At 45.6% G+C, this 72,089-nt stretch overlaps 1 long non-coding RNA gene across 1 annotated transcript; it reads left to right on the top strand.

Moving 5' to 3' along the window:
* Nucleotides 1-22,286: 22,286 nt before the first annotated feature.
* Nucleotides 22,287-71,676, top strand: LOC101927506 (uncharacterized). The gene is made up of 8 exons (NR_168395.1): nucleotides 22,287-22,611; nucleotides 42,191-42,292; nucleotides 48,809-48,988; nucleotides 55,963-56,090; nucleotides 63,462-63,596; nucleotides 64,058-64,963; nucleotides 71,072-71,120; nucleotides 71,214-71,676. It is a non-coding gene; the product is annotated as an uncharacterized LOC101927506 (long non-coding RNA).
* The last annotated feature ends 413 nt before the right edge of the window (nucleotides 71,677-72,089 follow it).

The following is a 72,089-nucleotide window of genomic DNA, read 5'->3' as shown; positions in this document are numbered from 1 at the left end:
CCCAAGAACAATTAGTGCCGTTAGTTAACTACCTTTACTATGACAGCATTTTGTGTAACTCTTTGCACAGGGGAGTTTTATGCAACAGACAGAAACTTTCTGAGTTGTTCTGATTGCCTGAAGATGCCCTGTTTTAGAGGAGCAAAATTTTCCCTGTTTACTGTGTTTCAGTGTTAAAAATATGAATGCATTGTCAGGATTAGCTCTGGCAATGGTAGTTAAATGCAGATATCCAGACAAAGGAGGTTATAGATTGGAGACTTTGTGCTACTTGATAATGAAGCCTTGGTTTTGATTTTATTTATTTTTAAGTTGAAAAACAAAACACACACACACAATACAAAACATGGCACAAAACAAACTTATAGTTTGATTTTTGTAAACATCCCTGTAATCATCACATAAGTCAAGATATAGGACTTTGCCAGCCCTGAAGCATGTGACTCTCCTCAACTGCAGCCACCTTTCTCCTGAAAAGTGACGATAAACATGACTGTTCCAGTAGAGGCGTCCTTGCATTTTCACGGCTGTGTCCTTCATGCATGCATTCCAAGACACTATGATTTAGTCTTGCCCATTTGTTTTCATTTGTCGTGTTTTTAAAATCCCTTCTAACATACAGGTTTCTTTTCAAAGTTTTCTTTCCCATACAATATATTTGTTGAAAAATTTGGGATTTTTGTCACTTGGTGTCCACACTGTGAATTTTGCTGGTGAGACTCTCAGTGAAGATCGACATTTTCACTATCCTTTGCGTTTTATCCAAATGACAGTTGAATCCAGAGGTTTGACTAGGACACGTGCTTGATTCTATTTTTGGTAAGATTGTAGGTGATGGTGTGTTCATTCACCAGGAGGTTTAATTATGGCTTTTATCTTAGCACCTACTACTACTTTCTACTAACACCTGTTAATACAAAGAAAGTTAATATTTTCTACTAGCACCTGTTAATCCTCAATATGTACATGTAGGATATGTATAGACACACGTGTGTCTATGCATATAATATATAATAAGTACATATTATATATTTTTTAAGAGAAGGAAAGAGCATGTGAGAGAGCACATTGCTTATTTATGTTGATAATACTGATTCTAATGTAACTCAGTGGGCTGCTTCTTTCCTTGTCTTATTCCATATCTGTATCTCTGTCCTTTCACAGTGAGAATCTGGGGTTCTAGCAATACAAATATATTAATATTTACTCATTGGCTTAATCTTACAATGCACATACATTTGTTTCAGAATTGTTATATTTATACTAATATAAAAAGAAAAAATCCTATCATGAAGATTTAATAATTTTTTGCAGATATTTTATTTTTTCAAGCAATAGTATGTAGTCAAAGTATGTTCAAAAGTCAATTTGAAATAAGAGAACAGTCAAAAATTAATCAGATTAATTATTATTTTCCCCTTAAGTTTGATTATGTCATTCATTCATTTGAAATATATTTGGATTCACTTGTTTCTCATTGCATTCGGTTTTAGAGTCTTGTAATAACTTATCTTTGCTTGCTTAATATCACACTTTGAGAGTGTAAAAGATTAACTTAATTAAAAATGTACAATTATGCACAAAAGCATTCACAGAGCAATATCCCATTCTCCCATATTTCTTTCACCAAATTCGCCTCTAATTCTTTATAGATAATACATGTTTTCAGATTCTGGTACATTTTGGCTACATTTGTTTGTTTCATGCTTGTATTTTTGGTGTATTATCTAAGAATGCATTGCCAATCCACAGCAATGTTTTATTTCCATGTTTTCTTCTAAGCATGTATGGTTTTCACTCGTATATTTACATTATTGATCCAATCTAGATTTTGTATATAATGTGAGGTAGGGGTCCAGCTTCATTTTTTTTGCATATGAATATTCAGTATTCCCAGCACTTTTTGTTGAAAAAGCTATTATTCCCCACTGAATAATGTTGGCTCCCTTGTAAAAAAAAAGTCAGCTGAATAGAGATGTTTTGCTTAGTCTATGTAAAAGTATATTAATTTTATTGATATTTTAAAAGAACCAACTTTTAGTTTTGTTGATCTCTGTATAATTTTTTAATTCTCAATTTCATTTATCTCTGCTCTAATCTTTATTTCCTTCCTTCTGCTAGCTCTGGATTTTGTTTGCTCTTCCTTTTATGATTTATTGAGTAAAGTTTGGTTATTGATTTGACATGTTTCTTTTTTAAAATGTAGGTGTTACAACTCTGAGCACTGCTTTTGATATATCACACCCATCTTGTTATATCTTTGTTTTCAATCGTCTCTAAACATTTTCTAATTTCCCTCATGATTTGTTCTTTGATTCATTGGTTGGTAAATACTGTGTTGTTTAATTTCCAAATATTTGTAAATTTTCTAGTTTTTCTTTTGTTATTGATATCTTATTTCATTCCATTGTGGTCAGTGAAGATACTTTGCATGATTTCAATCTTTTTAAGTTTATTGAGCTTATCTTATGGCCTAACATATCATCTGTGCTGGAGAATGTTCCATGTTCACTTGAGAAGAATGTGTATTCTGCAGTTTTTGAGAGAAGTGTTATCTATAGTTATTGCTTATAGTTTTATTCAAATCCTCTAATTCCTCCCTTGATATTTGCTCTGGATGTTTTGTCCTTTATTAAAGTTGGGTTTTAAAATGCCCAACAATTTTCGTGGAATTGTCTGTCTCTCCCTTTAATTCTCTCAATGGTTACATTATATATTTTGGAGCCCTGTTAGTTGGTGTACATATATTTATGATTGTTATATCTTCTTGTTTAATTTTGAAATCAATATATACTGTTCTTTGTATTTTGTAACAGTTTTTGACTTAAAGTCTATTTTGTCTGATATAAGTATATTTGCCTCAGATCTCCTTTGGTTATTACTTACATGGAATATTTTCTCCCATCCTTTCATTTCAACTCATTGTGTATTTTGATCTAAAGTGAGTATCTTGTGGACAATATAGTTGGATCATTTTTTAAAAATCCATTCTGTCAATCTCTTTCTTTGGATTGGAGAGTTTAATTCATTTGTATTTAATGTAATTACTGATAAAGAGGGGCTTACTCCTACCATTTTGCTTTTGTTTTCTGTATGTCTTATACCTCCTTTGTTCCTAATTTCCTCAATTATCGCCTTCTTTTGTGTTTAGTTGCTATTTTGTAGCATATCACTGTGTTTACCCTCTGCTTTCCTTTTCTGTATTTTCAAAAGATATTAACTTAGTGGTTACCATGGGGATTTACAATTAACATTCTTAATTTGGAACAATTTAGAATAAATTGAAACAACTTCAATAGTATACAAAATCTCTATTATTATTTAGTTTCCTATGAATTTCTTTATGTTGGTAATTTCACAAACCACATCTTTATACATCATGCTTCATTAACATAGATTTATAGTCATTATTTTACACATTTGTTTTAAAACATATAGAATATTTAAAAAGACTTACAAAAAATATGATAATTGCTTTTATATTTACCTATGTAGTTATCCTTACTGGAGTTATTTCTTTATGTGGTTTTGAGTTACTTTCTAGTGTTTTTTAGTTTGTATCTGAAGGAGTCTTTTTTTTTAAAAGTGTATCTTGAAGTACAGCCTACCAAACATGAACTTTTAAAGCTTGCTTGCTTTTCTTTCTTTCTTTTCTTTCTTTTTCTTTCTTTCTTTCTTTCTTTCTTTCTTTCTTTCTTTCTTTCTTTCTTTTTCTTTCTTTCTTTCTTTCTTTTTCTTTCTCTCCCTTTCTTTCTCTCTCTTCTTTCTTTCTTTCTCTTTCTCTCTCTCTTTTTTTTTTTAATCTGGGAATGTGTAATTTATCCTTAATACTTGAAGGGGCATCTTCCAAGTTACAGAATTTTTGGTTGACAGTGTTTTTTTCTTTCAGAACTTTAAAATGTCATTCTAAGCTCTTCTGGCACCCATGGTTTATAATGAGCTCTCTGCTGTCAAACTTACTGAGGATCCTTTGTAAATGATGCATTGCCTTTTTCCTAAGCTCTTCTGGCATCCATGGATTATAATGCACTATCTGCTGTCAAACTTATTGAGGATCCTTTGTAAATGACGCGTTGCCTTTCTCTTGCTGCTTTCAAACATTCGCTTTGCCTTTTGACAATTTGAAACATAGTGTGTCTTGGTGTGAATATCTTTGTATATTTCCTTGATGAAGTGCACTGAGCTTTTTGAATGTATATATTTGTTTTTAGTGAAATTTGGGAAGCTTTCAAACACATTTCTTCAAATAGTCTTCCTGCCCCTCACTCCCCACCAGGATTCTGTATGTAGGCATTCTTGATGTTGTTACACAGGTCTTTAGGCTCTATTCTTTTTTGTTGTCATTCTTTCATTTTCCTGCTCTTCAGACTGAATCATTTCACTTGATCTATCAAGTTCACTGATTCTTTTTTCCAGCTGCTCAAATCTTCTATTGGAACCCTAAGTAAAAAGTAACTTTTTAATTAGTTATTGTACTTTTCAGCCTCAGAATTTTTTTGTACCTTTTAAAAAATTCATATTTCTTATTTATTTATATGTCATTCTCTTGGGTTTCTTTAGCTCTTTAAGTTTATTTAAGACAGTTATATAAAGTTTTTGTCTAATATTTCCAATATCTGCTTACTCAGGGAGAGTCTCATTTATTTCTTCTGTAAATGGGCCATAGTTTTGTGTTTATTTGCATGCTTCTTAATTTTTGTTGAAAACTGGACATTTTGGATATTATAATGTGTTTATTCTGGAAACCAAATTTTTCCCTTCTTCAAGGTTATTTTTGTTACCCACTGTGGGATGTAGTTTTTATTTGTTTAGTAACTTTTGTAAACTGGTTTTGTAATATCTGCATTCTTTTTTATGTTTGATGTTTGAAGGCGGCTCGGTTCCTTTAGCTTGTGTTCATTTAGCATTTAGTGATTTAAAAATGATTTCCTTGACTGCAAGGAGCCAAAAAAGAAAAAAATATGAAAAACATCTCCCAGACTTTGCTTACTGACTCTGTATTGGGGCTCCCTCAACACTTAGTGGAGCCATATATAATTCTGCCTTAGCCTTCATTTTTTCTTGCTGTGAGCCTAGGAATTACTAAAGGTGAGTTATTAGTGTCTTCTCAGGCCTTTTCTGAGCATGTGTCCCACCTTGGCCATGCTTATGGATTTCCAAATTTTTCATTGTATGTAAGCACTTTTGAGTATTCGAATTTCCCAAAGGAACTTTCTCTCCTGCTTTTTCCTCAAGTTTTCAGTACAGTATATCTTGCCTCAATTGTAATATTTTGCCTCAAATGGCTGAGGGTTGTTAATTTGCCTTTGGATGATCTGATTTCTAAAGGTTTGGTGGAATTCTCTGTGAAAACATCTAAACCTAGTGTTTGTGTGTGTGTTATAATTCCATGACAACTGTATTTCTCTATGGAAATTGCTCACATAAGTGCTGTACTTCTTTTTTTTTTTTTTTGAAGTCAATTGTGGTGAATTGTATTTTTCTGGAAAATTACCCATTCCCTCTAGCTTTCAATGTTTTTCATAGATGTGAACAACATTGTTTTTAATGATTTTTTATTTGCTGATTATCAATAGTTATTTCTCTCACCATTCCTTATTCATTTTTGTGCTTTCTCTTTTTTTATTCATGATTAAAAGATCTAATTTTTTGTCAACTTTGTTGATTTGTTTAAAGAACAAGATTTTTGGTTTACTGATTTGATCTGTTTTTTGGCTTCTTATTTTATTAATTTTCACTTTTTTCTACTATGGGTTCTTTCTTGTACTTTCTGCTTACTCTTTTAGATACTTTTTACATTTTTCAGCTGATAATTTAATTCCTACACTTTTATTAATAAATGTGTTAAGGCTATAGATTTTCCTCTGATCACTGCTTTAACTATATCCCATATACAGATGCTCCTTGATGTATGATGAAGTTATGTCCCAACAAACCCCCGTAAACTGAAAATATCATAAGTTAAAAATGCATTTAGCACACCAAAAATTATAGGTTAGCCTAGCTTACTTTGAACATGCTCAGAACATTTAGATTAGACTTCATTGGTCAAAATAATCTAACAAAATGTCTAAATAAAGTATTGAATAACTGATATTTATTAAATATGGTACTGAAAATAAGAAACAGAATGGTTGTATGGGTACTCATCATTAATGTACATAGCTGAAATTACACAGGGCCTGAAGAATTTTTGAAGCATTGAGCTAAAGTTAATTGCTGAATGATGGGACTAATACTTTGACACAGTCAGTGTCTGTCTCTTCCGATGATGAGGGTTGAGAATAGCTGGTAGAAAGTATTGATGCTTGTTGATGGTAGGCAGGAATTATGTTCTTCAGGAAGATATCAATAATATTGATATCAGGAAGATATCAATAATGTCACAGATTATGCTTCATACTTGTCTTCCTGAGTCTTCTTTATCCCGAACACCCTGAGTTTTCGAATGGTTGACATGCCAGCTGGCTTTCTGCAGATGTACTTCTCGTGTGTAAATTTCCTTCTCTGTGAGGTATTCATATTGAACATGACCTCCAAGTGTGTTTGGGTCTGTGCAGAAGACAATAGGACTGCGATTTCTGATGATTAAAACCTGGATTGTATGTTACTGTGATCAGACCCTGAGACTGCGTTAGCAAGTTTTATAGCATCTGAGTCGCTCTGTTGGAGGAAAGTGCATGTGATGGGCATTTGCTTGCTTCCCCACCAGATTCTCTACCTTCACCCTTCCTGCAATATTCCCTAGGAAGCTGACCTCTGCTGAATGCAACACTCAGGTTCTCTGCTTCCTAGATTCTAGTTGAGTTTGGTCCATGGGAGGCCTTGGCAGAAATTTTGAGAGTAAGAGCAAATAATTACTTAACCATTAGAAAAAAATAACATGAATGTGTCCTTCTATCCATGGCCTCAGTTCCTGTTGGGGAGCCTCGGTGCCAATCCCTCGGTGCATCACCATTTCTAATTAGTTCCTGTTTTAGTCTGCTTTTGCGTGTGTGTGTGTGTGTGTGTGTGTGTGTGTGTGTTGTTATAAAGGAATACCAGAGGCTGAATAATTTTAAAGAAGAGAGGTTTATTTGGTTCACAGTTCTGAAGGTGTGCAAGAAGCATGGTGCCACCATTTGCTTCTGGTGAGGGCTTTAGTCTGTTTCCACTCATGGCAGAAGGGGAAGGGAAGCTGGCATGTGCAGAGATCACGTGGCAAGAGAGAGGGGTTTGTACCAGGCTCTTGTTAACAACCAGCTCTTGTGGGAATTAAGAGAGCTAGAACTAGGTAGGCACGGTGGCTTACGCCTGTAATCCCAGCACTTTGGGAGGCCGAGGCAGGTGGATCACCTGAGGTCAGGAGTTTGAGACCAGCCTGGCCAACATGGTGAAACCCCGTCTCTACTAAAAATACCAAAAATTAGCTGGGCATAGTGGTGGGTACCTGTAATCCTAGCTACTCTGGAGGCTGACACAGGAGAATGGGTTGAACCCGTGAGGTGGATGTTGCAGTGAGCCAAGATCGCACCACTACATTCCAACCTGGGCAGCAAGAGTGAAACTACATCTCAAAAAGAAAAAAAGAGCGAGCAAGAACTCACTTGGATGGCACCAAGACATTCGTGAGAGGTCCACACTCAGGACCAAAACACCTCCCATTAGGCCCCACCTCCAACAATGGGGATCACATTTCAACATGAGTTTGGAGTGGTCAAATATCCAAACCCTAGCAGTTCCCTTAACCCTGGAAAGAGACCCTTCATTAAACTCTTTCTGCTTAATCCTTTGAGAGTGCAACAATTTCCTGCTAGGACCCTGACGGATAGAGGGACCATACAGATCACTAAAATGCTGAGGAATTTTTCAAATGAACTGCACCCAACAGATCTCCCTGATTCTGAATATATCAAACTTTTATTTTTTATTTTATTTTATTTTATTTTTTGAGACGGAATCTCGCCCTGTCACCCAGGCTGGAGTGCAGTGGTGCGATCTCGGCTCCCTGCAACCTCCACCTCCTGGGTTCAAGCGATTCTCCTGCCTTAGCCTCCCGAGTAGCTGGGACTACAGGCATCCACCAGCAGGCCCGGCTAATTTTTTATTTTTAGTAGAGATGGGGTTTCACCATGTTGACCGGGCTGGTCTTCAACTCCTGACTTCATGATCCACCCACCTTGGCTTCCCTAAGTGCTTGGATTACAGGCGTGAGCCGCTGCACCCAGCCAAACTTAAAAAAAAAAACCCAAATAGTACTTTGAACTTCACCCGCAGGGAGTTATTCAAATTGGTTGTCAGCCAGTTATTTCAGGTTGTTGAGATCATCTGGCTCTTGATTTTATTAATCATCTTAGCCTTCCCTTTCAACAATTTGCCGACTTTGTGCAAATTTTATTAATATGTGATCTCTGTCTTTATCCATGGAGAGGCAGTATAGTATCATGAGGAAAAATAGACTTTGGAGTAGGCAGAAATTAGGTTTGAATTACTAGCCACGAGGCTTTGGGAACATTACTTAAACTCTATAAGCTTCAATTTCTTTATCTATAAGGTATAGATACCTTACCTTTATCTATACCTTATAGATACCTTTATCTATAAGGTATAGATCTTTATCTATAAAACCTGAAAGTTTTGGCATGAGTTTAGTAAAACTGTCTGTGAAGCCCTTGTGGACTGCTTGGTCCATGTAGGCATTTGATAAATGGTGGCTTTATATAGAGTAGGGAAATGCAAGCTATCTCAAAAAGAAATCAGGGAAATAAGAATGCCATCTGAAATCTGTCATATGAGAATGAAAGGAGCATAGACAGGTTTTGAGTGTGGGGTGAGGAGTAGGGGAGGGGAGGAGATAAGTGAACTGCCCCTCAGACTTCCAGGGAGGAGAAAAATGATGTCACTGGGAACTGCAGTCATTAGAAAAGATAGCAATCAAGCATTTCTTTCAGAGCCCTGTTCATCTTTCAGTGGCTTTGCTTCTCCAGATGCTTTTGCTCCTTCAATTATCTCTGCCTTCTCCCACCTCCTCTCCAACCATCTCTTCCCTTCCTTAATTCACAATTTTTCTCCCTCTTTTCAAGGCATAGTGCTTTGATTTATAAATTAGTTCTATGTTTCTGTTTTCTAATTTATTAGTTTCTGCTTTCTTATTTATTTATTTTGAGATGGAGTGTCACTCTGTTGCCCCAGTTGGAGTGCAGTGGCATGATCTTGGCTCACTGCAACCTCTGCCTCTCAGGTTCAAGAGATTCTCCTGCCTCAGCCTCCCAAGTAGCTGGAATTACAGGAGTGCGCAACCAAGCCTGGCTAGTTTTTGTATTTGTAGGAGAGACAAGATTTCACCATGTTGGCCAGGCTGGTCTGGAACTCCTGACCTCAGGTGATCTGCCTGCCTCAGCCTCCCAAAGTGCTGGGATTACAGATGTGAGTCACCGTGCCTAGCCTGCTTTCATATTTATTAACACATTATTTCCACTTTCCTAAGGATAGTTGTTGTTCAACCTTTACTAGCTTTTTTGTTGTTCATACTTAATACATTTATTTTTATTGTGCTATAGCTATTTCCCACATGTGATTTTTTTTTTTTTTTTTGAGATAGGATCTTGCTCTGTTGCTGAGGCTGGAGTGCAGTGATATGATCATGGCTTGCTGAAGCCCTGAACTCCTGAGGTTGGGTGATTCTCCCACCTTAGCCTCTCAAGTAGATGGGATTACAAGAAGTACCACTATACCTGGCTATTTAAAATTTTTTTTTGGCGTGTGTGGAGATGGAGTCTCCCTATGTTGTCCAGGCTGGTTGCGAACTCCTGGTCTCAAGTGATCCTGCCACCTTGGCATCTCAAAATGCTGGGATTACACATGTGTAATATTTTTATTGTCACTATTTTCCACATATTCTGGAAATTTTATTTGGATTTCTTTTTTTTTTTTTTTTGACAGAGTCTTGCTGTGTCACCTAGGCTGGAGTGCAGTGGTGCAATCTCAGCTCACTGCAACCTCCACCTTCTGGGTTCAAGGAATTCTCCTGCCTCAGCCTCCTAAGTAGCTGGGATTACAGGCATGCGCCACCAGGCCCAGCTAATTTTTGTATTTTTAGTAGAGACAGGGTGTCGCCATGTTGACGAGGCTGGTCTTGAACTCCTGACCTCAAGTGACCTGCCCACCTTGGCCTCCCAAAGTACTGGAATTACAGGCATGAGCCACTGTACCCGGCCTGGATTTCTTTTTGACATAGAATTATTTAAGAGAAAGCTTTTAAATTTCCATGCTGTAATTTCTAGTTTTGTTGTGTCATAATCAGAGAATATAATCTGTAGCATTTCTACATTCTCTACTTTGCTTAGATGTTTTTAGGGTGGGGTGTGTAATATGTACTGAATTTTGTAAACATTTTATGGACATACAAATTTCAATGTTTACTTTTTCAGGCTATAGGCTTTGCTACATAATCTTTGTGTATTTTTTGGTCCTCATATAGATTTTTTAATTACCTTTTTGCTGTGATAGAGATTAGAAGGGTAAATTAATGTCTCATTTACCATCATTTTTCTTTCTGTATCTCTTTTCATTTCCTGATGCTTTGGCTTTATGAAATCTTTATGTATAAAAATTGTGCACACATATCTTTATGCACAGTGTTTTGGATTTTACCCTTCATAATGAGCTTTTTTCTCTCCTTTGAATTTGACCTGGCCTGGTGTTAACAGCCCAGGTGTAAAATTCCAGTGAGAAAGAAGTCTGATGAGGAGTCAGTAGGATCTTTGTGTTGCTAAGAACTGCTCAGTAACACGGACAGCTCCCTGCACTCCAGGAAACATCCTGATTCAGTGTCTTGAGTATTGTGAAACACAGTTAGAGCAGAAACATGGAGAATCACCTTAAAATGGCAAATTGGCTTCTGGTCTTGCATAAGACTTCATTGAGGCCTAATGGGCTATGCAGGTCTACTGTCCAAAGTACAGAGGTTATTCCTAGTGTCTTTAATATTACTGTCCCTTTAGGCAAGAGTATCCTTATGATAAGGGAGACTGAATTAAGCTATTTTGGCTGAGGTATATTTTTATAAATTCATCCAATTAGCTTCCCTTGTTGTAGTTTTGGCTCACCAAACATTGTTCTGATTATAATTTAGCATCCCATATAATTTCATCTGCAGGGAGAGTCTGTACTAGGCATGGCGATGCTTACATGTCAGCCCGTGTGACTGCAAGAGTCTCAGTATAATTTGATAACATGGCACTCAGATTCTAGACATTATTCTCTGTGTGCTTAGTGAGTGTGATGACATAACCTTCAGAAAGATTCATCCTTTCTCACATATTGATAAATCAACTTTTACATCTACAAAGTTGAGAGCCAGAAATTAAAACCTGATTAATTCACTAAGGCATCCCTATGACGGCAGTCTTCCAACTAGCTCCATTCTGGGGCACTCTGACATCATTATACACTTTCCAATGAAAGCAGGGAGTGTATGTGATTAAAGGGAGAGCCCTGTGGCACTCCTGAAAAATCTCCCCTCCCAGTTCACAGTGACTTATTAACCAACACTCATGATCATGTGAAACTCTGGATCTGGGTGCCTGGCAGGATGACATGGTGTGAGGCTCAAGCAGCACTGTGGGAATTCAAGCATCTGTTTATTTCTGAGAGAAAAAGTGTAAAGCAAAATAATATCTTTTAACAAATGTTTGTATTTGACTAAAAAGGAAGCAAGCACTTAATTTATGAATTTGCTAATTGCTCTTCTGAGCTGAGAATATCTGTGTTGAATATTAGTCATTATCCATATTTGGCACAGAATAATCCCGAGGGCTAAATGACATTGTTCCTACAGTGGGCACCTGAAGACTGGCTATAAAAGCAATCCTGGCCAGGGGCGGTGGCTCACGCCTGTAATCCCAGCACTTTGGGAGGCCAACGTGGGTGGATCATGAGGTCAGGAGTTTGAGACCAGCGTGGCCAACATAGTGAAACCTCATCTCTACTAAAAATATAAAAAAATTATCTAGGCACGGTGGCAGACACCTGTAATCCCAGCTACTTGGGCGGCTGAGACAGGAGAATCACTTGAACCTGGGAGGCAGAAGTTGCAGTGAGTCAAGATTGCGCCAATGCACTCCAGCCCAGGCGACAGTGTGAGACTCTGTCCAAAAAAAAAAAAGAAGAAAAAAAGAGAAAGGAAAAAAAAAGGAAAAATAAATAAATAAGTAAATAAATAAATACATAAAAGCAACCCTAACACTACTGAGGCTATTGACAGTGGCACTTTGCTCTTCTGTTAGAACCTTGGGAAAATGTTTTCCCCCTGAATACAGTATAATAAACTTGGTTCTTATTTCTCTTTCTCTCCCCCTCCTTTTTTCTTCCCTCCCCACTACCACATGCACACACACAAATAGACAGATTTGTTTATATTTGACTTTCTAAAAACCTGTTACTAGAAAGGCACATTAATACATTTCTCCTGTGCTGATAGTAATCAGGCAACTCTGGTTTCTATCGGAGGCAATTTCTTACGTATTAAATGCCAGAAAAAGGGCATCCCTCCGTTTTTGTAGAGAGCCTTTCTTTATGAAGATTAATGACCACATTAGTTAGTCAGTCAGTCAATAATACTTACCAAATGTCAGTAGAGCCGAAGTGAACACCAACAGAAAATCACATTTTACAAATGCAATTTACTTGGTATCCTAACATGCCATGTCATAATAATTATTGAGGCTTTTCTTCTCTGCTGCATTGGTCTAATGAAAGTGGCTAGAAAAATATGGGTGCCCATGTAGCCTCCTGGAAGCACCTGTATGACTTTTCTAGAAGCGAGGTTCCTGGATAAAGATGAATTTTTAAAAGCTGGAATGAATGAGCAGCAATAGCAGAAGGAGAAAAGTGAGTGAGGGCTCTCCAAGAAGCCATCTGGCAGGCTAAGGGTTCTGAGGGAAGCTCTGGTTTCAGAAGCAACTCAGGAATTACTTCTGTCATATTAGGATGGGATGGTAGGAGATTGGGAACTCTAGGGACTAGAAGTCATTTAATTTCCTGTCTACAATCCTTAGAAGAGGTTTTGAGACTTGCAACCTAGGACCTTAACTAATCATCTTCCCTCAGCATTGATAGAATTCTTTATTATACATGTTAATATCAGATTAGTCAGGATGGGCTGGATTATGCTGTGTTAACAGCCATTCTCTAAATCTCTGTGGCTCAACAGGGAGCTCTGCCTGTCATGGTCACTTGGGACCCAGGCTTTGGGTATAAGGCTACAGCACATGGAAAACGTATGAATGTCTCTCAGATTCTTAAAGCTTCTGCTGGAAGTGACATGTCATTCTGCTCACAGTTCATTGGCTAAATGAGTCACGTGGCTCTCTCTAACTTCAAGGATGGTATGAAATTGCAATCCTACCATGTCTCTAGAAGGAGAACCAGCCCTAATCACAATGCTACATGTTTATAGCTTGCCTCATAGAGTTTACTGTATTCTCCTGGTATAATTTTCTTACATGCTCAACTGGAGAGGAAGCTCTTAAATAGAAAAAAATCACAGTAAATTTCCTTTAAAAGATCTATTTTACAACTCTGGCATGATGGAGCACAATGGAGTCCTTAGTAATGGACTCCATCTCTTCCATCAGATAAAATGTTGAGAACTGAAGTTAAAATTTGAATAATGAAACCAAAGGAAAAAAAATTAAATGAATTTTAAGACAATTGAGATAAGAACAACTGTGGCATCAGCATAATTCAATTTAATAATGTATTAAATATTTTGCAGAAAAGTGAAAACAAATTGATAGCCAAATCAATGCAGCATTAAGCCACCATGTGGTCTAATTTCTTGCTGAATTGACAAAACAAAACACTAGTTTAGTTATATAAACATGGCTGATGTTTATACAAACAACAGAATTTGCCGGTAGCATTATCACTGGAAAATAAGATGTGTACTTAATTCTTGTATGTTCTGAGCCCATCTAGGAAGAACATAAAAGACGAAGAACAAAGCAATCACAGGATGTTATCATGAAAATATCACCTTTGGCTGGAGTAAAGTTTTGGCTAAATGTGGCACTAGTATTTATTACAGCTCACCTTTTTATAATGAAGGGCTATGGACTGAACATTCTTATTATTTCCCATTTTCTTATCACTCTATCCCAACACACATGCACATGCATGCACACACGCACACACACTGGCACCCACACCCATGCATGTGGGACACACAGAGCAGCCCAGGCAATTTCAGTTGTTGGCAGCTTTGCTTTTATTAGGTATTAGTCTACCAACTTGCTTTCTCTTTAGAGAGACTAAGTGAAACCAAACTCATTTCCACCCAGTTATCCTGCTGGAACCTGTAACAGTTACTGTAATGTTAAAAGCAGTAAAACAAAATAAAAACCAGTCAGTTCACTTACTCCCGAAGTCCGCAGTTTGGTGTTCAGCTTTAAAACGTGCTCTGGGCGTCCTGTGGTGGCTACCAGAGGCTTTGGTGAGTCATTGTCAACCCAGTAGCTAGAGAAGTGCTGGAATGCCCCTGTTAAATACAGAGCCAGTTTGTCCTTCAGAATGGCTGCTTGAACGAATTTACTGCTCAACTCGAAAGGCCATTTTTTATAACCCACTGCAGTTGTGCTTCATGTGTTTCTCCACCTATCCTGTAAAGTGTATTGTGAAATTAATTTTGTAGATTTCCTCACACTGCAGTGACTAGGGAAATCACCCATTCATTATTATCTAATGAGGAGAAAGTGGAAACATCTAGAAGCACTGCTCCCATCCTCCTCCCCAGCCCACACAGACACCTACCTCAGGCCCTCCCTGTCCCAGGTGAGCAGAGGGCCCCACCTTCGGAGGTTGCCTCCCTTCCACCTTCACCAATCCTATGACCAGATTATCCCCAAGGAAATGTCAATCTCCAGGCAGCAAGGGAATCATATAAAGATAAGATCATTGAGAGATTTTTTTCCTCCGTGATTGGCAGTTTATATTTTCTTGGGTCTACAAATCTGACAGCATTTATTAAATTTTCTAGTTTGATACTGACCTCTGTCTGATGCTGGGCTGTCACCATGCCCAAGACTGAGGGGACCCACAGTCTAGCTAGAAGGCATGGATCAATTCCAACTGCCCTACCCCTAGCCTGTGTGCAGGAGAAAGCTCTCAGGCTCTGGCAGAGGAGTCCCAGGGGAAGGATGCATGATCTTCCACTGTGCCTCCCAGCCATGCTGAGCAGCAAAGCAGACCATGAGCAGGTCTCCCTTAAATTCATTTGCTTGATTTGTCCTTGAGTGTCCTTGGATGGGTTTGTTCCCTCCTTGTCCAGTATGTCTTGGTCATCCTGATTCCTGGGCTTGGCTCCCAGGTTGATTCTTTCCCTGACACAAAACAGACACTATGGGCAAAGACACCTGCAGCCTTGGAGAGACCAGTGATGCTGGATGTTTCCTGTTAGCACTCAGGAAAGCTCAGAGCTTTTGATGAGCATCTTTTGATCCATTAGTTAAAACCACGCTGGGTTCTTTATAGTGGTTAGTTAGCTCTGGGCTATGGGATTGTGGAAGACATTTATTTCTTCTTTGGATTCACCTGGATTTTCTGCAACGGACATGTATCGATAAAATACATGGTGCTTTTCAGAAATTGCCCCATCATCATGTTGCTGTTGTTGTTATTGATATTGTTGTTTCTGATGGATAGAGATCTAGGCCTGACACTCCAAGCAGTGTGAACAGCATTTACCTTGATAAGCATTCTTACATCTTAACCCTCAGGAATTTTAAATAGAAGTGTTCCGTGTGATTAAATTAACAGGTTTAGAGATGGGTGTCCTGGTTATTTCCTTTGTTCTCCTCCTGGTAGCTGCCTGCACTCACAGCGTGTTGGGAATGGTGATTATAAATGTAACCATGCTCTCTTCTTGTAAGTGGAGAGCCCAGGTACCTCTTATCCAGCATGTGACCCTCTTTCTACCTCAGGATAGTCATACTCTTAGGCTTCCTAGATTTATTCAGGGCCAAAGGAGTGGTCAAGGTCCTTTTTGTTTTGCCCTATTCCCTTTGGAAAACATTTAGTTTATGCCCATGTTACAGATTGCAAAATACAGGCACATATTCTCACTAATGTGGTCTGCATGTCCCTTTGCAAGGACATGCAATGTGACTTCACTACTCCTTTCATCAAGAAAAGGAGCCTCTTGGTCGGGCACGGTGGCTCACGCCTGTAATCCCAGCACTTTGGGAGGCCAAGGCAGGCAGATCACGAGGTCAGGAGATGGAGACCATCCTGCCTAACACAGTGAAACACAGTCTCTACCAAAAAATACAAAAAAAAAAAAAAAATTAGCCAGGCGTGGTGGTAGGTGCCTGTAGTCTCAGCTACTTGGGAGCCTGAGGCAGGGGAATGGCGTGAACCCAGGAGGCAGAGCTTGCAGTGAGCCTAGATCGCGCCACTGCACTCCAGCCTGGGCAACAGAGCAAGATTCTGACTCAAAAAAAAAAAAAAAAAAAAAAAGAAAAGAAAAGGAGCCTCTTTGCCTCTTTACCCTAATCTGGGCAAGCCTTGCAACCTGATTTGCCAAAAAAAATATGAAGGAAGCAATGTGATGTGATTTTCCAGGCTAGAATGTAAGAAGCCTTGGAGCTTCTGCATTTACTGTCTTCAGATGCTGCCTGAAACCACTGTAAGAAGCTCTAACCTACTGGAGGATAAGGGGTGAGCCCAAGAGCATCAAGGCTCCCATCAACAGCCAGTCCTGTGAGTGAGGCCATCTTGGACCTGCCAGCTCAGTAAACCCTTTTGCTGAACACAGCCCAAGGAAGGAACCCTTGCAAAATGAAATCATGTGGTCAGTTTGCAGGGTGGTTATTACACAGCAGTAGATGATTGAAAAGGCCCAGTGTCTTCCTGGGGACTGAAACACCCACCTCCTGTTCATGTTGATACGCGGTGAGCAGAATATGGATGTGGGAGTGGTGTTGGTTGCAGGTGAGGTAGAGAAGCACTGAACAGAGCACAAAGACCTGATGTTCCAGGGTCGGGAGTTTAGACTTGATCCTAACAGCGGCCATAGGCGGATTTAGGCAAGAGAGTAACGTGGTCAGATTTTCATTTTAGAAAGTTACTCTGACATCCATGTGGAGAATGAACTTGAAGGTCACAAGGCTGATGGAGCCAGGAAGACCATTTGGGAGGTGATCGTAGTAATCTACTTAAGAGTTCATTACGAGCTGGGGAATGGGGAGGTGTTAGAGAAGAGAAAATGGATTTGAAGAGCTGAGGGATGTTAAAAAGGCAAAACTGGGCCAGGGATGGTGGCTCACGCCTGTAATCCCAGCACTTTGGGAGGCCAAGGTGGGCAGATCATGAGGTCAAGAGATTGAGATCATCTGGGCCAATATGGTGAAATCCCCTCTCTACTAAAAATACAAAAATTATCTGGATGTAGTGGCACACACCTATAATCCCAGCTACTTGGGAAGCTGAGGCAGGAGAATCACTTGAACCCAGGCAGTGGAGGTTGCAGTGAGCTGAGATTGCACCACCGCACACCAGCCTGGTGACAGAGCAAGACTCCGTCTAAAAAAAAAAAAACAACGGAAAATTGTTGGGACTTGTAATTAATTGGGTGAGGAAACTGAGTGGCAAATGGTCTCAGCTCTACACATGGAGAGCCCTGGGGACATAGGGAGAGCACATTTGGAAGGAAAGATGATGATTTTAGTTCTTAAAATTTTGTTTGTGGAGGAGGCATTCAGACAGAGAATTCTGTTGGGCAGTTTTATGTAGAGAACTACATCTAAAGAGGTCAGAAGTGAACTTCAATAAAATTGAGGTGACCAATGATCATCAGTTTTAAAGAGGACATATTTTCTTTTTCTGTTAAAGGGAACACACCTATGAGTCAGAAAGCCAGACATTTATTTTTTCTCGCCAAAGGTTATTGTACAACCTACGGAAGAGAGTGTAAACACTGGTCTTTAAGATGAATTGTAAAGCTCTAAAGAGAATAAGAAAAATTGTGTTTCATGATTTATGATGGATAACATTTTAGAGTTGATTTCATAAGAGAATTCATTAAGCCAATAGACAACCATGGCATTTTAACTGTAGTGTTTAAGTATCTTTAGCTCTGATTTTTTAATTAGCAGAAGCAAATAAAGAGAGCTTCATTTTAACCATGAGAAATCTCTCTTCTGTATTTCATGTGACTAAATTTGTCCAGATGCTGAAGTTCAAATAATCACAGTGATTGCCAACATAATGGTTAATTTTCTGAGAAGTAAGTTCATGCTTTGCCACAGTTTGCTCCCCTGTAAGATCAGACAGAAAAATAAGAATAAAACCGACTAATAGCTATTGATTGCTTCTGGAACAGCTATCAATATAAAGAGCCAGACAAAACACATAATAAAGAATTGTGTTAGTGCCAGAGAGACTTTAGAGATCATTTGCCCATCTCTTTACCTTCTCCCACTTCTTTCTGTCCCTCCACCCCACCAGCTCTGATACAGACACACAGGATATTAGTAAAGGATAGTATTTGTTGAGAGCCTTTTGCATGTCAGGCACTGCTTCTAAACGTTATATAATACCAGCTCATTCAATCTTCAAATCAATGCTATACAGTAGGTACTCTTCTTCTTTTTTTTTTTTTTAAATTTTACAGCTGAGGGACTGAGGTATGGAGAGGTTAGGTAACTTGTTCAAGGACACCAAGCCAGTCAGGCTGCCACTGGACCTAAGACAAGGTAACCTGGCTCTGAGACCAACCCCACAGAGAAGTATGTGGATGCTGACAACACTGTAGGAAGTTACAAGGAGCAAAAGAATAGCAGCCTCAGCCCTGAATTCCACTGTAAGCTTCCCTCTAATCTTCCCTGCCTCACTCTCAATCGAATAAAGAGCTGATCAGGAAGCAACTATGCACGGTCTTCCCCTCCACACCTCCAGCCCCAGCTCCCTTCCCCAGACTCAGTGCCAGCCTGTGCCAGCCCCCAAGATGGCAGTGTGGAGCCATGCACTAGGTCTGCCGTGCACCCAGCAGTCGGCTGTGGGTTCTTTGTATCTGTCAGAGTCCTGGCAGGAAATGGTTTCATTCTCAAAGGGTTAACTAGGAAGAATTTAGTGAAGGGTCAGTTTAGAAGGTTCAGGAACTAACGGAAAATGGTGAAGCACCCAGGGACTGGCACTGGAGCTTCCCCACAGGAGCTGAGGCCAGAGAAGTATACATCCATTGTTGTCTTAAAGAGTGGTTAACTATCTATTTGCTCTTACTTTCAACATTTCTGCTGGGGCCTTGCATTGAGCAAACTCAACTGTAATCTAGAGAGCAGGGACTCCTGAGTGGCACATTCAGTGGGAGTCAGCTTCCTAGGGAATCATTTATTTATTTATTATTTATTTATCAGAGTCTCACTCTGTAGCCCAGGCTGGAGTGCAGTGGTGCGATCTTGGCTCACTGCAACCTCTGCCTCCCGGGTCTCTGTTCAAGCAATTCTCCTGCCTCAGCCTCCTGAGTAGCTGGGATTACAGGCACGTGCCCCCATGCCCAGCTAATTTTTGTATTTTTAGTAGAGACTGGGTTTCACCATGTTGGCCAAGCTGGTCTTGAACTCCTGACCTTGTGATCTGACTGCCTCAGACTCCCAAATTGCTGGGCTTACAGGCATGAGCCACTGAGCCCTGCCTTCCTAGGGAATCTTGTAGGAAAGACAAAGGTAGAGAATCTGTCTGATGGCGGAAGCAAATGAATGCCCATCACATGCACTTTCCTCCAACAGAGCAACTCGGATGCTATGAAACAATGCTAAGTCAGTCTCAGTGTCTGTTGCAGTAATATTGTACATACTGTAGGTCTTAATCATAGGAAATTACATGCCCATTGCCCTGTGCATGGACCGGAGCGCACTTATGGGGGGCCGGTAGTCCTCCTTTCAGACATCTTTTTTTTCTCTGCCCCAACAAGTGGCCTTTCCATAGAAGACTGCCCAGAGAACCCTATGGCAACCCTACCCTCTTATTCCACTTTATTTTTCTTCAAAGTGTTTATTACTCCCTGTTGTTATGTTAGACTCTATATTTCTGTATTTGCTGTCCTCCAACTTGAAAAGAACCTCTGAGAGGGGAGGGACTTTCCTGGTCACATTCACTTGTCCCAGCACCTGCGATGGTGCCTGACATATCTCAGGGGCTCCTTAAATATTTATTGCTAGACAATGGGTATCATGGCTCAGCCTCCTCTGGGGTTACGAGGCTGGAGGAAAGAAACTTTAGCATGAGTGCAGTGAGAGTAAAAGAATTCAGCAGCTCTAATCAGGGAATGAATCTGGTGTGTAATAGGATCTCAAGGCTTGACTCCTAGTCTAAGACCATTTCTGGAGTTTGCTGACTTGATCCCCATCCTTCATCATTAGCACTTTGCAGGGAAGGAGCTGAGCGTGGATCTTGACTCTGAATTGGCTGGGGCATGCAAAATCGGGGGCACGCTTGGTGTTGCCCAGGCTCAGCTCTGCCTAGACACACGTGAGGGCCAAGATCTGGTTTGTGTTTCATGAGCTCTCCCACGATGAAGACCCAGCCAGGCTGTCTGAAGAAGGGGTGTTCTTGAGTAGGAGGGAAGGACTGCTCCAATACGAAAAATCTAACAATAGCATAGTCCTTAAGAGCTTGAGCTTTGAAGAGGGAGAACAGACCCATTTAAGGCATGAAAAATAAAGGAAACTCTTGAGTCCCTCCAAGGAAAATTCCAGCCACCTGGCTAGCCTCAAGAAGTAGATGAGCACCCTGATAAGTAAGAAGGTAATAATAGCTTAAAACAATAGTCAAGAAAATTAGAGCCACAAACTAATCTTAAATGACGAGTTAATGGGTGCAGCACACCAACATGGTACATGTATACATACGTAACATACCTGCACGTTGTGCACATGTACCCTAAAACTTAAAGTATAATTAAAAAAAAAAGAAAATTAGAGCCACAAAATGTTTGTTTCCCTATAGAAACTAGAGATAACATCTTAACATATGTCCCTGAGTTGTTTTGTAGAAACCCAGACCCCGCTAAATGGAAAATACCACCTGTTGGCTCGTAGATCTCAGATAAGGAGGAACTGAGGACTGAACACTCATAACTGTTCTTTGTTCTAAATTTCTTCCTGAGGGACCTGGAGGAAGTCACACCCACAGGCCAGAGCAGAACATTCCTTTCTGCTGACCCCAAGTTTGTAGCCAAAACTTAACCAATCACAAATCAGAAAATCTTTGGGTTTTTGTTTGTTTGTTTGAGACAGAGTCTCACTCTGCTGCCCAGGCTGGAGTGCAGTGGCACGATCTCAGCTCACTGAACCCTCTGCCTCCCACGTTCAAACGATTCTCATGCTTCAGCCTCCTGAGTAGCTGGGATTACAGGTGCACACCACCATGCCCAGATAATTTTTGTATTTTTAGTAGAGATGGTGTTTTGCCATGTTGGTCTGGCTGGTCTCAAACTCCTGGCCTCAAGTTATCCACCCACCTTGGCCTCCCAAAGCGCTGAGATTACAGGTGTGAACCACTGCACCTGGTCTCAAATCAGAAAATCTTTGAATTCATCTAATGGTCACCTATCCTGTGGGCCCTCACTTTGAGATATTTTGCCTTTTTTGGCGAAACCAATATGTAGCCTCCATGTATTGTATGACCTTGCCTGCAACCTCTGCCTTCCCACCTTTAAAAACCCTTACACATAAGCCATCAGGGAGATTAGGCCTTAAGGATTAGCTCCCTGATACTCCTTGCTTGCTGCCTGCAATAAATTCCTCAACTTGTGTCTCAGCAATGCCGATATCAGTGCTTGACTTTGATAGGCTGGGTGGGTGGACCCAAATTTGGTTTGGTGACCCTTTGAGCTTAGATTCAAAATTCTAGTTTTGTCACTCTGCAGTTTTGTGATCTTGAGCAAGTTACTTAACCTCTCTGAGCCTTGTTTGTCATGTGTAATGAAAAGAGCTATACTTACCTTGTGAGGTAGTCCTCAGGATTCAATGAGATAATAAGTACTCACTAAACAAAACTCGTTATTACAAAAGAATCACTTTGTCTCTGAAGTGGGCAATTCAACCCATTTCTAGGAGATTTTAAACATGATTTTAGATATTTGGTGTGATTTTGTGAATGGGTTTATCGTTAATAGCTTTCATGCTCCAGAATTTTCTTGAATAATAGGTTTTTGCAAAGTGCATTCCATGGAATACTCATTTGGGTGACGTTAATAGACATCACTCAAAAGCTGGGTGAATATTACAATGTTTACTTCATCTGTAACAAGCTGAGTAGCTACAGTACATATCTAAGAGGGGGCTCTAATTCTCAATATTTTCCAAATTTATTAGATCACAGACTTTTCTTTTAGTGAAGTGCTTAATGAAACTTAAGTTCTGTGAAAAGTACTTTGAGAAATATTGCTTTAAAAAGAAAAAGATTGAGCCCTGTATCAGGGGAAATATCTAATATTATATTAAACAAAAAAGTCCCACTGAAGAAAATCATCTTATTGTTCATAGACCTTAGTTTAGGTATTGGGGCCAAAGGATGGATGACCATTTCAAACGATCCAGGCTAAGCCAGGAGGAGAGCTCAAAGTCTGATCTGGTGAGTAAGTTGTGAAGGGAATGTGATGAAAAAATACACTTCTATTGCAAAGAAATCATGAGCTAGGTTTATACGCTATGCTGTGAATGGCCAATAGATTATAAATTCAACAGTCTCCCTGTCACAGCTATGGTAATGACGACTGTTTAGGCCTTAGGGGAGCTTTAGGGAGAGGCAATTTCATACTTAAGTCACACTGACTTAAAAAGTGAAATATTTGAAATCATTGTTGAAATCACGTGGAGGTCGTCAGCAAGCGGATGAGGTTGGAATGCCTATCATTTTCCTCAAGCTCATGTCCTCTCATTTTCTTATTTGAAAATCTATTTGGCTCAGAAAGGACACCTAGGGTTAGTCAAAAATCACCTCCTGATGTTCCTTTTAAAGGAAGCTTCCAAGTTATTTGAATAGCTTCCAAGTTATTCATCGAGAAACAAAGCAAATTCAAAGATTATGTCCGTAGGCACAAACTGGATTTTAAGAAATCCTGGCTGCATAAACAATTGTCTTATAGAAAAGAATTTCTGTTCCTCTTTTCCCTCCCCTTGTCAATCCTATTTGTTTCAGACCTGGGTTCAAACACTAGCTGTAGAGGCTATAAGCTATTGGAAGCACATTTGAGCCTGAAATAAACTGAACCTCTTTTGCCTTGGTTTTCTCACTTGTAAATGGGGATTTTTGTGCCTACCTCAAAGGTACGTTGCAAGGATCGAGGGACAAAGCGTGCAGCAAGTGGCCAATGAATAGAAGTCTGGTTTTCTGAGCATCCTTGCAGCTGCAGGCTTCAGTCTACCAGAGAATGTGAGGTGTTATTCTTCTAGGGCAGTGGTTAGAAAAGAAAATGAAAGTAGCAGTACTCTTTTCCTAATGCAACCATAGATGGATGATCAGAATTTGTAATCCATAAGGTAGAAGCCGCTGTGCCTGAAGAAATAGAAAGTGGGCAGAGGTGGAGGGGCAAGGTAGGGAGTGGAGTGGAAGGTAGGGAGAGTTTGATCCTAGCCTGCACTGCTCCTCAGAGGTACTTTAGCCTCTTTGGAACAGTATTAGAAAATCATGGTTCTATCAACTCATGTCTGAAAATCAATTGCTATTTCAGAGCAGGAGGTGACCAATCTTGGAAATAAGGAAGGGAGAGAGGCAGCCAGGCCAGCAGCTCCTAGGATTAGTCACTGCCTGGAGCCAGCTCTTGGAAGTTCCCCAGGAGCTGTCCAGTCTTATGTCATGTCTAGTCAGCAGAGTCCCAAAGAAGCTTGTCATTCTCTAGGCATTTGTGCTTACATTCTGATGGGCCTAATAGCAGGGAGATGACATGGAGCCCAGGCAGAACAGCTGAGATTTCTACTGGTCATGACCTCCATCTTCTCCTTCACACCTTTCCTACCTTTCTTTTTCCATGCATTCAACAGACATTTATTACCCAATAAGTGCCAGGTAGTAAGCGAGGACCTGGGGAGAGCAGATGAGTAAGACACCGTCTCTGTCTCTCAGGAGCTCTCAGATTCTTAGGGACACATGTACATCCTAATAAACACAGTGCATCTCATGAATGTGTAAGTTTAAGTTATTGATATAGGCACACACAGACAGAGGGACTTCATTCCCTGCAGGTTCTGTAGTATTTCGTGCCCACTCCCCTTTCTTCCCTTGCTGCTCACATCATCTTGCCTTCAAGGAATCTGGGGGGATGGTAGACTGAAAGTGGCCCTTTCTGCATAATTCTTCTTGAAAATAAACATTTGCTCTCTTCTTAGAGGCTGACTATACTGAGAGCTACCACTCCTTGGCTGCTTATTAGCCATTGGGTTATTGCTAAGCCCTTTACATATGTTATATCATTTAATTGTATTGAATCTTCACCATAACACTTCAATGGAAATATTTTTCTAAATAAGGAAAGGTGAGACTCAAAGTAGTTGTATTAGTCTGCATTGCTATGAAGAACTACCTGAAACCGGGTAACTTATAAAGAAAAGAGGTGGGCCGGGCGCGGTGGCTCATGCCTATAATCCTAGCACTTTGGGAGGCCGAGGTGGGCAGACCACGAGGTCGGGAGTTAGAGACCAGCCTGGCCAACATGGTGAAACCCCGTGTCTACTAAACACACACACACACACACACACACACACACACACACACCTGTAATCCTAGCTACTCAGGAGGCTGAGGCAGGAGGATTGCTTGAACCCTGGAGGTGGAGGTTGCATTGAGCCAAGATCACACCACTGCACTCCAGCCTGAGTGACAGAGCGAGACTCCATCTCAAAAAAAAAAAAAAAAAAAAAAAAGAAAGATGTTTAATTGACTCTATGTTCCACAGGCCATACAGGAAGCATGGCTTGGGAGCATGGCTGTACTCCAGCCTAGGCGACAGAGTGAGACTCTGTCTCAAAAAAAAAAAAAATCCCCATATCCCCATTCACTGTCCTTTTCTCTAGAAAATACCCCATTTCATATAACTGTCTAAACAACGGTTTAAGGTCTACACAAGATTGTGAAGTGAACCTGCAGGATTAGGAGGGTAAGGATTCCCACCTAGGTGGGCTCACTTGCTCTGCCATACCTGGGTAGGATCCCAGCCTGCTTCTGTGATTGTCAGGAGGCACCAAAAAGGCTACCCTAGGTTTTCTGTCATTCGGCCCAAACATTTCCTCTGCTGGGCAAATGTGGAAAAGAGGCATTAAGCTGGTGCTCCCACAACTGAAAGGAAAGCAATTCTCTTTCTGTTGTGGTTCCTTCCTCTTTGGACTCTTTTCTTCCATTCCAGCCTATCCCCTTCTTGGAAAAGCTGTTCTACCAATAGCAGGGAAGAAACAGCACCGTGTACCTGATACGCTACCCTGGGCACAGGCGATCAGACCAGGGATAGACACCTGAACTGATCTGGGCAGATGCCCTCTTCTGGCCATTGAGAATTGACAGCATCAGACATCTAGAACATAATAGTATTTTTAAATTCTGCAGGGACATCCACCAGGCTGAGGGGGACCAATTTTGTTTTAAAAATGTATCCTGAACTTGGCCGGGCATGGTGGCTCATGCCTGTAATCACAGCACTTTGAGAGGCCAAGGTGGGCGGATCACTTGAGGTCAGGAGTTTGAGACCAGCCTGGCCAACGTGGTAAAATCCTGTGTCTATTAAAAAATACAAAAATTAGCCAGGCGTGGTGGTGTGTACCTGTAATCCCAGCTGCTGGGAAGGCTGAGGCAGGAGAATTGCTTGGACCAGGGAGGTGGAGGTTGCAGTGAGGTGAGATCATGCCACTGCATTCCAGCCTGGCCAACAAGAGCAAAATTCCATCTCAAAAAAAAAAGTATCCCAAACTTGGAAGTAAAAATAGGATGACTGCACGTCTTTCTAATGCCATACTGGAAGGTTGCCTAACAAACCACCAAAGCTTTTTTTAACTCTCTAAGGGAAGGTACTTTTGTTTGACTTACTATTTACTATTGATTAGGGCCCAGACTCTGCCAAGTTACATGTTAATTTTTGTCTGGTAGAGATACAAATGATTTTTGTCCTGTAAAAAGATTTTATTGCTCCACAGGACATTAATGAGTGAGGTTTCCAAATTAGCAAACTTATGTCAGCATGCTGTTTCTGATGGTCTATCCAAATCTTTCTCCTTCCAATTCTCTTTTCAAACAGCTTTACCATCCTCTGGTTCTTTCTTTTGTGAAGTAAACAGATCTTTATACACACTCCCTATAGACTTATATAAGAATCATGTTTTCACTTTTTGAAAATGATGCTTTGACAATTCCACTGAACAGGCTGGGGAAAATTTTATGAGAATTGTTGGATCCTGCTCAGAAGCAAAAAGATAAAACCAGGCTATCCTCTATCATGGCTGATCTGGGGTTCATTCCCAGAAATGAGGGTCTTGGATCAGGGTCAAATATGTGGGTGGGGTGGGCTCAATTGCTGAGATACCCATCTCATGAGGAAGGATGGGACCCATATTATGGGAAACAAAACAGGAAGAATGAGAGTGAAAAGATTAATCCTTTCACTAAATTGGGAAAACAGGAGAAAGTGTTGTTGGATAAAGAAGGAACTTTAGCACAATGAGCAGAGACAAGACGGTAAATGTTCCTTATCCAGTAATCTCTGATGAAAGGCCAGTGCTCACATCATTAGTAATGTCCAGAAATGATAATATCAGTAGTAGCAATACTCACAATGTAAATAAGTAGCTCTCATGTTTTGATTGCCAATAGTGCTAGCAACCTTACATGTATCACTCTTTACCCCAGCCCTGTTAATTGGTACTATGATGAAGAAAGAGACTCAAAGAAAATAAATGACTCACTCGCGTATTTTTACACAGCTAGAATTGCTACAGAAAGGATTAAAGCCAAGTCTATCCAAATCCACTGTCTATGTCCCTCCCTCCCTCCCTCCCTCCCTCCCTCCCTCCCTTCCTTCCTTCCTTCCTTCCTTGCTCCTTCCTTCCCTCCCTTTCTGCCTCCCTCCCTTTCTGCCTCCCTCCCTCCCTATCTCAAACATCTATTGAGTGTCTACCATGTGCCAGGCACTGTGTCAGGCTCTTGGGATACAGCAATAAGCCAAGTCCTTGCTTTCAGGGAGTTTACATTCCAGTGAGAGGGTCACAGAAACAAATGTATCTCTATGGCAGCAAGTGCTATGAAGAAAATCAGCTTCATTTTTATTGTTTCATGCCCATCATGCAGGTTTCCCACAGTCCATCATCCCCACTCCACCCCCCACCCAATGTAGTGCTTTCCTCTGTCCTGGAGAATCGGAAAGACTTCACAGCAACATCTGCAGTCCCTTTGTTTCAGTGACTTTGGCACAGAGAAGTGGACACGGTGGCAGACAAAGCTGCTGGAAGCTGTCAGGCTACTGGCAGCCAAAAGCTTAATCACACATTCCAAAGGCAGTGTGTGTGTGATGTTGCATCTCTGGCCCTGGAAGGGAGATAGAGGTCACCTTCTTGGGAGTCAGAGTTGGCCCCTCAGCTCCCAGGGGTTCAGCTGAGCAGCTTCAGAGGGCTGACTGCAGAGACCAGGAAGGGGCCATTCACTCTGATGGGAATTGGGAATCATTGATGCTCGAGCAGCAGCTGAGTTAAAATTCATGCTAAGAAATCAGCATTCACATGTGTACATATTTAAGTCAGGATCTCAGTGAAGAGGGCATGACAGCAGTGAAAAGAGGTGCCAGACCTGAAGTAGGCTACCTTATGGTTGCTGCTTCACCTGTTGCTCTACACACACACACACACACACACACACACACGATTCCAGAAGATAGTGGGACAGTAGCAATTTGAAGGCTCTGCCAGAAAAGCATTTGCTTAAAGTGTTGGGAATTTTTTGTTGGATTGTTGTTTCATTCATAGGGCTTCTAAATTTCACTTTTGCATTTTAACCATTTCAAGGAATTCCCCCTGATTTTGAGTGTGAATGGGTACAAAAGACCAGGGGTTGTTAACCAAAAGCCTGGAACATTCAGGTGAACGGCTGTTCTGCAGGGAAGGAGGGAAACAGCAGGGTGAGATGGATGGTCAACCTTCAAAGGCCTTACACAGTCCCGGCCAGGATAATCTTCGCCTCTCCCTTCTGCTGGGGAAAAGTCTGGATTGCTAAGACCAGGGTCTCTATAGTGGCATCTCCAACACTCAGGCCGAGCTTCATGGCTGGGTTCCTGTTTTTTCATTTGCTCATGCCCCTCAGTGGTATCATCTGACTCAGCTCCTTTCCCTCCTGTTGGGCCAGTACTTACAGTGGGTCTCCTGATGAAGCTGAGGTCATGGGTTCATGAGCCCAATTATCACCATGCTGACCGCACCACTAACCTGGCTCCGTGTAGTTGCAAACTTGGCTGCACATTGGAATTCCTAGGGAGAGTTTTAAACATCCCAACGACCAGGCTGCAATGAAATAAGACCGATGAAATCAGGATCTCAGGGGTGGAATGGGACTGGTAATTTACAGAATCTCTCCAGCTGATTCCATATTCAGACAAGTTAGAGCACCAATGCCCTCAGTCCTGAGAGTGAGGGCTGGTCTCATGAATCCATTCACACAGATGGAAGTCCATCCTCACAGCGGTCAGGCCTCACACAACATCGGGCATGTTGGTAGGCATATGCCTAAGTTTCTGTGCAATGAATGCATGCCTTACTGGTGATGCATCAATAGCAAGGCATTCAGGGGAGAGAGTACCCTGCCTCTGTGCCTAGCATGAGACATACATCCAGGACCATGTTTTTATTCCCATCTTATGGATGAGAAAACTGAGGTTCAGAAAGGGTAGGCAAAATCCCCTAGCTCACCTGGCTGGAAGGGGGCAGAACTTCCCTGTACGTGCTGAGAACACCACTGTTCGAGCAGAGGGGAAACCTCTGCAAATTTCACTCTGTGTTCAGTGGGTGACTTGCCAAAATGACTTGCCAAAGCCCTTTAGGGCCAATAAGTTAGAGTGTTTGCATCAAATTTCCATGCACAAGAGCCAACTCAAAACCTTAGATCCAATTCCATTGGTTCCCATAGCTCTGAAGTGGAGAGATGCTAGTAATAAATCCTACAGGCTGATGGCAGGACTTTGATATATAATATTAACTCTGATCTTGGTGGTGGTCTGACTCAAGACAGAGGGAATATTAAAAGCAGTAGTAATCCTTCTAAAAGTTCCATGCGCTTCTGCCCAGATATCCAGGGTTTCTGGCTGAATTAGCCTGCAGAAGCAATTGTGCAGATTAGGTGATGTTGAACCACGAGAAAGTGTCTTCCCACTTAGCAAATCAAGGGTCCATGGGATGGAGAGAAAGGAGGGAATAGAGTTTGTCACTTGGGCTGTACTGACCCCAGTGGTGATGTCTTCCCTTTGATGGGTGGTGTTGGGACAGCAAGGCAGTCATCATTTAGCCCACTAGTGCTAAGGTGGAAGGCATCCGCAGTGCATGGTCTGGCATCCCCAGGCAAAGACAAGAGGATGGGCCCTGCAGAGTGTTTTGGGTTAGAAACAAGCTGAGTGAACTGAGTGTTTCTTCAGGGAGCGCACTAAAGATGAGCCGACAAATCCACGACAGTGGGGAGTGAGGTGAGGCAGGGACACAAATCCACAGCTGACTCACCCAGCACATTCCCACCTCCTCAGCATAGAAAACCACAGGGACAAACTGACCAGAAGGCCATTCATCCATGGGTCTATCCCGTGCCTTGATCAGTCTTCCTAAATCCCACCTTTGCCAAAGTCACTCCAGTCTGTGAATTTTCCATGGCTTCCTGATGCATATGGAAAGACGTTCAGACTCCCAATCTGAGGTCCAATGCTCTCCAGAATTCCATCTTTCCCTACCTTCCTGGAATCATTTCCCATTGACTTGCCATCTACCTGGACAAGCTGGAATGGCTGCTTTGGCTGTCTTCTGAAAATGCCCTGAGGTGTCTCTGCCCCAGGCCTGTCTCCTGTGCCCCCAGAGCTGCCCAGGCCCCTGCTTCCTACAGAGACCAGCTCACAGTCTTCTTGTCAGTGGTCATCTAACAGTGGTCTTGTAAAAGCAGAGCAAGTTCCAATCTTATTTATAGCATTCAGCAGTTTTTTTTTTTTTAGAGCTGGTGTCTTGCTCTGTTGCCCAAGTTTGAGTGCAATGGCTCAATCACAGCTTCACTGCAGCCTTGAACTCCTGGGCCCTAGTGATCCTCCTCTTTCAGCCTCCTGAGTAGCTGGGACCACAGGTATGCACCACCATGCCCACCTAAACACAGTCTACCTTTATGTGTGTGTGTCCATCCATCACCAGATGCTCACGGAAGGTAGGGCAGAAACATTTTGAAAAATAATTTTTACCTTTGAAGAGTAATCTTAATGATAACCTAGCAGGTGCTCAGATACATCGGGTCGATTCACTTCCTATGGCTGTGTAACAAATTACCACAAACTTGGTGATTTAGAGCAATGCCCATTTATTATCTCAGGGTTTCTATAGGTCAGAAGTTTGGGTGTTGCATGGCTGGATTGTCTGTTTAGGATCTCACAGGGTTGAGATCGGGGTAGCCAGGTTTGCTTCTCATCTGGGGCTCCAAGTCCTCTTTGCAAGCTCACTGGTTGTCAGTAGAATTCAGTTCCTGTGGTTGTAGGACTGAGGTCCCCATATTCTTCTTGCTGTTTGTCAGTCTGGGGTGCTCCCAGCAACTCAAGGCCACTCTCAAGTTGTTGACACAGGGTGCCAACATCTATCTTCAAAACCAGTAGGAGGATTTCTCTTGCACTGAATCTCTTTTGCATCTCTGACATTCTCAGTCTCTGACCTCTAGATCCAGATTTAAAGGGTTCACTTGATTCTATCAGACCCACTCAGGACAATTATTTTGTTGTGCGTCCCTTTTTCTGGGAAGTGGGTCCACCACTTCTATCACGTTCTTAAAAGGGTCTGGGAATGTTCACCCATCACAGACATCCACACCAGGCCAGTTAAGTCAGAACTGCTGGAGATTCCACATTCTCCTGGGCAGTCTGGGTGGAGAACCACCTATGTGGAAGGAACACTGGGCTCCAAAGATAAGGGGCCTTGCATTTTATTTCATTACCAGTGTCTATTGGCTCTGAGACCTTACAGAAATCACTCAACTTCTCAGGGCCTCATTTGCAAACACGGATGATAATAGTAAGCTCCATCTCTCACGGTTGTTAGGAGGATTAAAAGTGTATAAAGATGCTCTGCAAGCTCTGAAGTATTAGCCAACCGTCTAGTCAGTGTGAAGAGACACTGAAAAGTGAGGTGGGACACAGCATTTTAAGTGAAAAAGAAGGGAGAAGCTTATCTTTATCAAAGTTAAATATTAGATACTGAGTACTTTGTAAAGTCTGTTGCTGCTGGGGATCAGGCAAATTGTTATAACCTTCCTGGAAGGCAATTTCCCATAATTATCAGCAGTTTACAGAATATCCAAGCCATTTGACCCTAAGATAATGTTTCTAGGGATTTCTCTTAAGGATTTAATCAAGGACACATACACAGATTATAGCAGTTCAAAATTGGAACCCATCTATTTAACAATAAGGGATTGTTTAATTACACATGAAATATTATTTAAACGTGAACATTATATTGCCTTTAAATATTTGACATGGAAAGAAGCTTAAAACTCAGTCCTATTTCCTTATCAATGTTCTATCAACAAGAGGCAGGAGGTGTCACCTCCTTGGGAATCAGAGTTGGCCCCTCAGGTAGGTGTTTGGAGCTTCCTGGTAGGGGCTGGGGACAAAGTGTGGATGGGGCACCTGCTGGACCTGTGGCGAGATCATCAGGGATTGCTATTGGTCTCAGCAAGGGAGTGAGGCTGACCAGTTCTCAGCTGCATTTCAGAGAAGGATGAAATGCCCTAATCAGAAGTCAGCTCCCCTCATGACCCTGGAGGGAATTCTGCCCACTCACAGACTCTTTCTTATTCTGGGCCTCTGCTGTTATCTGGGTATAGCTCCCTGTCACAGTCAGTTTGGGGACTGATCCTCCAGGAAATTCCTGGGAACTCTCGGCAGGCTGAATGCTTCTCCTTTGTGACTCCCCTGCCATGGCGGTTGTGCCCCTTCTTACCTTCTACAGACACGACTTTTCATGGGCCTCTTCCTTTCTCCCCACCGGTAAATCACCACCCTTCAAAGGCAGGAACTGTCTCTATTTCATCTTAGTATCCTACGGGCCTGGCCCAGAGTAGATGCTCCAAAAAACTTGTCCTGAACTGAATGGGCGTGAAGCTGGGGCCTGTTGCACTGTGTTGTTGTGGGGCGGGGTGACTTCCAACCACACTGGGAGCCATCTCCCTCTCTCATTCCGAGGGAAGAGTCCGCAGCACAGATGGGCGCAACCCAATGTCAGGAGCTGACACTGTGATCAAAGAAAATCATTTCCATTGCTCCTGTAGATGGAAAGAGTCAAACTCAGTAAAATATTTGAAGAGATGTATTCTGAGCCAAATATGAGTGACCACGGCCCTTGCCATAGCCCTCAGGAGGTCCTGAGAACATGTGTCCAAGGTGGTCGGGGTACAGCTTGGTTTTATGCATTTTAGAAAGGCATGAGACATCGATCAAGTACATTTAAGAAATACACTGGTTTGGTCCAGAAAGGTGGGACCAAAGCAGGAGGAGAGGGGCGCTTCCAGGCTATAGGTAAATCTCAGTGAGTTTGTCTAAAGACCTGGGATCCATAGAAAGGAAATTTTCAAGTTAAGATAAAAGATGGTGGAGACCAAGGTTCTTTTGAAGTCTTATAGAGGCTGTCCTCAGAGACAATAGATGGCAAATGTTTCCTATTCAGATCTTTAAAAGGTGCTAGACTTGGCCAGGCACGGTGGCTCATGCCTGTAATCCCAGCACTTTGGGAGGCCCAGGTGGGTGTGGATCAGAAGGGCAGGAGTTTGAGACCATCCTGGCCAATGTGGTGAAACCTCATTTCTACTAAAAATATAAAAATTAGCTGTGTGTGGTGGTGGGCGTCTGTAGTCCCAGCTACTCAGGAGGCTGAAGCAGGAGAATCGCTGGAACCCGGGAGGCAGAGGTTGCAGTGAGCCGAGATCATGTCACTGCACTCCAGCCTGGGCGACAGAGTGAGACTCCGTCTCAAACAAAAAAAAACAAAGTGCTAGACTTTCAGTTAATCTCTTTAGGATTGGGAGGGCCTGGAAGAAAAATATCTAGCTATGTTAATAGAGATTCTTTACAGATACAAATTTTCCCCCACAAAGGACAGCTTTGCAGGGCCATTTCAAGATATGGACAAAAAAGCCTATGTTTTGGGGTAAAATATTTTGATTTTCTTCCTTGTCTCATAATGTTATGACAGAGTCAGTTTGGAAAGTAAGTCACAATATATAGGGTTAAATAAAATCCATCTGATGAGAATTTATGGTTTGTAGGACATCACTCCCCAGACCCTTTAGATAGGGAATTTGGGTAAGATAAAAAAAAAAAATCAGAGCTTAGTCTTCACTTGCAAGGGTGCCCCTGTGTTCCTCCACTCTCCATCCCCAAGCTGGGCTGGGATTTCTTGAGCCAGATGAGTTGAAGATGCTGCAAAGTTAAAATGGCCTTGCCTTCCTGTGCAGTCAGATGGAGCACCCCCTTCCCTCATCTGGGCCTGCTGAGTAGGGTCTCACTGATCCCCGCACTGTGTGTCCCTTAGACCTTTCCTGAGACCCAGCCCTTCCCCCGGTGGAAGGGAGAATTATTTGAAAAGTGTGGGTTTTGGTGTCAGACAGACTGGGACCCAGGTCTAGGCTACTGAACCAGTGAGCTGTGTGGCTTTGTGCATGCTATTTAGACACTCTGAGTTTTAATTTCCTAATTTCTAATTGCCAGACAGGTTGGTTGGGAGGAACAGCTTAGATTGACCTATGAAAGCATTTGTAGACTCGGAAGTGTTCTCATGGCACTTTGGATGAAATCGTTCCTGCTGCTTCAAACTACTGTGTGATGAGTTTCCAAAAATCATTGCCTGTGATCTGCAGGCTCGTTGTATGTCACAGATCACCAGATGTGCTTCCATTCCATGCTTGCTTCTGCAGTCCTGTTCTAAGCTCTGGCCTAATATTCTTCCCGCCCACGGAGCTCTTGCCACTGCCTCACCGCAGAGACTGGAACCCTGTCCTTTAACTCCCAGCTCAGAGTGTAGGGAAGTGTTTCTCAAAGTATTCTCTGTGTTATCTGCTTCCAAATTGCCTGGATATTGGTTAAAAACCAAACCTCTGGTTCCCCTTCCAGACTGAAGGATGAGAATTGGCTGTGGGAATGAGTGGGAATCTACGCTGTTGTGAAGTTCCCCACAGGGATCTCCTGCATCTTAAGGCTCAAAGGCCATGGACCTAGCCCCTGGATACTGGGCATAGGCATCTCAGATGCTGTCTGTTTCTTCACTTCCCTGACTGGCCTGGGCTCTGGGGTTGGGCCCTTCTCATTTCTGGATTTGTGATACTTGTCTTGTATCCCCTTTTATCATAGTGTGCTTTTGCTTACAAGTGAACAAAAACCCAATCCAAAGTGATTTAAACAAAAAGAGCACTTATTGTAAAAGTTCAGAATAAACTGCCTTCAGGCGTGGCTTGATCCAGGGGTGCACACTGTGTTACCAGGAGGCAGTTTCTCTCTGCCTCCTCACTTGGCTACATTTTTCTCTCACTTGTGCATCCTGAGCCATTCACAGAGCTCAGGAGGATGAGTGTTCTGATGGAGCAGGGTATGCTGGTGGTTAGTGCCATCAAAAACAGAATGAGATAATGATATGGCTCAGATGACTGGAGGAGCACCAGGGTTCTTGGTCTAGCACACACTTGGATAAAATGACACAGACACACCTGGAGTGGTTTTAAGGAGCGAAAAGTTTAATATACAAGAAAGAAGGAAGGAAGAAGAAAACAGCTCCCCAGTACAGAGACAGAGGGAGAGGGGATTTGAACAGAGAGAAAACCCCGGTGGGGAGAAGGGATGTGGGGGGAGGGCGTGTGTGTGGTGTAATCAGCTAGTTATATGAGGAGGCTGGAGGAGGCGGTGCTGGCTTGCATAGGGCTCAGAGGATTGGTTTGACCAGGCAGGTCATTCACATAGCCTGCGAAAAAGCTGGCCCTCACAGTCTAGCCTTTTAAGATGCAAATGCAGGGCGCCATGATGTTCTACACACGTGGGGATATGTGGGGGCGGCCATGTTGCCAGCCACCTGTTGGGGCAAGGAAGAAACCTGGAATCTCCATGTTTGGGTGGACTCAGTTTCCAGTGGCCTGCGTTTGCATATCAAAGCTTGCCAGTGGCTCTTAGAGCTGGCGCTCTCCTGTTAGACAAGAAAGGTTTCTGGATCTGCTTTAAAATAAACAAAAACTTCCCAAGGACCTCTTTTCCTCTCTATCTGCCTAAAATAATTTCTTAATAACTCCTATAACAATAAGGGGGTGGTCCATTCCCACATGTAAATTGAGGCTTTTCCCAGAAATAGGGTGAATAGATGCTGAGTTACCCCAGTCAGCAAATGTCCATTTATCTCATTTGTGAACTCTGGACTCTGCACAGAGACTGTGGTGACACAGGCTGTCCTGTGACCCTGTGGCTGGGTCAGCTCCTGTGTCTGCGACAGGATGCCCTGAGTCCCCATGGATTCCTCAACCCCACACCCTGTCCTACTCTTAGCCAAGTCAGCCATGCCCCTCTGAGGGCTACGCTGCTTCAATAGGCCTGGCTTCCTAAGTACCTTTCATTATCACCCAGGCTCATACCCAGAAGCAAAGCAGAAATTTCTTTTGAGATCCAGGGTGGGAAATGGTCAGTTGAATTGAGTTGCAACCGAAGGTGAGGAAACGTCTTTTATGAAAACCCATTTCCCTCTGTCGGAGGTGATTTCAGTCACATTTTCCAAGCTCAGGATAATTTACCCCCTACCAGGGTGTACTGCAGAAGGTCTGGCTGGAAGGCCCCGAGCACAGGAGTTGATTGCTAGCTGCTAAGAGGCTGCGCTTTGTTCCCGAAGGAGAAAGCTGCAGGTTAAGAGAACATTCCCCACCTTGCCAGGGGTGACAAAGCAGGGGACTGCTTGAGGGCTGACACTGGAGTTAGAGATAATGAAAGGAGAGGAGGAAGAAGAAGCCAGGGCCTGGCTCAGCATCTCACCGCATTGGTGGGGAGAGGAGCTGCTCACCTTCTCGCACCTGTTGTTGGGCTGAGACAGATTTTCAGAGAGCAATGCCTCCTGGACAGAGGCTCTTCCCCACAGGGCAAATGTAATTAGATGAGAGAAAAACAAAGCTCTGAAACCCTAATTAGGTGCCAAGCCCTCAGGCTTTATACATCTAAACAGCTAAGGAACAGAGGATAAGATTCTCCAGTCGGCACTCCCTTGCCAGTCCTGGCTGAGCTAATGGTGAAGTGAGAGCTGTGCCACAGATCCCATGGTTGGCTTTTTGTTGTTGTTATTTCAGATGGAGTTTCACTCGCCACCCAGGCTGGAGTGCAGTGGTGCAATCTTGGCTCACCACAATCTCCGCCTCCTGGGTTCAAGTGATTCTCCAGCCTCAGCCTCCCGAGTAGCTGGGACTACCAGCGCCCGCCACCATGCCTGGCTAATATTTTGTGTTTTTAATAGAGACGGGGTTTCACCATGTTGACCAGGCTGGTCTTGAACTCCTGACCTCAGGTGACCTGCCCACCTCAGCCTCCCAAAGTGCTGGGATTACAGGCGTGAGCCACTGCACCTGGCCCCGTGGTTGGCTTTTACTCCTTCCATTCTGCCACCCTGAAGCTGATCCTCTGGAATTTGCTTGTTTTTGGTGTGTCCAGAAATGAAGGTCTATCAGTTCTTGAAATTGGGTTGTTTTAAGTAACTGATGTGCTGGGATGACAGTGAAGAAGACAAGATAGGGATTCCTCTTCCTAAACTTTAGGGCCTGAAGGGACTCCTCATTGACAGCAGATGGGATTTTTAATTTAACTCTGGGATGGAGGAAGTGGAGAGGTGATCCAGGCTGGATTGAAATCTCTCAAGCCTGGGAGATTTTGCCCAAAGACTTTTGACATGGGAACAGTAGAAACATTGGGAAAATTGGACTTTCAGGTCAGCATTCTGGGTATTTCCCCAGTCTTCCCAGGGTGGGATCATCTGGCCCCAGTTATGGGAATAAGACCACATAAATAGAAGATGACTTGGGAAGTCATCTTCCCAAGGTGTCAGGGAGGAGGTGGAGGACCACTGTTCTGATCAGCCTCCTTCAACCTCACAGTGGGGTTGGTCTCAGATGGTGCCCAGGAACCTGCCAGCAGCGGCACTTTGATGGCACCAAGATCGTGGGTGCAGGGACCCAGATTTGCTTCCTACTCATGTCTCCCTACCCACTGAAAAATGGAATATCAGTGAGGAATATCTTAGAGGGCTGCCTTTGCTCCTTTTGCCAGAGAACCATATTGGTTATTAACAATTGGGCCACATCTGGTGTGCAGAAAAATGAATATTTTAATAGTGCTTCATAGGGTATCGTAGCATCTTATAAAAAGTGGCCCATCAAATTATTGATTCAATCATTTAAAATGCATTAGCAGAGGATGCCTATCAGACTAAGACATCCATGTTTCTGATCCAGTGAAAAGGGTCCAGGTAAGGAACACATATGAAGCCTCTTGGCATCCTTGTGTGAGCACGGTGCATGACGTGGCCATCAGTATCATTGTTTTCTTTGAGTTTTTGCTTGAGTGTTGAGATGTGTGAGGGATAGAAGATCCTTGTTTGCTTCTAGTCCTGACCTACACTGTCCATTAGGGAAATAATTTGTTTTCTTGAACCCATTATATGAATAATTTTGTTTTTAATCAATAGAAACAAATGGTCTTTATTTAACTAACAGAAAAAATTCCAATGAGGCCAGGCCACATAGGGGTTTCTGTAAATGTCATATCATTTCTCTTCTGTCCCCTCAGCTAAGAGTATAAAAAGTTCAGGCGACCTCCAGGGGCTTTTGCCTACTTAAATAGTATTACTTAGAGATGAGCTAGTACTTGGTTTTAAAAGTAATTTTTTTTTTCTTTTTTGAGACGGAGTTTCGCTCTGGTCGCCCAGTCTGGAGTGCAATGGCACAATCTCGGCTCGCTGCAAGCTCCACCTCCTGGGTTCAAGAGATTCTCCTGCCTCAGCCTCCCAAGTAGCTGGGATTACAGGTGCCTGCCACCATGCCTGGCTAATTTTTGTATTTTTAGTAGAGACGGGGTTTCACCATGTTGGGCAGGCTGGTTTCAAACTCCTGACCTCAGGTGATCCGCCTGACTGAGCCTCCCAAAGTGTTGTGATTACAGGCGTTAGCCACTGCTCCTGGCCCTAAAAGTAACAGTTCTAAGCTTTGTACTTACGACACCAAAAACATACAGACTGACATCTAAGTAATTAAGTCAATCATTAAGATATTTAGTTATGTCATGCAAAATAATAATCTCCAAGGAGTTCTCAAAGAATTCAGTAGTTTGATGTTATTGCCAGCACAGCCTTTACTGAGTCCTCTTATAAATCTTAAAGAAAAATTTAAGATTTTTAATTTTTAAAGATTTAAAAATTTTTAATTAAATTTTTTTTTTAGGGCTGGACTCTTGGTCTGTCGTCCAGGATAGAGGGCAGGGATGCCATCACTACTCACTATAACCTCAAACTCCTGGGCTCAAGCAATCCTCCCACCTCAGCCTCCGGAGTAGCTGGGACTACAGGCATGCCCCACCACATTCGGCTAATTTTTAAAATTTTTTTGTAGAGACAGGGTCTCACTATATTGTCCAGGCTGCTCTCAAAATCCTGGCCTAAAGTGATCCTCCTGCCTCAGCCTCCTGAGTAGCTGGGTTAGATCCTGGCAAATGAAAGGGCCCCAGCTTTGAACTACCTTTGGGGAAGATCTCACTGCACACGGGTTCTCACACAGCACACCCCGTCACACACATGAACTCACACTGAGAACATATGAACACTACACACACGTTCTCACACAGCACACCCTGTCACACATATGAACTCACACTGAGAACACGGGCATCACACATAGGGACTCACGCACAGAGGACATGTGAACACTACACACATGTTCTCACACAGCACACGCCCCGTCACACCCATGAACTCACACCGAGAACACAACATCACACACAGGGACTCACGCACAGAGGACATGTGAACACTACACACACGTTCTCACACAGCACACCCCGTCACACCCATGAACTCACACCGAGAACACATCACACACAGGGACTCACGCACAGAGGACATGTGGACACTACACACACGTTCTCACACAGCACACCCCGTCACACCCATGAACTCACACCGAGAACACAACATCACACACAGGGACTCACGCACAGAGGACATGTGGACACTACACACACGTTCTCACACAGCACACCCCGTCACACCCATGAACTCACACCGAGAACACAACATCACACACAGGGACTCACGCACAGAGGACATGTGGACACTACACACACGTTCTCACACAGCACACGCCCCGTCACACTCATGAACTCACACCGAGAACACAACATCACACACGGGGACTCACGCGCAGAGGACATGTGGACACTACACACACGTTCTCACACAGCACACGCCCCGTCACACCCATGAACTCACACCGAGAACACAACATCACACACAGGGACTCACGCACAGAGGACATGTGGACACTACACACACGTTCTCACACAGCACACCCCATCACACCCATGAACTCACACCGAGAACACATCACACACAGGGACTCACGCACAGAGGACATGTGAACACTACACACACGTTCTCACACAGCACACGCCCCGTCACACCCATGAACTCACACCGAGAACACAACATCACACACAGGGACTCACGCACAGAGGACAGGTGAACACTACACACACGTTCTCACACAGCACACACCCCGTCACACCCACACCCCCACATGCGTAGACACACACATCCTTACTCTGCGTGCATCCCTGGCCTGGTGGACGGAAGATCGAGCGCTCTGGGTGGACTTACGGCCACAGGACGGGGGCAGAGTCGGCAGGGAGGCCCCTCCGAGGCCCAGTGGGCCCCGCGCTGGCCCCGGCCGCAGACGCCCACCTGCTGCTGTGCTGGCTGCGGCGTGTGCCCCGGGCTCTGCGGCTGACCTGGCCTCCACGTCTCACCCATGAAGCAGGCATGAAAGGCTGGCCAGGTTGGCTAAATGGGACCACAGCAGAAGCATGAGCCCCAGAATGTGCACGAAGGAAGAGAGAGCCGGGGGAGGTGGCGGGCTGGGTGTGCAGAGTGGGCCTGAGCTCCGGCCTCCTCCCTGGACGCCCTCCCGTGGCCGCAGCCATCCCTGCACCCACTGGTGTGGCCTGACCCCTCACCCTGAGCCCACCCTTCGCGGCCACTAGGGAACCTCAGGAGAGGCCGCCGCGGTGGGGTGGGCGGATTCCCCCGGAGCAGGCCCAGGCCCCTGCTCCTGAGCTCTCCTGCAGCGCCGCCTGCTGGCCACAGAGAGCCCACGTGCGCCAGCCGCCAGGCCTGGGCATCTCCTCTCCTGCAGCGCCGCCTGCTGGCCACAGAGAACCCGCGTGCGCCGGCCGCCAGGCCTGGGCATCTCCTCTCCTGCAGCGCCGCCTGCTGGCCACAGAGAACCCACGTGTGCCGGCCGCCAGGCCTGGGCATCTCCTCTCCTGCAGCGCCGCCTGCTGGCCACAGAGAACCCACGTGCGCCGGCCGCCTGGCCTGGGCATCTCCTCTCCTGCAGCGCCGCCTGCTGGCCACAGAGAACCCGCGTGCGCCGGCCGCCAGGCCTGGGCATCTCCCCGGGCCCTAGTTCCCCCCCTCACCTAAGGGGAGGGACTCCCGTCTTTCCATCCACCCCCTCCTTGCCTCTGCAGAGCTCCAGGGAAGGCTGGCACCCGCTCACTGCATTTAGACTCCATCAGGTTCAGACAGTGGGTCAGGGTACAAGGCTTCAGCGGCCAGGGATGTGGCCTCTAATTTGTAGAGAGAAAGAAGGGCAGAGGCAAAGGTTTGGGCCCAGGGACTGGGCTCCGTTTCCAGAATCACTCTTGGAGCTGGTGAGCAGAGGGCTGGACACTGCCCTCCATGACCAGCACTGCCCTCCACCCTAGCTCACTCCCCTAGCTGGCCCAGGGGTTCAGGCTTTCCTTTCATAAAGTGGGGTCCAGGAAAGGCAAAACCTCCTCCCCTGGGCCACACGAACCGTGGTGCACAGGCTCCCACTAGGTGGGCCAGTCAGCTCATCCCATGGACACACCAGGGGCATCGAGAAAGGAATAGCGACCTGAACCCCATACCCGAAGGGTGGCCCTCAGGACCCCCAAGGCAGGGAACAGGCTGCAGAGGGTTTGGGGGAGCATCTTGGTGCATAGAAAACAAACACTCTGGGAAGCCGCTGTGAGTGTGTGTGGCTCTCAGGCCTGTTCTGTCCTGGGTGCGCTGCGTTCCCCAGGCGGCACCATCTCTCTGCCTCTGTACCCTTGAATTCCCTCTGCCTGCACCCGGTCCCCACCCACCTCCTGCCCAGCCCCACAAGCCCTTCCAGACCACTGCTGGGGCATTCCTGGGCCCCCTCGGTTCTTGGTGACTACCATGCAGTTCTCTATGGAAACTGACTCTCACTGAAAACAAGTGTAACCGTCTACCTAAGAGACTCACACAGAGTTCTCAGCCAGGTCTCCAGGACAATCAGACGCAACTTGTCATTCTCACTCATCCCATCACCCGACTAGCTTCTCAGCCCAGCCCCGGGGGAGGTTTTCCCCTTACTTGAAATGCCTCTTGGATTTGAAAAATCCCAGCGTTCACCCCTGGTGCCGACACTTGCCTCTGTAACCTTCTGCCTGCTGCTTTGCTCTCATCCAGACCGGTTGGCACTTGGCCCCCTCTGGCCAGCTGGTTCCCCAGAGACAACCATCTTGCCCACCTTGTGGAAGGCCCCATGGCCTGCCTCACCCCTCACTCCCATTTCACAGCTCTCGTGGTGCTCTACAAGAAAAATCTGCTTTATAGATGAGGAAAGGCCCTTGGGGCAGACAAGACAGTCCCTGTTTGACATAATTCCTTTATCTCTTCTCCCCCAGCTCTGCTGCCCCCTGCCCCATACACGTGATGGAGCAGAAAACGTGCTGTGTGAACCTGTGACTTCAGGGCCTGTTGACGTGGTCGTGCTTGCATACTCTCTGGTGAGGGGTGGGGAGAGGGGGTGGGAGACGGGTAGAAATAGATGAAGTAGATGATGGGTGGATTGCTGGCTAGATAGATGATAGATAGGGATAGGTGGTATATGGGTGATAGGTAACAGGTGATGGATAGATGACAGAAATAGATGATGGATAGATACTTGATAGGCAAATTAGATAATAGATAGCAATAGATGAACTAGATGATAGATGGAAAGGTAGGTAGGTAGATATATGATAGATGGTTGATAGATAAAAATAGATGAAATAGATGGCATGGTTAGATAGGTGGGTAGGTAGATAGATGACAGATAGAAAGACAATAGACCACTGGGGGCTGAGCCTGGCCTGAGCCAGAAAGGTGAGAAGGGGACAGCGGTGAGGACCCCACAGGTCCCTGCTCTCACCCCTATTAGCCCCAGTGTTTGGCCTGAGCTCTGACTGACAGCTCCCTCTTTCCGAGATGAGACTCAAGAGGAGGAAGAGGGGACTTCCTAAGGACAGGGATTCTTGGTGTCTCCTTGGGGGTGGTAGACACTGCCTGCCTCGCCTGCTGTGGCCTCTCTGCACACAACCAACGACCCCTAAAGGGCTCCATGGGCGCCCATGCTGCCCCCATCAGCTGACACCCCCTGTGCGAAGATTCTCCTCCTCCTCTTCCTCCTGCCTTTCTGTCCCCTCATCCTCCTCTTTATGGAATTAACTTCCCTTGGTCAACATCTTCCTGCTTCACTCACTTCCCTAAACTCCTCCCTATCCCTTCTCAATCTGCAAGAAAAATGTAGAAGGAATATGGTAAAGGAAAGCTTTGAGCCCATATTTGGGTCCAATGCCGACACCACATGCCCCAAAGCCCCCTTGAGAGCATCCACGTCCGTGTAGTTGAGTATTGCCCGAGCTGGAGTGAGATTTGCCTCTCTACGGAGCTGCCTTCCTGCAGTTCAAGAGCACTGTCTCTTTTCTGGGCCTCCTGCCTGGTGCAAGGGCCCCAGCTGAGCCTCCTCCAGCTCTGACCTCTGGTGGTTCCGGGCTGCCCCAGAGGGTCTTGCCCAGGCTCTGACACTTGGCATGGTCTGGGAGCTCCAGCAGCCACAGCCCAGCCCTGGGGAGGCTTTGTGGTCTCTGAGGGGGAAGGTGCACTCCCCCAACTCCAGTTCATGTTTTTCCCTCCAACTCTAAGCCTTTTTCTTCCTCTGCTATTACCCAGGCACCCTACCCTGTCAACAACACTGGCCTTCAAGACCCTTTGTAGCATAACTCCCACCTATAACTCCCACCTGAAGCCAGCCCTTCCCACCTCTGCGCCTCTGATGCCCAGGACAGCTCTGACCATGGGCAGCTCTGACCCAGGACAGCTCTGACCTTGGGCAGCCCTGATCTGGGGCAGCTCTGACCTCGAGTAGCTGTGACCCTGGGCAGCTCTGACTCTGGGTAGTCGTGACCCTGGGGAACTCTCAGCACGGGGGTTGCATGCTCCTGTTTAGACAGCTGCTGTCCCCCAAGCTGGCTCACTATCCCATGTTGGAGTGCACTGTTCGGGGCTGCCTGCCTGGATTGATGCAGGGAAACTTGGTTCCAGCCCACCTCCTCCTGCGGAGGCTGAGTCAGGGGCTCTTCCCTCGGCCAGGCTGAAAGGCAGCAGTTGGTCCCCCTGTGAGGTCTTCCACATGGCCTGGGAGAGTCTCCCCATCTCTTCAGGCAGAAGGGAGGACAGTCCATAATGTTCCTTCCAGTCCTCTGACTTGTCATTTTTCTACCCCAAATCTTGCACTTTACCCCCATAGAGAGCTCCTGAAGGGGGAATTTTAACTGGCAAAACTCAGAACTCCATCCAAACACAACCGAAACCATCCTGGGTGGCTTAGAGGTGGCTGCCTCCCAGACAAGTCCATAGCCCCACAGAAACGTCTGGTCCTTCACCTGCCAGAGCTCAGGCTTTTTGGTTGAAGCCGGAGACAGGCCCAGCTCAGAGTGTGCCCCGGTTTATCCTGAACACCGACTTGGTGCGGTGTGTGTGACAGACCAGCGAAGCGGGTCTTGCTGCCTGTCCTGTGGTTGGCCCTTGGCTCCCAGCCTCGAGTCCTACCCTTAGGCCAGGTCAGAGCAGGTTCAGCAGCAGGACTGGCTAGGCACCACCCAGGCTCATGAGGTGGCTTTGTGGGGAGGAAATGAGGTTTTTTTTTTTCTCTTGTAAAGTTGCTTGTTGTTAATTTAAAATTTTAATTTCATTTCTGAATTAACATTCAGCAAAACTGCTATTTTTTGGTGTACAGTTCTATGAGTTTAACACATTTATAGATTCATGTAGCAACACTGTGGATACAGAACAGTTACATCACCCCCAGAACTCCGTTCACAGTCACACTCCCCGACCCAGCCCCGGCAGCTCTCCCTGTGGTTTGTCTTTTGCAGAGGAAATCCCGCAGCTGGCGGCACTTGGAGACCGGCTCCTCGCCGAGCCGACCGCGCGTGCGCGGCTCCCTCCTCGTCCGTGCTGAGCGCCGCGTGGGGTTCCGCGTGGAGGCGCCTGTGCCGCTGAAGCGTGTTTGGGTTGCTTCCAGGGTGGGATGGTTGTTGGATAGAGCTGTTTGTGCATTTGCGTTGTAGGTTTTTGTGTGAACATAAGCTTTTGTTTCTCTCGGGTACATACCCAGAAGTGCAATTGCTGAGTCATGTGGGAAGCGTGTGCCCAACTTTACAGGAAAACGTCGCAGGCCGCCCCTTCGCTTTGCGCTCCCGCTAATCGGGAATGAGTGCCTGCTGCTCCGCGTTCTTGCGGGCACCCAGCATTTTCCGTGCTTACATTTCAGCCATCCCGGAATGAATGAAAAGGTTTCCTAGTGGCTGTAATTTGCATCTCCCTGGTGGCTGATGGAAGCTTATTTCCCATCCATATCCCTTGCTTGGTGACGCATCTGTTCAAGTCCTTCCCCGGTTTGTAACTGGATTATTTGGTGTTTTTACTGTTGGATTTTGAGAGTTCTTTATGTATTCTAGATACAATTCCTTTGCCAGATATGAGATTCACAAATATTTTCTCCAACTCTATGTCTTGTGTTTTCATTCTCTCAACAGTGACTTTTGCAGCATTCATAGGGATTTTAAGTTTTCTTCTCAAAGTTTTATAAACCACTATATTTAAAATTTTAATTTAAAAACTATAAACCTATTATAGTTTTTAAATTAAACTGTAAACCTCTTATATAGATTTTCTGTTTAAACTTATGATTCCTTTTAAGTTAATTATTATGTAAGTTGTGAGGGTTGGGTCAAGGCATTCCTTTGCTTAAAATCCCCAGCTTTTCATTTCTCTCAGACAGAAGTCTTGACCTGCAGGGTCAGGCTCCCCTGCTCTCTGAGCTCGCCCTCCCCACGCAGCGCTAGCCCCTGGACTATTCTCACCACTCAGGCCTTGGCCTCCATACCCGCTTGGCACCCACCAAAGGGTCGGGGGACCCCTCCACAAGGCAGCGTTCTGTCTGTGAGGTGAAGCGGGAGCAGAGGGCCAGGCAGAGCCAGGCTGGGACCCAATCTCTGCTTCAGGCTGGTCTTTTTTTTTTTTTTTTTTTGAGACGGAGTCTCGCTGTCGCCCAGGCTGGAGTGCAGTGGCGCGATCTCGGCTCACTGCAAGCACCGCCTCCCGGGTTCACGCCATTCTCCTGCCTCAGCCTCGCGCGTAGCTGGGACTACAGGTGCCTGCCACCATGCCTGGCTAATTTTTTGTATTTTTAGTAGAGACGGGGTTTCACCGTGTTAGCCAGGATGGTCTTGATGTCCTGACCTTGTGATCTGCCCGCCTCGGCCTCCCAAAGTGCTGGGATTACAGGCGTGAGCCACCGCACCTGGCCAGGCTGGTCTTTTTTGCCAGAGTTAGTGTTGTATTGAGGGACATGGAGGGAGAAAAGGGGGTCAGTTAGGGGCAAGTTTACTTGTGCAGGTAACCAGGGTGAGGGCTCGAGGGGAGAGGAGAGATAAGGAGGGCAGAGCTCAGCCAAGTTGGCCTGATGACATGACCAGAATGTGATCACTAGATCCCCTGCCTGGAGGCCCAAGTGTGGCCCCAGGTCTGGATAGTTGCAGCCACTGTGGGGAAGCTTCAGTTTGGGAGCCACAGAAACCAAGAATATTGTCTGGGAAGCTGATGTGCAGAGAGGAGAATGGAGCGGATGGAGGTGCGGTGGGGGAGAGAGACAAAGAGACAGAGAGGAGAGTAAAAGCCTGTTGCTGGCTCCACTATGTTGGGCTTGTCAGCCCAGCTTCTTCTTGTCCCATCCATAAAATGGGCTGGTGTCGCCCATCCTGGTTAGGAGGCACAAGGAAGTATTGCGCTGTGTGCTCGGCCCAGCTGACTCAGCAGCTCTCCAACCTTGGGGACTCTCCAGACAGGTGTGTGCAGGTGAGGTGCTGGACCAAGGAAGGGCAGGTGGAGGACATGGCCGAGGGGAGCTCTGTGAGCTGAGCTGCCTGCTTCGAGGGTGCCCTTGAGGCCCAGGACTGACCCCTGGAGGGAGAGGCTTCCTTCCTTCTGTTGGGGCTCAGAAAACAACGCCCCAAAATGAAGTCCTCAGCAGCAGCCTCAGAAGCAAAAGTTGTCTCTGACCTTCTCCTGCCCTCCTGTCTCTCAGTCTCATTCTCCCCGAAGGCGCTGTAGAAACCAGACTCTCTTTTTCCCCAAGGCCGGTCACAGAAATCAGAACCCCTTCTCCCCAAAGCTGGTCAGAAAACCTAAAAATATTACTCAGTGTTCCGTCTACCTTTCTATATAAGAGCTGACTAGAGAGAAATGATCCAATATCCCTTGTTTGACTGTAGGTCATGAGACTGTCATTCCAGAGAGGGCCCTGCCCCACGTCCAGAGAAGAAAATGCTCAGAGACGAAGACAAATCTAGACAGACCTTGCTGGGTTCCCACTCAGTCTATTCACATTAGATCAAGCCCTTTGTGTCCAATCCTTTTTTTAGAGGACTGTTCATACGTTATTAAACCTAAACATAAAAATGGACAATTTCCCCCATCGTTGGGTCTTCGTTCTAAAGGTTCTTATATGTACACATCACATAAATTTGCATACCGTTTCTCCTATTAATCCATCTGTCTCATGTCAGTGACTTCTCAGCAAACCTTTAGGGGCCAAGGGGCCCCACACTCTCCAGCGGCAGGCACAATGGGCCTGGGGTGCAGTTGTGGACACTCGGACCCTCCTTGGAGCTGGTTTAGCTGTGCTGTGTGCTTGTGGGAATGGATTGCCATGATTTCTGGGCTCTAATAAATTGTGCTTCAATCGACTCTTGAGGAGTTAATGAGAGGCCTCACTTCAGACCATAAACACCCTCCCTGTGTGGGATAGAAACACACATCGTCACAGCCAGGAGGTCAGTCGGGTGAGGGTCTGCTTTGCTTACAAGGTCCAGAAACCCAGCAGAAAACCCTCGAGGCCACATCAGTGAAGAGTAACTTATTTCAGCAACATTTCCATGTGTGACACAAGACACACATTTCCTGCATCCACCTTTAAAGTCAAGAAGTTGAAGCTGAATAAAGCCAGCAGGCAGCGAAAATCACCTGCACTCAGTTCAGTTGTGGCAGGAAAGGGAAAGAGCCATGAAGAAAGGAGAGGGGGATGGAGAGGGAGAAAGGAGAGGGGGATGGAGAGGAGAAAGGAGAGGGGGATGGAGAGGGAGAAAGGAGAGGGGGATAGAGAGGAGAAAGGAGAGGGGGCTAGAGAGGAGAAAGGAGAGGGAGATGGAGAGGGAGAAAGGAGAGGGGGATGGAGAGGAGAAAGAAGAGGGGGTGGAGAGGAGAAAGGAGAGGGAGATGGAGAGGGGGATGGAGAGGGGGATGGAGAGGAGAAAGGAGACGGGGATGGAGGGGGGATGGAGAGAAGAAAGGAGAGGAGGGTGGAGAGCGACAGCTGCAGAGGGAGGCAGGGAGGCTGGCTGGGCGTGGACAGCTGCAGAGGGAGGCAGGGGAGGCCGGCTGGGCATGGACGCTGCAGAGGGGACACAGCCACTCTGGGAACAGCAGCCAGTGGCGGATCTGCCTGGAATGCTGTTCCCTCCTGTCCAGGATGGGCCTGTCTCTGCAGACAGGGGCCCTCCCCTTCCTGGCCTGGCTGTGCACTCCCCATGTGCATGGTGGAAGCTCTGCAGAGGCCGTTCTGCTCCAGAGTGGGGCATAGCCTCGGGCGAGGTTCACAGCTTGGGGGGCTGGTCCTGCCCTGTCCCACATGTGGCTGTGTGGGCAGCATGGATCTTCTTCCGCGGTGACCCTGTATGCCCACCCCCCCCAACTTATGCCTGCTTCCCAAGGCCATGGGCCTCACCCTCAGACTTCACTTTTGTGTATATGGAAAGACACAATTATCGGGACAGAAACAGATCAGTATTTGCCAGTGGGTGAGTGAGGGGAGAGGAGTTTACTACCGAGGGGCCGAACTGGGGCCATTTTTGAGGGATGAAAGTCTTCTGTGTGGCTCTACAGAGCTGGGTACGTGATGCTGTGTTTGTCAAACCCCACAGGACTGGACCTCACTGTGGGAACAACAAGATCAACAAGAGGAGCAAGAACAACATCAAGAGTCAGGGCCCGGGGGTCCTGACGGGTACAGGATGGGTACAGACCCACACAGGAATCCCAGAGTGTGTTCCACAGCAGGACACGCCTGCGCTGAAAGAGTGGGCAGAAAGGAGCTGACCTGGGTAAGTCCAAAAACAGTGTTTTGATTAGATTCTGGAAAGAATCAAATAACTCTGCATATCTAAGCACTAAACTCCAATTGGTAAAATTGTTTCCCACAGCAATACATGTTAGCAACTTTGAAACTACTTTTATATATACTAAGGTTTCACAAATAAGTCAATACAGTAGTAAGAGTCAGGGTTCTCACAGCTGGATAAGGAAGTCATGGAAAAGCCAGCGGGGACCCTGAGGTCCATATATAATATATATTATACATATATACAGATCAGAATGGACCCTAAGGTGGTCGGTTATAGACAGATATGCCAGCAGGAACTCATGTTTACATGATACATATATACAGATCAGAATGGACCCTGAGGACCATATATAATATATATTATACATATATACAGATCAGAATGGACCCTAAGGTGGTCGGTTATAGACAGATATGCCAGCAGGAACTCATGTTTACATGATACATATATACAGATCAGAATGGACCCTGAGGTCCATATATAATATATATTATACATATATGCAGATCAGAATGGACCCTGAGGTCCATATATAATATATATTATACATATATACAGATCAGAATGGACCCTGAGGTGGTCAGTTATAGTCAGATATGCCAGCAGGAACTCGTGTTTACATGATACATATATACAGATCAGAATGGACCCTGAGGTGGTCGGTTACAGTCAGATATGCCAGCAGGAACTCGTGTTTACATGATACTTATATACAGATCGGAATGGACCCTGAGGTGGTCAGTTATAGTCAGATATGCCAGTAGGAACTCGTGTTTACATGATACATACATACAGATCAGAATGGACCCTGAGGTGGTCAGTTATAGTCAGATATGCCAGTAGGAACTCATGTTTACATGATACATATATACAGATCAGAATGGACCCTGAGGTGGTCGGTTATAGTCAGATATGCCAGCAGGAACTCGTGTTTACATGATACATATATACAGATCAGAATGGACCCTGAGGTGGTCGGTTACAGTCAGATATGCCAGCAGGAACTCGTGTTTACATGATACTTATATACAGATCGGAATGAACCCTGAGGTGGTCAGTTATAGTCAGATATGCCAGTAGGAAATCATGTTTACATGATACATATATACAGATCAGAATGGACCCTGAGGTGGTTGGTTACAGTCAGATATGCCAGTAGGAAGTCGTGTTTACATGATACATATATACAGATCAGAATGGACCCTGAGGTGGTCAGTTATAGTCAGATATGCCAGCAGGAACTCATGTTTACATAATACATATATACAGATAGGTTAAATATATACACACACACGTGCGTGTGCATACATGGCTTAGCACACACATCTGTAGATCCTGGGTTTGTCCTTTGAGAGGGGACACCCCAGTAGCAGCAAGCACATTCCATGCCCAGATGTTAGTTTCTAAATTTCATCTTCAATAAAAGGAGCCAAGTCTCCCTGGAGAAATGGCTGATAATTGGGATGTGGGAGAGAAAATACAAGATGAACCTGGAGCATCTTGTAGTCCCAGGAAGTAAGAAAATGCTCAAAAATAAAATTTTTAAAAAGCTGTGGGCATTTCAAAAGGGCATGGAACCCAAAATGTAAGAGCTCCCAGTGGCCACAGCTACAATGATTTGAGTGCACACACACTCACACAGACATACACACACACACACACAAATCGGATTATGCCCCAAAGAATAAAATGAATGTCCATGGATTCGTAAGCATATAAATAAATTATTGAATAAATTAAAACTGAAAGGGTAGCTGGGCGAGGTGGCGAGCGCCTGTAGTCCCAGCTACTCGGGAGGCTGAGGCAGGAGAATGGTGTGAGCCCGGGAGGTGGAGCTTGCAGTGAGCCAAGATCACGCCAATGCACTCCAGCTGGGGTGACAGAGCAAGACTCTGTCTCAAAAACAAAACAAAACAAAACAAAACAAAACAAAACAAAAAACTGAAAGGGACAGGCCTTTCTTGGAACAAATTCCAAACAAGAAATGTGGAGTAAATAGGGAAAATCACCATCAGGCTGGGCACAGTGGCTCGTGCCTGTAATCTCAACACTTCGGGAGGCTGAGGCAGGTGGATCACCTGAGGTCAGGAGTTCGAGACCAGCCTAGCCAACATTGTGAAACCCTGTCTCTACAAAAAAATACAAAATTAGCTGGGCCTGGTGACACATGCCTGTAATCTCAGCTACTTGGGAGGCTGAGGCAGGAGAATCGCTTGAACCCGGGAGGTTGCAGTGAGCTGAGATTGTGCCACTGCACTCCAGCCTGGGCAATAAGAGCAAAACTCTGTCTCAAAAAAAAGAAAGAAAGAAAGAAAAGAAAAGAAAAAAAAGAAAATCACCATCAGTGCTGCAGGCAAGCTCCCCTGAGGAATGCTAAAATTCCTGTGCAAAGTTTAAGGAGAAAGAAGATATTTGTATACTGTCAAAGTGTCTCCCCTAAATGTTCAGTAATTACCGCGGTGCCCAAATTCTTTGATGCTCCTTCCTGTAGGAGTTGGAGCTCATGCTGGACTTCATGACTCACTCTTAACCAGCAGGACATGGAGAGGAAAACAGTCACTCTCCCGTGGGGAGACCTGGCAGGCCTCACCTTGGCCGTGTGATCAAGGTCCAGACCACCAGTGATGAGGCATGTTGACATCGTGGCCCCTGAGAGCACGTGATGAGAAGAGCGCCGCCCCCCCCGCCGTGTTCTTCCGCAAACGCACAGTTCCAATGTAATCAGAGAGAACATCACACAAACACCAATTGAGGGGCATCTTGCAAAGTACCTGAGCAGTACTCTGCAAAGCTGTCAAGGCGGTGAAGCGAAGACAGGCCAGGAAAGGGTCACAGGTGCAGGGGACTAAGGAGGCGTGAGGGCCAGTGCAGCCTGGGGTCCTGGACGTGAGCTGCTGAGACGGCACCCGCGTGAGTGTCGCAGTTTCCACACCGTGAGCTGCTGAGACGGCACCCGCGTGAGTGTCGCAGTTTCCACACCGTGAGCTGCTGAGACGGCACCCGCGTGAGTGTCGCAGTTTCCACACCGTGAGCTGCTGAGACGGCACCCGCGTGAGTGTCGCAGTTTCCACACCGTGAGCTGCTGAGACGGCACCCGCGTGAGTGTCGCAGTTTCCACACCGTGAGCTGCTGAGACGGCACCCGCGTGAGTGTCGCAGTTTCCACACCGTGAGCTGCTGAGACGGCACCCGCGTGAGTGTCGCAGTTTCCACACCGTGAGCTGCTGAGACGGCACCCGCGTGAGTGTCGCAGTTTCCACACCGTGAGCTGCTGAGACGGCACCCGCGTGAGTGTCGCAGTTTCCACACCGTGAGCTGCTGAGACGGCACCCGCGTGAGTGTCGCAGTTTCCACACCGTGAGCTGCTGAGACGGCACCCGCGTGAGTGTCGCAGTTTCCACACCGTGAGCTGCTGAGACGGCACCCGCGTGAGTGTCGCAGTTTCCACACCGTGAGCTGCTGAGACGGCACCCGCGTGAGTGTCGCAGTTTCCACACCGTGAGCTGCTGAGACGGCACCCGCGTGAGTGTCGCAGTTTCCACACCGTGAGCTGCTGAGACGGCACCCGCGTGAGTGTCGCAGTTTCCACACCGTGAGCTGCTGAGACGGCACCCGCGTGAGTGTCGCAGTTTCCACACCGTGAGCTGCTGAGACGGCACCCGCGTGAGTGTCGCAGTTTCCACACCGTGAGCTGCTGAGACGGCACCCGCGTGAGTGTCGCAGTTTCCACACCGTGAGCTGCTGAGACGGCACCCGCGTGAGTGTCGCAGTTTCCACACCGTGAGCTGCTGAGACGGCACCCGTGTGAGTGTCGCAGTTTCCACACCGTGAGCTGCTGAGATGGCACCCGTGTGAGTGTCGCAGTTTCCACACCGTGAGCTGCTGAGATGGCACCCGTGTGAGTGTCGCAGTTTCCACACCGTGAGCTGCTGAGATGGCACCCGTGTGAGTGTCGCAGTTTCCACACCGTGAGCTGCTGAGATGGCACCCATGGGAGTGTCGCAGTTTCCACACGTGCCTCATTGCTGTGTAAGATGCTCAAGTGAGAGGAAGCTGGTGAACGGGTCTGTGGGAAGTTGCAGTACTGTCTTTGCAACTCTTCTGGACATCTTTTTTTTTTTTTTTAAATAAAACATTTTTAACATGAAAATATGCAGAGCACGGTGGCTCGCACCTGTAATCCCAGCACTTTGGGAGGCCGAGGCAGGTGGATCATGAGGTCAGGAGTTCAAGACCAGCCTAGCCAACATGGTGAAACCCCGTCTCTACTAAGAATACAAAAATTAGCTGGGCGTGGTGATGGGCATCTGTAATCCCAGCTACTCGGGAGGCTGAGGCAGGAGAATCACTTGAACCCGGGAGGCAGAGGTTGCAGTGAGCCGAGATCGCACCCCTGCACTCCAGCCTGGGTGACAGAGCAAGACTCCATCTCAAAAAAAATAAAGGAAATATGCGTCGTTGGATGCTGTATGACAATCAAGCTACTTATAACAAACAAAATTGAGAATGAAGGTAAATTAAAAATAATTTATAGTCTTTAAAAAGCAGGAACTACAAAATTTACATTTCTGAAAATGGCAGAAAAATCCCACATGGCTGTATATGTATGTGTGAGATTGTATGTGAATGAGCGCATGCATATATTTTTGTGTGTTTGGATTATATGTGTGACGGTGTGCATGAGTGTGTATATGATTTGGGGGTATGTGTGAGTGTGTATGACTGTGTGTATGAGTGTGTATGATTTGTGTGTGTGAGTGTGTACATGTATACACTAGTGTGCGTATGATTTGGGGGTATGAATGTGAATGTGTACATATGTATTTATGATCTGAGTGTGTATGAGTGTGAATGTGAACATGTGTGTGTGAGTGGGTATATGATTTGGGTGTGTGCAAGTATGAATATGTATTGTGTGCATTAATGTGTATATTATTTTGGGCTGTGTATGAGTGTGAATGTGAACATGTGTGCACGAGTGTATATATGATCTGGGTGTGTATGAGTGAGCATGAGTGTGAACATGTGTGCATGAATGTATGATTTGGGTGTGTATGAGTGTGAATGTGTGCACGAGTGTACAATCGGTGTGTATGAGTGAGCATGAATGTGAACATGTGCGCACGAGTGTATATATGATCTGGGTGTGTAGGAGTGAGCATGAATGTGTATGCACAAGTGTGTATATGTGTGTATGATCTGGGTGTGTAGGAGTGTGAATACGAACACGTATGCGCAAGTATGTATATGATCTGTGTATGTATAAGTGAGTGTGAATGTGTGCATAAGTGTGTATGATCTGGGTATGAGTGATTGTGAATGTGAGCATGTGTGCACGAGTGTGTATATGATCTGGGTGTGTGGGAGTGAGCATGAATGTGTATGCACAAGTGTGTGTATGTGTGTATGATCTGGGTGTGTAGGAGTGTGAATATGAACACGTGTGCACAAATGTGTATATGATCCGAGTATGTAGGAGTGAGTGTGAATGTGAACATGTTTGCACGTGTGTATATGATATGGGTGCATGTGTGGGTGTGTTTGTGCAGGTGCACTGGGAGCTTTCAGCATTGAGTCTGTGTGGCATCCAGGCTTTTCTGGATGATGTAGAATCAAACCCCATAATTAATTCCAGTAACTTAGAAATTTTCACTTATGAATACTAAATTCTCCTCACCTAGCAACTGACTGAGCAGGTTGAACAGCACCCTTCGCCGTTCTCCTGCAGAACCCCGTGGAATGGGCCCTGCTTTCTCAGAGTGCTCCTAGCGGTGATGAGGGAGCCCAGCTCATTGCGGTTCGTGCAGAAGGCTGTGTGCCATCTCCGGGACTGCACGGAAAGGCGGAGGCTCAGGCGTGGGATCTGAGCTCAGTGGGCCCTTTAAGGACCGCTGCCTCCTTTCCTCCCTTTGGCACTCAGCATCGACTTACGATGGCTCCCAGTCACAGTCCTTGTCACTGCCTGGCATTACACAGGGCCACAGTCCCTTAACTGAAACACTTGGGACCAGTTGCATTTTGGAATTCGGAATGTTTCTTGATTTCAGAGAGAGAAGAGGGGATGGACTGTTGGGCAGCCCTGATTAACCCTGCAGCGTCTTGGCTCTAGAGGGGCCTACACGGCTGGGAGCGTCTCGGCTCTAGAGAGGGGCCTGCACTGCCGGGAGCATCTCGGCTCTAGAGAGGGGTCTGCACTGCTGGGAAGCCTACACAGCTGGGAGCGTCTCGGCTCTAGAGCCACAGCTGATGCATGGCAACGATGAGCTCTCCTGCTTAGTGCTGATGTGCCTCAGCCCCTAACCCCACTGGTGTCCAGATGAGGACCTTGAGGCTCAGAGAAGCTAGGTCAAGGTGAACACCAGTGTTGAGTTTCAGCCCCAGGTCTACCTGATGCTGCCTCCACATTGACTGAGTTGGCCTGGTCCATTGTGAGGGCAGGTAGAGCCAGGGCCGAGGTGGGGATGCCAAGGTCCCATGCCGCAAAGATGGGTGGGACGGCACAGGAGCCAGTCATCATCCCCAAAGACACAGCTCCAAATACCTCATCCTGAAATCCCAAAGATCAAAATCCCAAAAGTATAAATCTGGAAAAAATAATGTCGATGTTATTTATTTACATTTTTAAAAGGTATGTATTTGAGAAACATAAAAACACAACAGAACATTTCATAGGCCACTTTACACAATAAAATAGGCAACGATAACAGGTATTTTTGCATAAACACTGAGGTAACTAATGACGGTAGCATGGGTGTAGCAGTTATAAGAAGACAGACCATAAAGAAATAAGTCAAAAGAGAAACGTGTACACGTATATCACTACGGTTACTAATTGTGTGCACCTAGCCCTATAGCTGTGGTCATCTGAAATATCAGGGATTTTAGACTTGAGGGATTTTGATCTTTAGGGATTTCAACATTCCACATTATGGTGCTTGGGATTGTGTCTTTCAGGATTATGATCCAAACTCAGCTGGGCCTCCCCTACCTGCCCCAGGATTGTGGAGTGAGAACGTTGCAGCAGGGGAGAACAACGCAGCAAAGCACAGCAGGGGAACCGGAAATGCTCACCCTTTGACAGGGTACTTTTAGTTCTGGGGCCTTATCTTAAGGATATTCCAACATATACAAAAAGATTCATGCACAGAGATATTTACTTTAGTATTATTTACCATAGGAAAAAAGTTGGAAACAATACATTTTATGTTCTGTAAAATGAAAGAACAGTTAAATAAATCATGGCTCTAAGACGACTCCAGGGCTGTGTACGGAAGTTCAGGGACTGAATCAGTTGAGGCTGTTCCACCTGAGCCTAAGGTTCCTCTGCTGTATGTCGGGAATCAGGTGGGGGCCAAGCGAGATCACCACAGTGCAGGCCAGTGTGCAGGGCACAGGTGGGCGCCAGGGAGGGGACGCCGCACAGCCCCATGCTCTCGCCAAAAACGTGCAGCACAATTTGGAAGAAAACATTTCCATCTGTTAATAAAGAGCAACGGCCTCTGGTCATAAGTGACACATGACCCTTTGCCTGAGTCTTTTTAAATTTTTCCATATGTTCCATATTTTCTACACCAAATGTAAGCTACTTTCATAATCACAAAAACTTAATGGAAAGAGGAGGAGGAGGACGGGGGTGGGGAGTAGTAGCCATGGGTTCGAGCCCTTCCTCTCCGCATGACTTGGATAACACGGTATATTCACACAGCTATTTCCCCATCTATGAACTTCTGAGGTGCTTTTATTAGTTGATGTCTGGGACCCCTAGGAGCTCTCTTTATACCTCATGATATCAAATGCCCACCTTTCCAGCTCCTCTTGGCCTCCTGCCCTTCCTGGAGGGAGATGCGCTCCCTGGAGCTGCTGACTAGGTGGAAGCAGACTGGCTCCTTCAGTGGGTAGGCCAGCCTGCCTGTCTCCCTAGCCCAGTCCCACCGTGCTGGCCTCAGTGGTGGAGGCAGGCGTGGAGCCTTGGAGGAACCACTCCTCCCCAGCCGCCACCAACATTTGTGGCACTGAGAAGCACCCGTGCTATTCCGGACAGGGATGGGGTTGGACACCCATGCATAGGGGACCCTACACCCCCAGGCTTGGCTCTGGGCTAAACAGCAGGTGTGGATGTGGGCCTAGGCCTCAGAGAAGCCATCAGCTAGGGCAGAATTCCCATGTGGGCAGGATGTTATTTAGGAATTCCAGGGCTTTCTGTATTCCAGATTTCCTGTATTGTGCATATGTGCGTGCACGTATGTGCCCTCAGCCATGATGTAAAGTGTTTTTCTGGCTGGGGTTGCATCACACAGTTTGGAAGCCACTGCTCTGCAGATTCTGAGGACCACCTCCCTTATTTCTCACCAAATTCCCATTTCTTCTGTTTTTGTTCCACCCAATGCAAAAAGCATACTGCCTTCTCTTCTGCATTGGTGGGCAGCGGGTCCTGCAGCTCAGGTTTCTCCAGCGAGGGCCCTGAACGTGAGCCTGGTGGCGTGAGCAGGGGGCTGACTCCATGTGGGCCAAAGGCAACCTATCCAGCTCTTCAGAATGGCTTTTCTCTCCTCCCTATAAAACATATTTTCTCTCCTCCCTATAAAGCATATTTTTGTATTAGGGTGTTTGTTAAAATGAAAACATGAGATCGTTGATGCATAACGAGAAGCCGTGCCATTACTTCCCAGGCCCTGTGCAAGGTGCAAATTGGCGTGTTAGTGGCTGTTTGCATCTTTTCAGTTCCTTTCATCTTTTCTCCTTATCCTGCCCTTTATATGGTTTCTGCTTTAAGTCAAACATTGTGAGTGGATTGATGGACATATGTGTGTGTGAGCGTGTGTGCACAGATGCATGAGAACTGCAGAGAGAGATGGGAGGTAACCAGGGGGATCACTGTTCTCTTCTTCCCAAACATTAGCGTTAGGCTGTTCCGCTTCTGTTCTTGAGAGGGCACCCACCTTACTGCTTGGGAGCCTGGAAATGGCCCCACTGAAGCAGCTCTGAGGCCCTGGGCACCCTTTTCCTGGTTGTGGCCAGCTGAGTTGTGCATGGTCCTCCCCGTGGGATGTGCTTGGAGCATCTGCTGGTAGCAGAGCCTCAGTTCCTTTCCTGCGTTCTTTCGCTACAGGTGTTAGACCTCCTGCCCACCTGTGACCTGTTTACTGCCAGGGATAGACCTGTGGCCAGTGTGGAAAGCGAGATGCTTTGTCCATACAGCCTGCGGGGCTCAGCCTTCCCGGGGTTGCCCACAGCTAGGCTGGGCCAGGACCCCCAAGCCTGGGAACTTACACCTTTCTCACCTGCTTTCCTAAAGGTGGTTTTCCTTTGTGATCTCTCTCCCTGAACGGCTAAACCACACTCTGAATAGAAAACTGTCTTGAAAACTGCTTTGCACGTACATCTGATAAGGTCCTCTGGAGGGCGACCTCCACTGTCTAGTGGGCGAGGATTGTTCAGCCGCCTTGGCTGAGTCACCGAGCTGCCAAGGGCAGACTGTACCCTGGGCTCACCAGCATGCAAAGATATTTTATTCATTTATTTATTCCATAAATATATATTTATATTATTTATATTTAGAGCCAGTGTATCTCTCTGTTGCTCAGGCTGGAGTGCAGTGGCACTATCTCACTGCAGCCTCAAGCTCCCGGGCTCAAGGAATCCTCCTACTTTGTCCTCCCAAACAAAAATATTTTTAAGGAGCCCACTAGGAGAGTGCTGAGTTTAAAATCTAAGTTCTTGTTTCTTTTTTCTTTTTCACTGATGCATAATAGATGTACATAGTTTCAGGGTACATGTGATAGTTTAATGCATTCATATAATTGTGAAAATCAAATCAGCCTACTTGGAATATCTATCGCCTTAAATATTTGTTTTTGCTTTATGCTAGAACCGTTCCGATTCTTCTCTTCTAGCCATTTTGAAATATACAGTAGGCAATTGCCAACTATGATCTATGTAACACTAGGTCTTATTCCTTCTATCAAACCACGTATTTGTACCCTTCAATCAACTTCTCTTTCTCCCCCTCTCCCCGCTACATTTCCCCACCTCTGGTAACCACGCGTCTACCCTCTGTCTTCACGAGAGCTACTTTTTTAGTAGGTGGGAGAGAACATTCAATGTTTGTCTTTCTGTGCTTGGCTTATTTCACTTAACATAATGATCCCTAGTTCCATCTTGTACAAATAACAGGCTGTCGTTCCTCTGTATGGCTGAATAATATTCCACTGTGTATACACACCACGTTCTGTTTATCCATCATCCGCTGATGAACTCAGAGGCTGATTCCGTATTTTGGCGATTGTGAGTAGTCCCGCAGTAAACATGAGAGTGCAGATGTCTTTACGATATATTGATGTTGTTTCTTTTGACTATAGGCCCAGTTAGTGAAATTACTGGATCATACAGCAGTTTTACTTTTAGGTGTTTTTTTTTTGTTTGTTTGTTTTTTGAGATGGAGTCTTGCTCTGTCACTAGGCTGGTGTGCAGTGGTGTGATCTTGGCTCACTGCAACCTCTGCCTCCCGGGTTCCTGTGTTTAAGCGATTCCCCTGCCTCAGCCTCCCGAGTAGCTGGGATTTATAGGTGCGCACCACCATGCCCAGCTAATTTTTTGTATTTTAGTAGAGACGGGATTTCACCATGTTGGCCAGGATGGTCTCGATCTCCTGACCTTGTGATCCGCCCGCCTCCACCTCCCAAAGTGCTGGGATTACAGGTGTGAGACACCGCGCCCGGCCAACTTTTATTTATTTATTTATTTTTTTAAGGAGGAGTCTTGCTCTGTCACCCAGGCTGGAGTGCAATGGTGCGCTCTCCGCTCACCGCAATCTCCACCTCCTGTGTTCCAGTGATTCTCCTGCCTCAGTCTCCCAAGTAGCTGGGATTACAGGGTCGCACCACCACGCCTGGCTAATTTTTTATATTTTTAGTAGAGATGGGGTTTCATCATGTTGGCCAGGCTGGTCTCAAACTCCTGACCTTGTGATCCCCCTGCTTTGGCCTCCCAAAGTGCTGGGACCACAGGCGTGAGCCACCGTGCCCGGCCCCTTTTGGTTTTTTGAGGAGCCTCCATCTGTTTTCCATAGTGGTTGTACTAATCAACGTTCCCACAACAGTGTGTGAGGGTCCCCCTTTCTCCACATCCTCGCCAGCATCCCTTATTCCCTGCGTTTTTGACGAAAGCCATTTTAACTGAGGTGAGAGAAGACCTCATTGCAGTTTTTTATTTGCGTTTCTCTGATGATTAGTGATGTTGAGCATTTTTTCATGTACCTGCTGGCCATTTGTACATCTTCTTTTGAGAAATGTCTACTCAGGTCTCTTGCCCATTTTAAAATTCGATTAATTGTTTGCTATTGTTTGAGCTCCTGGTTATGAATCCCTTGTCAGGTGGGTAGCTTGCAAGTATTTTCTCCCATTCTGTGGGTTGTCTCTTCAGTTTGTTGACTTTTTCCTTTGGTCTGCAGAGGGTTCTTAGCTTGGTGTGATTTCACTTGTCTGTTTTTGCTTTGGTTGCCTGTGCTTTTGGGGCCCTACTGAAAAAGTCTTTGCTGAGAACAATGTCCTGGAGCACTTCCCTAATGTTTTCTTCCAGTAGTTTTATACTTTCAGGTCTCAGTTTTACCTTTAATCCATTCTGATTTGATTTCTGTGTATGGTAAGAGAGACGGGTCTAGTTTCATTCTTCTGCATATCTTTATCTAGTTTCCCCTGCACCACTTATGGAAGAGACTGTCCTTTCGCTCGTATGTTGTTGGTGCCTTTGCTGAAGATGAGCTGGCTGTAAATGTGTGGATTTATATCTGGGTTCTCTATTCTGTTCCACTGGTCTATGTGTCTGTTTTACGTGATTACCAGGCTGATTACCAGGCTGATAGGTTGGCTCATGCCTGTAATCCCAGTACCTTTGGAGGCCCAGGTGGGAGGATCACTTGAAGCCAGGACTTCAAAACCAGCCTGGGCAACAAAGCAGGACCCCATCTCTACAATGTTTTAAAAAATTATTTGGTGCAGTGGCATACACCTGTAGTCCCAACTACGCAGGAGGCTGAGGTGGGAGGATCCTTTGAGCCTAGGAGTTTGAGGCTGCTCTGAGCTGTGATTGTGCTACTGCACTCCAGCCTGGTTGACAGAGCAAGGCCCTGTCTCTTAAAAAAAAAAAAAACTATTGCAAGAGGAGAGAGAGAGACTGAATTCAACTCTCAATACAACAGAGACAAGTGGGGATAGCCAATGAGCAGGGTGAGGGAGGTGATGAAAAGTTGTTGAAAGGAGCTTGGTTAGTTAGCAAGGGTGGGGAAGATTCTCACTAAGGACCTTAGCAGCATTCCTTGCTAGCACTGAGCTCAGCAGGCCAAGGATGAGGCTTCATCAAGGAGAAGGCTCAAAGGAGCCTGAGTGGAGTTTGGTCAAGGAGAGCGTCTTTGTCATCCTTGCAATGACTCATTTTATAGGTAATTAAGTAGGGGGTTCAGACAGGTCAAAGACTTACCAAAAAGAGGAAATTGTGTCCATGTGGCTGGTGGCTCACCCCAGGAACTGACAGTGGCTTACTCTCAGAAACTCAGAGTGTGCGTGTCTCTTTGAATCCGTATCTGTGTGTGGGTGGGTGTGTCTGTCTGTGTGCGTGCCTCAGTCTCTTCTGAATTTCTCTCCCAATCCCCGTCTCTCTTTCCTCGGGTCGGTGTTTCCCTCCTGCTGGCCTCTGGCCAGCTATTTCTGGAAGTGTCAGCTGCTCTGTCTTCCTGCCCCTGTCTCCACCATCACGTCTGTGTCTGACTCCCTTTCTTTCCCATACAAAACCCCTAATGCAAGTCCTACTGTTTCTGTAACTGGCCACTGCCTATAACAAATCTTTGCTTAGGTTGTGTTTCTTTGTAGAATAGACTGATGTACTGTGTGCTTGATTTTTACAAGATGAGCACAATACCTTATCTTTCTTCTTTATTAAAAAAAAGGAAAAATCCAAACACAATATCTCGTCATGGACTGTGCCCCGCTCGAGCCTCTCCACATGCAGCCGGAAGGAAAGTGGAGGGAGCTGCTCCTTTCCGTAGCCGGGGTGCCCACCCCAACCAGGCTGCCTCTGCCACCCAAGACAGAGGTTCTCTGATAATAATTTATGGGGATTGTTTCCAGAGACCACACCTGAAGCTGCCAACTCCCCGGAGGGAAGGTCCTGATTAATGGCCGATGAATTTCTCCTTAAGGCCCTGAAACTGCCTACTCAGAACCAAGCCAGTTTTTCCTGCCTGTCCTGTTTGGGCAGGCAGAGGAGGCAGCTAGAAACCCATTATGCAGGGGATGGGGGTAAGTGGAGGAGGGAGGGGTCGGGGGAGGAGTGGGGAGGAGGAGGAGGGAAACAGGAGACCCCAGGCTTTGGCTATGATGGGGTCAGCCTTTCTACACCATTCCGGGATGCTGGTGTCCACCACTGCTGCCTGGGCACGGGGAACAGAGAATCTGCCTGGTGGGAGCAGACAAGAGGTTCGAGGACCAGAGCTCATCCTCTTCGGTGTGTGCCTGGGAGGAGGTGTAGGTGCAGCCAGTGGGGTATGATTAAAAAGAAGGGACGCGAGTTTAGGGGACAGCCGCCCACGTGCACCAGCTCTCCGTGTGCCAAAATCTTGCCTGTCAGGGACCAGGATCCCACTTCACAGTTAGCAAATAGCAGCTCAGGGACATTAAGCAACTCGCCCAGCATCCCACCAGCAGACAGTCTCACCTTCAGGGTCGTCTGTGTCTGTTAAAGTCGAGTCTAGTTTCGGGTCTCAGAGCACCTCCCTAAAGCTGCCGTAAACCAAGAATAAAATTCTAAGCCCCACAGCCGATCGCGTGGACCCCGCCTCTGGGCCAAAGGGATTCCAGAGAAACCTGAAGAACTAGTTCAGGCCGTGATGAGGAGGAGTGGGGGCTGGACAGGCCTCATTGTACCCTCCTCCCTTTGGAATTTGGGCAGAACTGACCAGAACCAACATTAAAACAGAGATCTGAAGACTGACAAGGCTCTCTAGCAATAAGATACCAAATTCCAACCTGACTCCAGTGCAGCATCACATGACAGACAGAGGCCATGAAATCAATATTTTACCTCAAAATATATTTCTTTGACATACTTTGAAATGGCCCTGCCAAGCTGTCTCTTGTGGGGGACATTTACATTCTGTAGAGAATCCCTTCCCTTTCCAGGTCTTTCTCTGATCCTGAAGACATTGGCTGAGAGCCTAGCACCTTCTATGGGTCTGAACAGGAAACATTTGCCATCTATTGTCTCTAAGGGTGGCCACCTATGAAACTTCATCTACATAATAAGAACCTTGGTCTGCACAGTCTCTTATCTTAACCCAGACTCTCCTTTCTATTGATAGCAGGTCTGTAGATAATAATTCTTTCAACCAATTGAGAATCAGAAAATCTTTGAATCTATCTATGACCTGTAAACCCCATTACTTTGAATTTTCCTCCTTCCAGACCAAACCAATGCACAACTCCTACGTACTGATGGTGGTCTTACGTTTCCCTAAGTTTCTGCCGACTAAACTGTGCACACGTTCTCAGGACCTCCTGAAGCTGCGTCACAGGCGCTGATCAAAGAACACAACCAAGGTGAGTGTCAATCATTTCAAGAAATCTGTTTGCAAGGTTAAGGACACACCTGAGAAAAGAACAGAGAACCACAGGAAAAACTGTGGTCCGTGCTTTTCCCAAAGGTTGTCTGGGGACCTCAGTAAGTAAAGGGGAAAAGTGCGGGTATTGGGGAAAGGGGAAGAAGTGGAAAAAATGGGTGTGGGTAAATCAGAGGCAAATGGTTGCATTCTTCTGTCTTTGGTCAGCGTTCACTGAATACACATTTTGCATGCGATGGAGGTAGAGGCAGGGATGTAGCTTTTTTGTCTTTGTGTAATAGCTATCTTATTTAGGAACCAGATGGGAAGCAGGTTTGCATAAACCAGTTCCCAGCTTGGCTTTTCCCTTTGGCTTAGTGAGTCTGGGGTCCCAGGATTTATTTTCCATTCTCACAGGTTGTGGTCCTCACATTTGGCTCAAAATATTCAAATTTTTTCCAGAGTTTGGCCTTTTCTTCAGCACTGGGAATTGTGATCCAAAGCTTTTCCTGATGAAGCACAAAGTTGGAGAAAAAAAAGCAAACTAAACAACAACAATGAAACAGAACAGAGTTAATCTGCTGTAGCTCAAGAGAGGACGTAGCTGCCCCCACTCCGCATCCCTGGGCTCGGGTTTGCCTTGCTGACCTCTGCTGCCACCTGGTGCCACACAGAGAAACTGAGGAGAAACCACATCAGTCTCCTTCAGCCTCAGCTTCACATCTGTGGGTCAAGTAACCCTTTCAGAAGCTGAATAATGTGGGAAAGCTTTCCTCTCAGGAAAATGCACACATCCAACTTTGAGAAGATGCCCTTGGGGGTGCTTCAAGGATCCTAGATAAAGAACCCCCTTTCCCGAACATCCAAGAACCTAAGTTTTTTTTTTTTTTTTTGAGAAAGTCTCGCTCTCTCTCCCAGTCTGGAGTGCAGTGGCGTGATCTTGGCTCACTGCAAGCTCCACCTCCCAGGTTCACGCCATTCTCCTGCCTCAGCCTCCCGAGTAGCTGGGGCTACAGGCACCTGCCACCAAACCCGGCTAATTTTTTTGTATTTTTAGTAGAGACGGGGTTTCACCGTGTTAGCCAGGATCGTCTTGATCTCCTGACCTTGTGATCCACCCGCCTCGGCCTCCCAAATTGCTGGGATTACAGATGTGAGCCACCGCACCTGGTCCAAGAACCCAAGTTTTAGATCTAGAGTGATGTCAGCATGACATTGATTTCCTGAGGCCCAGGGGCGAAGGAGCTGAGGACAGCAGAGGGGTGAAGGAACTCAGCTACAGACAGCAGCAGCTGATGCACAGGGCTCCCAGCGCCTGAAGTCACCCGGAATTGGGAAGTGCTCAGAAGCTTACAAAGCTGCCTCGAGGTGGGAACATGACATAAATCCAAGAGCAGATCCCTGATCCTATAAAAATGTACTAGATGCAGTGGGGGCATTTTAAATGAGCAGAGAAGGACAGACAGATAAACAGAAGGACAAACAGTATTGGGATTGGGATAAATGCTCAGCTTTTGCCCAAATCTTAGTGACTTAAGCATCACTTATTTGCTCACGATTCTGTGGCTGGACCATTTGGTTTGGCTCACAGGGCAGGGACTGTGCTGGTCTTACCTGAGCAGACCTGCATGTCTGCGGTCAACTGGGTTGGCAGAGACAGAGTGACTGTCTTCCTCCAGGAAGCAGCAGGTTAACTGGTTGGCAGAGACAGAGGGACAGAGGGACTGTCTTCCTCCAGGAAGCAGCAGGTTAACTGGTTGGCAGAGACAGAGGGACAGAGGGACTGTCTTCCTCCAGGAAGCAGCAGGTTAACTGGTTGGCAGAGACAGAGGGACTGAGGGACTGTCTTCCTCCAGGAAGCAGCAGGTTAACTGGTTGGCAGAGACAGAGGGACAGAGGGACTGTCTTCCTCCAGGAAGCAGCAGGTTAACTGGTTGGCAGAGACAGAGGGACTGAGGGACTGTCTTCCTCCAGGAAGCAGCAGGTTAACTGGTTGGCAGAGACAGAGGGACAGAGGGACTGTCTTCCTCCAGGAAGCAGCAGGTTAACTGGTTGGCAGAGACAGAGGGACTGAGGGACTGTCTTCCTCCAGGAAGCAGCAGGTTAACTGGTTGGCAGAGACAGAGGGACTGAGGGACTGTCTCCCCCCAGGAAGCAGCAGGTTGGCTCTGTTTCCTTCGTGGGGCAGCTGGTCTCCAGGGCAGCAAGAGAGACCAAGCCCCAGTGCACATTCTACAGCCTCTGTGCACATCAGACTTGTTAATATCCCATTGGCCAGTGTAAGTCACATGGCCAAGCCCAGATTAAGGAGTGGAAAGATGGAGGCTATCTCCTCCTGGGAGAGGAGGCCAAGGAGGTGGGAGTATTATGTGGCCACTTATGTTTGCAATCTACCATACTTAGCACTTTGAGAAAAGAATTAACTGAGAAACTTGCTTCAAATAGGGCATTCAGTAAAATGAAGCCCCAATTGAAGTAAAATGCATATATAAAAAATGAAACTGTGACCGATTTTAAGGACAGTATTGGCAAATATTTCTGTGCTCTTGGAGGAGAAGACCCTTATTGGCATGACATGTCAGAAACCACAATGAAAGAATTATTTTAACTTGCATTCATAAAAATTAAAATTATTCATTAAAAACATCGTGAATGAAATTAAAAGTCAAAATGTAAGCCAGAAAATTATTTACAATGTATGTGTCAGGAAAAGACAATACCCTTCAAACTTTGAGAGTTTACATCAGAAAGAAAACAGCAAATGACATGATCCAAACTTGATAAAGGACATGAAAAAGAGCCAGCACTTAGTATGTTTTCTGAATGAATAAGTAGCCAACAGCACATGAAAATGCGTGTAATCCATTTGTAAGCAGAGAAATGCAAACTAAAACAGTAAAGTGTCATTTTCATTTCCTGGATTGGCAAAGGGTTTTATGTATTTTACTGATAGTGCTCAATATTAGCAGTAAACAACAAATGGTGAGTAAATATGAGCTTCGGAACCTCAGGGAAATGATCTCCTTATTTCAACCTGTAGATTCCTTCCTACAACCAGTGTCTACAGAGCACCTACTATGTGCCAGGCACAGCCTAAGTCCTGAAGGTGTAGTCTCCACTGAGAAGGTGATATTTGCACAAAGACCTGAAAGACAGGAGTGAACTGTGTGGATAACTGTGGGTACCCCTACAGGCAGAGGAGTAGCAATGTGGGTCCCAAGGTGGGACCACATCAGACATGTTCGAGGACTAGCTGAGGGAGAGAGGTGGGAGGTCAGAGGAGATGGGGGCCGGCTCTGCTGGCCGTCACGAGCACTCTGGGTGCAGAGGGCGAGAGGTGGGAGGTCAGAGGAGATGGGGGCCGGCTTTGCTGGCCAACACGAGCACTCTGGGTGCTGAGGGCGAGAGGTGGGAGGTCAGAGGAGATGGGGGCTGGCTCTGCTGGCCGTCACGAGCACTCTGGGTGCTGAGGGCAAGAGGTGGGGAGGAGGTCAGAGGAGATGGGGGCTGGCTCTGCCGGCCAACACGAGCACTCTGGGTTTTCCTCCAAATGCTATGAGAGTAGAGGAGTAACCTGGTCTGACTTGGGTGTGAGCAGATCTCTCTGGTTGTTGTTCTGGAAAAAACTGAGGTGCCCACGTGAAAGCAGAGATCGGTTAGGAGGCTGCTGCAGCAATTCAGGCAAAAATGGGTGGCGGGCCTCGGGTGTAGTGGAGGAGAAGCGATCGGATTTTGGATATTTGTAGCTCCCCCAATACGATTTCCTGGAGAAGGAGATGACTTCAATCTTCTGGCCTGAGTAGCTGAAAGGATGAAGCTGTCCTTCGTGGAGGTGGGGAATCCACAGAGAAGCGGGTAGGGAGAGAGTATCAGGAGCTCAGTGTTAGCCATGGATGTTCGAGGGGAGGTATTGAGCAGCTGATAGAGACACAGGCCTGTGGTCCCAGGAAAAGGTCTGGGGGTCACTAGCCCATGGATGGAGTCACAGGCTGCATAGACTGCAGGAAAGCGAAGGTGGAGAGAGAAGAGCAGAGTACCAGGATGGACCATTGAGCACCCTGGTGTTGAGAGCAAGTGGCCTCTAGTCAGAGTTGGGTCAGGGCCACTGTGAGTGGGCTGCCCCCAACATGAGTCGGCTGTCTAGGACTAGTTTATCTCTGCTTCTCACTTTACTGGTATTATGGGGCAGCTCCTGCTGTCTTCCAATTTGGTGTTTGTAAAATGAGACATAAAAAGCAGGTGACAAGGATACCAGGAAGTGCACAGGTCTGAGTGGAGTATGGGGCTGTCTCCAGGGGAGAGGTGGCTGTTTGGAGGGAAGGGTGACAATGGATAATCAGGGTCCATGGGCATCCCTGCTTGTTTTGGAGCCATGGACACTCAAATAACGTGATTTTATGAGGCTATTGGAGAAAAAATTGGCCACAGGGCCAAGAGGGCTGGGAGGACCCCAGCTCTCCGACTGGTGTTTGCTTCTCTGCCATCAGGGTCGGGAGGCCATGCCAAGCATTGTGATTTGCAGAGTCCATGAGACAGGAACACTCCCACCACAGTGACCTGCCTCTGCACACAGCCAGAATGTAGCTGACTCCTTTCTTCTCCCACTTGCATGCTTCCAAGCCTTCAAAACATACTCATCTCCATGTTCTGTGAATTAGCAATTTTTAAAAAAATAAAAAAATAAACAAACTCATCTCTGAAGGTCCAGGTGATTTTTATGTTTTACAGAAAGTTTTGTGAAGAGATGACAGAAAGGGTTATATCACATCCACACAGCAATAACTCCTCAAAAGCAACTTTTGGCCGGGTGTGGTGGCTCATGCCTGCAATCCCAGCACTTTCAGGGGCCGAGGCGGGAGGATCGCTTGTGCTTAGGAGTTTGAGACTAGCCTGGGCAACATAGCAAGTCCCTGTCTCTACTTAAAAAAGAAAAAAAAAATGAGCCAGATGTGGTGGCACGCAGCTGTAGTCCCAGCTACATGGAAGACTGAGGTGGTAGGATCACTTGAGCCAGGAGGTTGAGGCTACAGTGAGCCATGATCACACCACTGCACTCCACCCTGGGTGACAGAGTGAGACCCTGTCTCAAACTTTTTTAAAAGGCCAGGCATGGTGGCTCATACCCATAATCCCAGTACTTTGGGAGGCCAAGGTGGGTGGATCACTTGAGCCCAGGAATTTGAGACCAGCCTGGGCAACATGGTGAAACCCCATCTCTACTAAAAGTCAAAAAAATTAGGTAGGTGTGGTGGTATACATTTGTAGTCTTGGCTCCTTGGAAGGCTGATGTGGGAGGATTGCTTAAGCCTAGGAGGTCGAGGCTACAGTGAGCCATGATTGCACCGTTGCATTCCAGCCTGGGCAAGAGTGAAACCCTGTCTCTCTCTGTCTCTGTCTGTCTCTCTCTCTCTCTGTCTCTTTCTCTCTCTCTGTGTCTCTCTCTCTCTCTCTCACACACACACACACACAACTTATAAGCATCTCTTGTTTCTCCTAAAATTACCCTTCTAGCATTAGCTGTCCCATTAAAATTCTAATAGGCTTTTTTGTGGACATCTGCAAATTAATTATAAAATTTATATGGAAATGCAAAGGGCCAAGTAAGGGCCCTTAAAAGGGACAAAAATGGGAGAAATTACTAGATACCATGGCTCACCATAAAAGCTGCCTTGATTAAGACAGTGTGGCAGTGGTCAGCAAACAGTGGTCTGTCCCTGGGCCAACTCTGCCCACCATCTGTTTCTGTATGGCCCATGAAGCAAGAATGATTTTTACATTTTTAAATGGTTGAAAATAATTGATTGGTGGGGACAATGCTGGTGGAGTCTGAAGTTGTCATGCAGTGACTCACTCAAGGTTAGGCAGATTTGGTGATATATGACACAGAGATGCAAAGAAATGCTGTAGCTGACACACACAGGGTGGCTCTGGGAGATGCAGAAGGAGCATGTCACCCAAAATAGAGCCAGATAGACATCTTTAAGGAAGGAGCAAAGGGGCTGCATCTTAAAGAATGAAGAAGGGATTTGTCATGAGAGATGGGGCAGGAAGTTCTTGAGAGGCAGAGGGAGAGCATCAGAATGCTGGGAAGGGAGGAGAGATTCTCACACATCTGGGAAGCTGACAATTCATCAGCATGTCCGGAAGGAAAATAAGGAGGAGGAGCAGAAATAGATGAGGCTGGATATAGAAGCAGGGCTGAAGCTGTGTTGATCGTGGTAAAGAGTTGTGATTCTATCCAGAAGGCAATAGGTAGCATTCTAAACAGAGATCTCTTAAAACAAGAGTCAGCAAATATTTTCTGCAAAGGGCTAAATGTTAAATATTTTAAGTTTTCCAAGCCATATGGTCTCTCTCTTAATGACTCAGGTCTTCCATTATACCATGAAAGTAACCAGAGACGTTATATAACACATGTATTGGCTGTGTCCCATTACAACTTTACTTACAAACGCAGACTGTGTCAGACCTGGTCCATGCATGGTAGTTTGCCACACCCTGTTTTAGAAAGCTCAGGTTTATGATGTGATGGAGAATGCCTACAAGAGCTCTTGTTTTAAATGGTAGAGTGAATATACACTGGAATTCTATCCTGCTTGACCCAAGCTCTTGATAGCGAAAGGTAGAAAAGATAGATAGTAAATAGATAGATAGATGATAGGCAGGTAGATAGATAGATGATAGATAAAGAAAATACATAGCTGTTCCAGAAAACAGAAATGGATAATTTCATGAACCAAAAGCAGAGTAATATACTTTAGAAAGGAAGCAGGCTGGAAGACCCACAGTTGCAAAGCAAATAGAATTTCCAACTGCCTCTTGTAGCCCCTTCCTGGAAGTAGTCACAGCCCAGGGTGTTCAACTTCTTCCTCTGTTTTTTGTTTGTTTGTTGTTTGCTTTTCTGTGGGGTTTTTGTTGTTGTTGTTTGCTTTTTAAAAAAAATCCCTTTCCCTGCTTTTTTGTCACAGCAGCCTTTGTCACTTCAAACACCGCAAGTGTTCTTTAAAAAAAATTATATCAACCTTTCAACTAAAATGCAACATGTCTGAAACTTGGTATCTGGAGAGGTGAGAGGGACAAAGGAGCCGTTGTTACTGCACGTTTTCATTCTCCAAACTTCACCTTGCACACAGTAACAGACAATGCACAAAGCTACTTCCTTATGGACGGAAATTCTGAAATCCTTTTATGCCTGGCCTTTCCATCCTTCAACTTCCCCTCTCCCATGCTGTGAGTGATTGTATTGGACATTTTTGTTTTAATCTCAGTGACAGGGGAACACAGATAGCTCTAATATAGCTGTGACCCAGATGCTTCTGTTTCTAGCATGTATTAATTTTGCAGCAAACATTACATCCATAATTTTTCACTGTCCTTTGAAAATAATTAGGCAATATCTCATCTGAGGTAGGATGTTTCTAGGGGTTGTGTTCTGAGTGAGAAAAACTAATCTGTTCTCTTTCCACTGCATTCTAGGAACAGTAAGAGGACCTTGTGCATGAATAATTTGTTTCCACACTGCAGAGTGGGTAATAAGCAGATTAGTAAAAACAATTCTGCTTCACTTCAATAACAGCCTCCTCCAACTCATTTTTTCTCAACAAACTTATTTTTGCAGCAGAAGAATCCCAGACTTCTTAGAGAACCCAGTGACTTTTTGCACCTTAAATCTGTGAAATCCTCATGCTTTCTTCTGCCGTATCCATCGTTCAAACAAACATGAGGCAAAGCTAGACACATTCCTGAAGGAACCCAAGAAATTCCTCTCTTTCTCTCTCTGGAATGAAATGAATTCTCTAGACCACCAGTTCTAACCTTCAAAAACCAAACCTGTTTGTGAGATCTCCTTCAAATACTACTGTAGACCCCAGTGTTTATTCATTAAATTTTTTAAATATTTGTTTTATTTGGAATCAAAGTATTTGTAATTTTAGTATTTGTATTAATATAAGGGAGAAATGTTTAAATCTGTCTATGCCACATGTGCCTTCGGCTTATTGCCCAATTAATTGTAGCCTCAGGCTAAACTTTGGTTTCTGTCTTTAATTTTTGTCGGAAGAAATATAACTGGTCTCAAAACATCTGCTTTTATTGTAGGGACTCGTGCTGCCATCTCCATTCCTCTCTCTTTTCTTGCAATCTGGGTGGAAGTTCTTTAATATGAACATTTCAACCACCTTCACTCTACCATGTCCACTATCAGCACATTCAAACGTATCCAGCCAAGGGTATCATCTTAGGCCAGGGATTTTTTAGGAATCTATTTTGCTGTGATGCACCTGGTACCCCTTTGACTCACTTTATCACCCCAGGGTTCTTTTCATTTTAGAAGCCCAAGAGGGCAGAAAAAGAAGTAGGTGAGCAATTAAACTCTCCAAGTCAGGAGCGTCTCCCCTTGTGTTAAGCAATGTTGTAGAACATCGTATTTAGCAAGCTCCTAGCAGATGAGCCACGTGGCTGCTGAGCACACACGCCTGCTTGCTGCTGTGAGCTC

The sequence above is a fragment of the Homo sapiens genome, chromosome 8 (genome assembly GCF_000001405.40).
Source record: "Homo sapiens chromosome 8, GRCh38.p14 Primary Assembly".
Lineage (NCBI taxonomy): Eukaryota > Metazoa > Chordata > Mammalia > Primates > Hominidae > Homo > Homo sapiens.
Note: the sequence above shows the minus strand (reverse complement) of the source record. Positions and strands in the feature narration are given on the sequence as shown.